Below are 72,089 nucleotides of genomic sequence, written 5' to 3'. Positions count from 1 at the left end.
TAGCTTTCCTACATTGGACAATGCTATTGAGTTTTATGAGAACTACGGTAGACGGGTTGGTTTTGACACACGGAAGAATGGTGTGTAGCAGAGAAGGTGAACAGAAATTTAACGATGAGCACGCCAAACGCCGACGTAAATCGAAGAAATGTAGATGTAATTCTCGGGTTGCATTTAAATTTGACTCCGATCGAGGTTATGTAATTCAGCATTTGAATGAAGAACACAGCCACCCAATGGTTTTGTTCGAACACAACCACCCAATTCGGTGACATTGTGTCATTTGACACTACTTTACTCAACTGACAGGTAAGTCTTGTTAAATTGTAGAAGTTGTTTTTGTATGTCATGACCTTATTAAGATGTTGGTATGACCCATATTGTTACATCTATTATTATGCTACGATTCATACTTTTGTATGACCCATTGTCATTGTCCCAGAATATGCCGCATATTTGTCTAAGTATGACCTATGTGACTGCTGCCAATTTCATTTATCTTGTATGCCTCATATTTGTCTACGTATGACCTATGTGGTTTGTCACCTGTATTTTATATTTCATAGCATTTGTATGCTTTTTTTTAAAATTATATCTTTCACACTATGACTGCCGCCAATTTCATTTGTTTATTATGCTACGATTCATCCGTTTTGTATCTTGTATGACTCATTTTTTGTCTTTGTATAACGCGTTGTATGTTATGCTTCGATTATGCCTAAAAATGACCTATTTGGTCTGGCCACTGTTGCCAATATTTCAGAGCATTTGTATGCTTTTTTTTCAATCATAGGTTGTACACCATATTACCGCCGCCACTTACATTGGTTTATTTGTCTACGCTTCCAACTTTTTCAATCACAGGTGCTCTATGATTTTTGCTACGTTTACTGGGAAGGACAACCATGTTTTGTAGTGAGAGCGCAGACTCATTCTCATGGTTATTTAAACAGTTTGTCAAGTGCATGGGATTAGCTCCAAAATTGATCATAATTGATCAAGACCTTGGAATGAAAGTTGTTGTTGAAAGGGTCCTTGTGAACACTCGTCATCGATGGTGCATGTGGCATATCATGGAGAAGGTAGTTGAAAAGGTTCCAAAGTCACTGCTTGGTAATGCTGATGTTAAAAAGGACTTGAATTCATGCGTTTGGTCTGAGTTGATTGAACCTACTGAGTTCGAAGAAAAGTGGACGACTATTATGGAGACATATGGTCTTGAAGGTGCTGATGGTTTGTTTGTATGTTCGAATCAAGAGAGTTCAGCATACCTTGCTAGTTTCTTGATAAAGACAACATCTGTTTCTGAATGGCAAAATAGTTTTTTTAAGTGATATACTCAGTCCATAGCTAACCTTGTTATGTTTTTAATGAACTTCAACAATACTGTGGACGCTCAACGAAACCAGATCGCAAAGCTTGATTATATGAATGCTAATACTACTACAAAGATGAAAAAAGAGTGGCCTACGGAGAAAAGCATGCATCTACAATACTCACATATTTGTGCTTTCAAGGAAATTCAAGAGCAATTAGTGGAGCTTGCAACCATTGCAGCATTCTGGCGATATCAATTGAATCCAATCATGATGTCTACAAGGTATTGGATCATTTCTCAAACACTTGGAATGTCACATTCTCTGCTTTGGATGTGGGTGCAAGATATTTCCTAGGACTGGACTGGTATGTTACCACATCTTTCTTGTGTTAAAAAACAAGAAAGCTCGCTTGATCCCAGCCAACTTATTGGTGGTCGATGGCTGAAATCTCCACTTGTGAAGGCGGTTCATGGTGTTCATTGCGAAGATGTTGCAACATATGTTTTTGTTGACGAGAAGAAGAAGGCATCGTCAATATTGTTGGGAGAGATTTTGAGCTTGTACCAAGCAGTGTCTATCAACATTGATCATATTCATGAATTGACAACCATAGTTCGTGAAGCAAGGGAGCAGATTTTTGCCGATGGCGTGGTAATGTCTACCGCACAAAAGAAGAAACTAATTGAGGACTTTTATGGTGCAGATGCACCTCAAGAAGTAGTAGTTCACCCACTAGAAGTTGTCAGCACCAGGGTTCTGGTAGTAGAATCCCATCAAGGCTGGAGAAGGCTGTGAAGCTTAAGAACAAGTTATTGAGCCAATGCAAGAAGTGTCTGGAGTGGGGTCACCATGATTCAAGGAATTGTAACAAATTTAAAGAGAAAGAAAAGCGAATATCTAGAAGACATTCTGATGATTGATACTGTGTATTCTTGTTTTGAACTAGCATCAGTTTAATTTCCATTTTGGACGGCATTTTACTTGAATTGTCAGGTTGTTTGATGTGAACATTTATTTCAGTTTGCTTGATATGAACATTTTTATATTTGCTTTTTTAGCGATGACCCGTTTATCATATTTGTATGACATACTTTATCCCTAATTGTAAAAATTTAATTAAGATTTGTATGGCATACATTATCCCATGACCCAAATATTCACTTACTAGATAACCATATTTTAAAATGACCCAAGTATTCACTTAGTATGACCCATGCAATACCCTTAAATGCTTCTCTTTATATGTGGGATTTGATGTACACGAAACTCGATATTAATAAAAAAGCATAGGCACATTTAGGTCATTGTAAGTGTATTTTTCAATCATGTTAATGTCGGGCTATTTTTAGTGTAGTTTTCAGTCATAGTTAGGTATTTTTCGATCATGTACATATTTGGCTATTGTTTAGTATGACAGTACCATGAGTATAATTTGACAGACGAAGAGCTAAGATTGTTCTATATTTTAAAATTTGTCTATAACACCATCAGTTTGATATCTAGTACATATAGCCTCCAGAAAAGTTTGTTGCAATAACAATAACATCCAATGAAAATTTTAAAACATGGTCCAAATATTGAGAATTAAAAGGTTTAAACATTGTTTACTTAAAATAGTGGTAAACTATAAAGAACTGAAGAAAAGATTCAGTAGTTTTAGGTATAACACAACCATTGATTAAAATTCATAGTTTGCTATCTTCTCTACGTTGATATTCGTTTTCTTGCTGTCCTGTTCATAATGTTTGGATGCCTCCACTTTATTCAATAAGGCGCTATGATTATTTTCTGCCACCATCAATACTGAAGCACAACTCTGTTTCTAGTCGATAGTCCACAATTCCAATGACCCTCTCTTTCACCCATGTACACTTCAAGGTGTCTAAGCAAATAAACACCGTTGTCATCAATATTATCTGTCGTTTTCCAACTCATCTTCAACCTCTGAATAGGTAAGTTGATCATTGTTTTGCATTGATTGTGACACCCAATCCTTGATAAATACTTACAGAAGAACGTCCTCTGCAAAACATGCACTTTGTGTAAGTATAAATAATATTTAAGTAGTACTGTTAGGGCTAATGTGTCACCCATACTAATGCCTCTGGAATATAACCGTAGGTGTATCGCAATTAATGCTTTTCTCCATCTTTAGAAGCGTTTATAATCGTCACTGCTTTATAATGGAAACATAAGCACAGTGTAGTACCTCTTTGCAACGCAGAATGCAAAGAAAACCTATATTTTGTAATATGTTAGACATTTTTTGAATAACTAGTGGAGGCTTTTTTTAAACAAATATGAAATTGTATCATGGATGCAACAGCAACATACCATATCTATGTCCCCCCATTTGAAGTTTGGTATTTCGCTGACCTCTTTGTCAAGGTTTGTTGCAAATTCATTTAATTTGTTGGCATCATCAATTTTTCCATTTGACTCCACAACAGTGTAAAGCTGCACAGATGTATAGTAGCAGAGTTAGGTCATAACATTAAATCATAAAAAACATGTCATGACAACTATATATTCGTCTCAGTGTAGATAGGTTAGGTTAACTCACAGCAGGGTAGGTTGTGAAAAACAACCTTTTTGGTGATGTGACCGATTTCAAATCTTCCATATTGTTCAGTACTGGGCAGAATTATGCCAGTAGAAACCTCTTGATGCGGCAATAACGAACTGAATTCAAGAAGGCTGACTTCAACAACTTGGTCATTGTATATAATTTTTGCTCAGACATTCCAACAAATTATTAAATAGATATTAGTTCAAACATTTAATATGTATGTTGATTTCATAATACTCACTCATTTCCATGGAAAGTGATCATCAACCAGTAATACATAATCCGCTCATATGGAGTAAGCTTGCATGACACTGTAACTGTTCTCTCAAGAAACGGTGAACGCAATGCATTAGAATATCTCATCTCTGCCTTGGATCGAACTTTCATCTTCAATTTTAGATGGTTGTCAGGTGGCTACAAGTAGAAAGTTGAGGTCATTTGGATATGATGTACAAATATAATATACGTTCAGTTTAAGCAGTATATACCCTACTTCATAGAACCAAATAGATCAGCACAACAAAACTTACTTGTTCGTTTGCATAGACGACCAAATCTTTCCCCAGTTTTGGTTCTGACTTGTTAACAAAAGGCGTGACGAAATCTTCATCAACCTCATCACATTCCATGAACGCTTCCACTGCAGACTTTACAACGGTTTCCTCATCGAGTTCATTATCCTAAATATTAATTGTGACGGAACGTTAGAAAACACGGTCCACAAAACTGCAGTATTTTTTTACTAATGGAATTAATGATAGACACATACGTACATCCTTGATACTGAGCTTGTTATCCGAATTTGTAATTGATTCTTTCCTGAAGCTTCCAAATAAAATTCATCAGCGGCATCATCACCACCGCATTCCATGTAATCAGCCATGGCTGATTTTACAATCTCTTCCACATCGATAGCTGCTTCCTATTTATAAGAAAGTTCAGATTAAGCTGTCCAATATAACGTCATTTTTATGATCATTTAGGTCATTATAGATCCGTATTAGTGTATTTATCTACACTTAATTTACCTTTGTTGAACTCGTCTGAAGTGATGCACCGAACACTGTTAAATGATGTACCGATTATGGGGTTGTGATCCTTATACGCACTCTGTAATAGTCATCCAGATTAAGAAATATACATAACTTCAACAAACATTACAGTACATATAGTTTTGGTAATTATGTAAAACATATACATTTACCTTTGTAGCACACAACTGTGCTGCTCCTGCTCTAGACCCAACACTAATCATAGAATTTTCGGTGTCCGGCGGGTTGTGATTCCTTCCTATAGACGTGAAGCTACAAATCTCCAACGCAGACTAAAAACAATAGTAATATTAATCAAGGTTTAGGTATTTGATAGATTTAAAATAATCATTTTTGGATATGGTATGATAACATTACAGTTTTGCGATAAAGTATAAAGTAAAATTGCGTATACGTTCTGTCATGCCATTGTAGAACCCATATTTATAGCATTACTAAAAAACGTAAAAAAATTATGACACAAGATATACCTTGTTTACTCCAGCATGTAGTGTATCAAAACAAATGTGTAATTCATTATCTTAGTATTGTTTCCTTGTTTCATGCAGATTCTTCTTGCGATACCACCCTGCGATTTCACTATGTTTGTTGAACAGAATACTTTGGAAAATATTATCACACATCATAGTAAAAGGGCAATTATATGACATATATTAGATAAGCTAGTCATGGTTGCCACATCGTCATTACACGATTACAATATTACAGAACTCTCTGAACACCACAATGTTCAAATATTTAGTGCAGGCAACTTGGTTCTCCATAAAAAATTACATCGTTTTTGGGTTAGGCTTCAACTTACATTTTTTGGTAAAATTGAAGTATGGATGTCAAACGGTAGCCCCTCCTCTGCAAGCTGTGTAATTTGTGCTGTAACTTTGAACATGTTCTGTACAACCTCTACCAGCTCTGGTACATCCAGCTCTTCATCGGCCAAAGCTGTCTTCAGTGATGAAACTGTTTCCTCCTCATCAACCTCCACCTCAGCAATTACAGCCATCATATTGCATGATGTAGTTGCAGCAATCTTCATTGATTCAAAGTTTTTGGATCATCGCCGTTTAATCTTTTATCCCTTTCATCCTTCTGGTTGCTTCTCTTCTTGTTCGAAAACAAGAATGCTTGTTGGACGAGGCAATTTGTCAGGGTCTCCTCTCTCAACTACACTTCCTCTTCCTATAGTAGTATCACGTGAGTCAAGTTCCATCTTCTCTCATTGCCTCAGAAGTTCGCTTGTCCAGCCAAAAACATTAGGGAATACTCGTGACACAAGAAGTTTTTTGTGGAATACGCGATCCACATAAATTGCCTTCAAGGAAAGTGTAATACTCCATCCGTCCCAGTTTAAGAGTAAGATTTAGTTATGGCACAGATTTTAAGAAATTGGTGGAGTGTGTAATAAATGAAGTGAGGTAGTGGTTGTTCGAGTGTGTAATAATTGAAGTGAGGTAGTGAAAAGTGGGACCCTTTTGACTTTTTGTATGTTTAGAATTTTGTTTTGATTTATTTTTATGAAAGTAATGACATTTGAGTGTAAATTTGATTAATAATGAGGTTAAATTGTATGTCCAAATATGGTTGATTCTAAATGTGATTCTTAAACTGGGACGGACTTAAATGACAAAATGTCTATTCTTGGAGGGGCCGAAGTGCGCATCCCAAGCCTTGCTCTTTTGGGAACGTGTGAGATGTGTGGCTCCTTGTCATAACGATAATTCTTTAAGAGAGCTTGGTCAGGCGGAAAAATCTGCGGAGGTGGGTAACGTGGTGGTCCATCGGATGCAACCACTAAGGCCGGAAGTAGTACCCCTAAAAGGCCTAGCAAGGCCCCTCGTGGTACGTACTTGGGCGGCCTATACCATGTGAATGAATCTGCCGCCTGGGCGACCCCCACTAGCTCCAAGGGGGCGGTAGGGTATGGATGAGCCTTGCGATTCCCGCATAATGGGTGGCCCCCCCATACGCGTAGGCGTCCATCCATCGATCGTAAAACTCGGCGACGTAACTCATAAGGTAGATCTTACCATCCCACTCGTATTCTCTGTAGCTCTCAACTGGGAAGTTCTTATTTCTGGCGTAACGATTATGCATCAGAGCATAATACGATCCGACCATCTACATAGATGGAAATCTCAACATCAACTCAAAGATAGAAAGAGATAAGGAAGATATATGGCTCAAAATGATGTTGAGAGTATGATGTAGATGCATACAGATATGTATACAAGATAGAGGTATGATAGTTGTATCACGTCAAGAATAAAACTTTTGCCCTCAAGGTAAACGGTTCGCTCATTTTGTTTGATTTTGTATTTCATCAAATCGTAGTACGTCGACTTCTAGATCCCCATAGGCTACTTGCCTCGTATTAGACATTTCTCACCTCCACGTTTATTATTGTCGAAAAATTAATTATCGCATATGTCATACACTATACATTTGTATCTATCAAAATCAACATGCATCATACTTTGTGTTCCACAACTTCCAAAACCATGTAAATCTCACCATATATGGATAAAATGAAAATTAGATTTTCCAACACTCATGGAGGTTCAACATACATTCACATATTTTCCTCATCAAGAGAGATACAATTTCACATGCTTTACAATATTCATCATATTTGGCAAAATCATGCTTCACAATCAAGTAAGAGCAATCTTATATATATCATCTCACATTTTGAAAAATACATATATATATATATATATATATATATATATATAGAGTTGTGATCAATGTCGAACCAATTTTAAAGACCGAACTAGAGACCAAATCTGGGCCATTAGATCTAGTTTTTTTGATGAGATGTGCTGCTGTGTAAATTTTTCGGTCTTCATTACAAGCCCATTTTACTTCACTGTATAGGTTTATTACTTCATTCCGTACGTAATACCTTTAAACTACAACATATTTTTACTTTCTTCCAGTAGGTTTTGAAATGATTCAACATATGTTTCATTTGAATTCATTGACCTGAGTTTTTACTTTATTTACATTAAAAAAATGCAATTTATTCAAGTGCGTTTATTACTTCATTCAGAAACGTTATTACTTCATTGGATAAAGTTTTTACTTCATTCTAGTAGGACTTCTAATGCTTCTACACATACTTCATTCCAATAATTTATTACACCATTCCATGTGTTTATTACACCATATCAGCGTTGTGACGGTGGTGATAGATATTGTAGAGAGAGAGAACGACACACGACGGCGAAACCACATTTACGTACTGAAATGAAGTAATAATCCTACTGGAATGAAGTAAAAACCTACTGGAATGAAGTAAAAACATACTGGAATGAAGTTAAATCTTCGTTACATGTTAGTATGACTTATTTACCTTCGGATGAATTAAAATAGGCTCGTGATGAAGGCGAAAATAATTGATAAATTTGTGTCTCTCATCCATAAAAAAACTAGATCTAAAAACCCTAATTTGTTATGGTTCGGTGGTTCGGTCTTTAAGAGTGGATTTGTGAATAATGGGACTCTATATATATATATATATATATATAGGGAAGTGATCAATGTCGAACCAATTTTAAAGACCGAACTAGAGACCAAATTAGGGCCCTTCATTTTTTTGATCTTGTGGTTAGGATTAAATTGCAATTAACTTAATATTTTATTCAATAAACACTTGCTGAGGGGTATTTTAGGAAATCAATTCTTAACCTACATAACGTGGTTCTCTTTATCTTAATCTCTTTGAATTTTCACGCAATTTTCTTCAATTCTCTCGCAATTCACGATCTGCTCTGCGTCGATCTTCTTCAACCTGCCATCCACGATCTGCGTGGATCTTCTTCATTCCACGTTCAATTCAATTTCGCAATATTCACGTTCAATTCACGCTGCAGTGTTTCATTCGTTTCGGGCTCATCAAAAGCTGCTGGACCTTAATTCACAAATTCTGCTTCAATTTCTCAATATTCTGACTCTCATGGAGAATATCGATAGATTGGGATCTACTTCAACAAATTCTGCGGTTGAAGACGGATTAGGATCTACATCAACAGGATCTACATCGATCAATGATGGATCGATTATGAATGATCTTAGAAATCCAGGAGGCTCTCTTTTTGATACGGATTCAAATTCGGATTCAGAGCCAGAATCAAATAATACCGCAGTTGAAGGTTGATGACTTTTTCTAATTGAGCAATGTGTTTTCTTCGATTTTTTTTCATGTTTGTAGTGTAAAAAGATCAATAATGAAGTAAAGGTCGAAAAAATGAGCTTAAAACTACGTTGGAACGTTGGAAAGTTGATCCATGTGCTTAAAAATAATGAAGTAAAACAGATTTTTTTTCATGTTTGTAGTGTTTATGCGATCTGTACTCATAGTGAACTAAATTTTATTTATCCTGAAGTAATAACAAGTTAAAATGAACTTCTGTTCTTGGTGAATATTAAATGTTGATATTATTGTAGTGTATATGCGATCTGTACTCATAATGAACTAAATTGTTGTTACTATAAAGTAATAAATAGTAAAACTGAACTTATGTTCTTGTTTGAATGAATATGTTTTGTTTTGTTTAAATTTTCCACTAACAGTAGTTTGTATGTTTTATAACAGTGTCATACTTACCTGATTGTCCATCCCAGCTAAAGCCTTACATTGGACAGATTTTTCTTAGACTTGATGATGCTACTGAGTTCTATAATAAGTATGCACGACATGTTGGGTTTCACACTCGTAAACATGGATCAAAAAAGAAGGGAGATCATGTCACATGGTTGTATGTTGTGTGCAGTAGAGACAGAGGAAAATGAAAATGCAAGGGCATGAGTCAAAACGTAGACGTTCTTCTAGGAAGTGTTTTTGCAAGGCTAAAATTGCTTTTAAGTTTTGTAAAGGAATTGGTTATGTTGTCAATCAATTTGATGAAATACATAATCATGATATGGTGGAGTTACGCCATAAGCGATTCATGAGGCTGAATCGCAACATTGACCTATTGCATCAGAAATTTATACTAGATTGTGCAAGTGCAAACATAGGCCCTACACTGACTTTTAAGTTGCTGGATTATGTTGGTTGCACGGTTGTAGAAGTTAGAAACTATAGGCGCGACTTGAGAGCATATACTAGTGGGGCAGATGCACAAATGGTACTTAATGAGATGAGCCGGAAGAAAGAGAATTGTCCAACATTCACCTATGATTTTGAGGTGAACTCTAAGGATATGCTCACTCGTCTTTTCTGGTGTGACCCCATTGCTAAGAAGAATTTCCATCTCTACGGTGATATAGTATCGTTTGACACAACCTATTCAACTAATAGGTACGAACAATAAGTTGTTTATAATGATATGATTATTGATGTGATCAACCTGCATATGCATGAAACATTTACTGAATTAATGCAATAACTCAACAGAATGTACTAGTAATAGTCAATAATGAATTAATAGTCCCCTGTAATGATGTGAGTGCAGAAGTATTTAGAAGTCTTACTAGGTGAGTAAAACTCTTAATGTCTGAAGTATTATACCTTACAGAATGAACTATTTATAACATCATTTTTGATGAATTGATGTAATACAGGTACTGCATGATATTTGCACCGTTCACAGGAAAAGACAACCATGGGAGACCTGTAGCATTTGGTGCAGGCTTATTATCTAAAGAAAATGCTGATTCCTTCACATGGTTGTTTGAACGTTTTGTCAAATGTATGGGTTCTGCACCAAAATTGATCATTACTGATCAGGATTTGGGAATGAAGGTTGCTGTGGAAAGAGTCCTTGTTGATACAAGACATCGATGGTGCATGTGGCACATCATGTTCAAGGTTGTGGAAAAGTTACCAAAGAATCTACTTGGCAATGAAGACTTGAAAAAGGAGTTAAACAATTGTGTGTGGTCTGAGTTGATAGAGCCTAAAGAATTTGATGAAGAATGGAATAAAGTAATGGAAAAATATGGGCTTAAGGACAATGAGTGGTTTTCCTCGATGTTTGCCTCACGAAAATTTTGGGTATGTATCCTTCTTTGGAAACATATTTTCTATATGCTGAAGTATTTCTGTCATTATTCTGAAGTATATTTGTTAACTAATGAACTGCAGGTGCCTGCATTCTTTAGGGATTTTCCAATGAGTTCACTAATAAAGACCACATCAATATCTGAATCTCAGAACATATTCTTCAAGAGGTACTCCAAGTCTCGTTCGAATCTTGTTGAATTTCTTATGAATTACAACAATGCATTGGATGGCCAAAGAGCAACAACAATAGGCTAAAATACTTGGATTTTAACACAATTCCAACTTTGAAAACAAATTCAGCCCTCGAGAAGCATGCTTCGACAATATATAGTGATAGTGGTTTCAAACTAATTCAAAGTGAGATTGAGGAAGCAGTTGATAATGTCACTATGGTGACAGTGTCAAACATTGGTGAAAATGAGATTTATGTAGTCAATGACAAGTTCTCGAAGAACTGGACTGTGACATACTCCACATCTTTTGATTCATATGGATGTAGTTGTAAGATGTTTGGGAGGATTGGGCTTGTATGCAGTCACAATTTTTGGGTCTTGAGAAACAAAAAAATGAAATTAATCCCTAATGAGTTACATGGAGGACGCTGGTTGAAGTCTAAATTTGTCAAGGCTGTGCATTGTGGGTTTGATGATGATATTGAAACATTTATTGTTGTGGATGAGACGAAGCAGGAGTATAGGGATATGCATGGAGATTTTTATGATATTGCACGGCTTATTGAAGGAGATGGTGATAAAATTCGAGCATTTAGACAAATTATGGCTGAAGGAAGAAAAGAAGTACTTGGTGAGGGAAATGTGTTGTCAATTAGTGAAAAGAGATTAATGATTGAGAATTTTTATGGATCACATGTCCCTAGTCAAATAGATGTTCATCCGCCAGATGTCGTCAAAACCAAAGGTTGTGGTCGACGTCTTTCTCGGCTTGAGAAGGAAATGAGAGAGATGTCCAAGCCTGGTCGGAAATGTGGAAAATGCGGCGAGGTTGGTCGGCATGATTCAAGAAATTGTGATAAGATACAGGACGAGAATAACAAGAAAAAGAGGAGAAACCAATGTTGAAGCTGGTTGTTTTATTACTTCATTCAGATATTTCTGTTCTTCATTTTATTAGTTCTGTACTTCAGTCTTGTAGTTTCTTACTTCATATACATTTTGAATTTGAATTTGTTAAAACTTTTTGCGAGCATAAAGAGAATAGACTGAAGTATTGTTATAATGGCTTATTTTTTCTTTATTATAATGTTTTTCTCAGTCTTACTTTGATATATTTTCCATTTGTCATTCACTTATCAATAATCAATAGATCTCAAAAATGAACTAAGATCTCTGAAATGAACTAAATATGGTGCCCAATGCAGCATTACAGGCTAATATTGAACAACATATAAAGAGGAAAATCCGATGTTGAGGCTAAATATCTGGATTTGGATAATTTACTTCAGTCGGATAATTATGTTCTTCATTACCTTACTTCTGTACTTCAATCATGTTGTTTCTTACTTCATTTGCATTTTGAATTTGTTTAGACTTTTTGCAAGCTTAAATAGAATAAACAAGATATATTGTAGGAATAGATTATTAGTCTAACTTTATATGAAATATTTTCCATTTGTCAATAGATCATTGAAATAAACTAAGATTTCTGAAATGAACTAAATCTGTTACCCAATGCAGTAGTATAGCCTAATAATGAACAACATTAAAACGCGTGGTACTTTATTCAATGCTCATAACAGATGTATGTCGAATACAAAATTTGATCTGCTAAAATGATCATTTCTTCTTTAAATATGCCGCAATCATTTTCTCAACATCAATTTCAATGTGTTTGCTTTCCTCTTCGTAATACGCTGCTGTAACAATTTTGTTGTTGAAGCTTTCATGGCTATTTTCGGCTAACATCAGCGCCGAACAATATTTAGCCCTCAAGCTCTGAAGGACACCCGAACTTGATTTCTTCAAGCCACAATTCCAGCAACCTTCTCGCTCACCCTTGTACGTTTCCATATGCCGCATTAGAAATACTCCACAATCTTCAACGTTATCAACTGTCCTCCATGGCATTTTCAATCTCTGCATTTTGGAGTTGGACACTATCTTACAATATGTGTGGAGACCATTCTTGGTGAGGAAGTGACAAAAGTATGATCTCTGAATGTACAAAACAAATACATGTCATTTATAGTTGTGTGCATTCATATGTATGTGTTATAAAATTCAAACATAAGAGAAGAATACGAACCAATGTTTCTGGAATGTGACCATAATTTATTGTTAGGTCATTGTCATCCCCGTTTGCAGAATTGTCTATTACAGCAATAGCATTTCTCTTGAAGCAAAAACAAACAGCATAATAATGCTGATTTGCACATATGGGGAACAACACCTATTGAATGAAATAAAAAGCAACATGAATGAAGTAATAAAGTATACAAATGAAGTACTATGAACAATCTGAAAATTGAAGTAACAGGCAACATGATTGAAGTAATATAGTGTACGAATGGAGTAACATGCATTATGAATGAAGTAATAAATTTTACGAATGAAGTACTATGAACAATCTGAAAAATGAAGTAACAGGAAACATGATTGAAGTAATATAGTTTACGAATGAAGTAACATGCATTATGAATGAAGTAATAAACTTTACGAATGAAGTACTATGAACAATCTGAAAAATGAAGTAACATGCAACATGATGAAGACATAAATCAGACTTGAAGTAATACTAATGATGCTTGTACCGTGTTTACATCTTCCCATTTGAAATATGGTATTTCCTTCAACTCTCTGTCCAAGTTGTTACAGAAGTTTGCAATAATTGTGTTGATATCCATGGATTGAGGCTTTGTCACAATGGTGTACAACTGCATATTAATATTAATGTAGTTAGGATCCTCATAACATACAATCTTATTATATTTCAATAATTTGTACTTACACATGGGTACGTGGTGAAAAATAGCCATCTTGCTGAGTACGATGATCGAAATTCCTCCATGTTGTTGAGGTAGGAAGCCCATGCATCTATAACGCCAACCACAATCAATTGCCGAGGTATCAAAGAACTCATTTCCATCTTTGTAACTTTCACAACATCGTCGTCATAAACAAGTACTAATCTGCACATTATATAATACATGTTGGTATTTGACATTCTATTATTGGATATGTTAATTGTTTGATATAATCTTAGAAAACAAGAGACAATATTAGAAATCATACTCGTCTCTTTCATGTGTTACAAGAATCCAATAATATGATTCCTTCTCATCTTTACTGAGCTTGTTTGTAATCTTAACCGGTCTGTCAGCGAATGGAGATCGCAATGCATGAGAAACAGTTTTCTCTGTTCTAGTACGTACCTCCATTCGACCCTTCAAAGTTTTGATCTATTGTTTGCGATAAATAAATCACTTTTATATAAACAACAAGAAGTAGATTATATATTATCAGATTCTTAATTTGCACAGGATTACCTTGTTAGCATTGTAAACAATGACCTCAGTCCCTACCGGCTTACCAACTGGACCACTATCCATGAAATCATCATCATCCATGTCTATTTAAGCATCAATGACTGACTGTATTTCAGCAACCACATTAGCATTCTGTTCAACAAAATATAGATATAAGTATCATATAATTAGATAGTTCATTCAGACAGACGATTACTTCATTACAATTAAATATTACTTCATCCAGAATGAATAATTATGCATAGCATGCTGGGTTGACAATTGTAAACATGGATTGAAAAAGAAAAGGAATTATGTCACATGGTTGTATGTTGTGTGTTTTTGGAGGACGAAGAATTTTGTTTGTGGAATTTAGATTTTTACCTTTACTCCATCATCCTTTGGCCCATTATCTGTATGCCATCTCACATTTGTTCCATGTTGAACTACACACGGCGTATTAAAATCCTGGTAGTGGCAATACATCAATTCAAAAAATGATTCATTTCAAGGAAAATTTACTTCATCATAAAGAATGCAAACTTCTAGCTATTGTCATATTACCTCTGCAACTAAATTAACTTCTAAGTTTCCCCTAAGTACAACATCAACACTGAAGTTTGCTGATCGAGTAACGTCTGCCATTGGTATATTATTTTCCTGCCAGTAGTATTATATAAACAGATAGTTCATTCAGACAGACGATTACTTCATTATAATTAATTATTACTTCATGATATAGGAGTTATACTTCTAGCTATTGTCATATTACCTCTGTCACTAGATTAACTTCTAAGTTTCCCCTAAGTCCAGCATCAACATTGATGATTGATGGTTGAATATCCTGCCAGTAGTGTTATATAATCATATGGTTCATTCAGTGAGACATTTACTTCATCACAACTATATATTACTTCATCCAGAATAAATTTATACCTTTGCTCCATCATCTTTTGGCTCATTATCTGTATGCGATCTCATATTTGCTCCATGTTGAAATACACACGATGTATTGAAATCCTGGTAGTGGCAATACATCCATTCAAAAGATGATTCATTTCAAGGACAAATTACTTCATGATATAGGAGGTATACTTCTAGGTATTGTCATATTACCTCTGCCACTAGATTAACTTCTAAGTTTCCCCTAAGTCCAGCATCAACATTAATGATTGATGGTGGAATATCCTGCCAGTAGTGTTATATAATCATATGGTTCATTCAGTGAGACATTTACTTCATCACAACTTAATATTACTTCATCCAGAATGAATAAGAGGCAAGTACAGCTTCTTACCTTGTCCAAATCTTGGACAGGCATGAACTGCACAACATCAAAGATGTAGTTTCCGGGATCTATATCCCTTGTCGGTGTAGTATCAACCTGTATATAATAAACAACAATACAAACAAAACCCAATGAACAAGTAATCTTCATTTTAAAAACCCAATATGGAGAAAGTCAGTTGGTTACAAAAACCATATAATACAACAAAAAAGTTTAGTTCATCCCAAATACAACAAAAACCACTAATGTGTTTTATAAATTACAACCCAATAACAAATCACTCCAACCACAACATCACGATGCAGCCCATCGTCAACTTACGTTTCTTTCATGAAACTCAAATCCTAGATCAAAGGAAGGCCCTTCTGTTTGCCATTTCTTCCTTTGTTCTACTACCCTCATCACCTTCTCTACAGCAGCAATGAACTCTGGATTGTCGAGATCATCTTCTTCCATTGCTTGAGACATTGATTGGACATCATTCCCCTCTTCTTCTGGCTCCATCTCATGTAACCCCATCATCTTCATTGAGCATTTGACTGCAACTTTAGAGCAGCCATCATTCTTTAGATCGTCTGCCCCATCTTCGAGCTCCTTCATCAGCTCCCCTAGGACGTCAGCAGCCTTTCCCATAAGGTTGACAACAGTACTTCTACGTTGGGCTGTCAGAGAGATATCTTTGGTCTTTGCCCTAGAGGAGGACACAGTATTCTCCTTGGCAGGTTCTTTAGACTTGTAGTTTCTTCTGGGGTCAAAGATGGGCTCCTCAATGCCTCTTCCAAATGGCCCAGGCTCATGCTCCAATTTCTCACGTTCATGGATTAACGTGCTTGTCCAGCCTTTTATGGTTCGGAATGTTCTGGTAATAGGCCTCGATCGAAGCACAATCCTATTAACATAGCATGGCTGCAAAATGAAAGCTATCATTAGTGAAGTTCATATTTAAAATATATTTATTCAAGGTTAATAAATTATTGAATTTAAAACTTACCACCAGAAATGAAATTGGGCCAGTGAACGGTTTGTCCTTGTTTTGAGCCCAAGTCTTATGGGCATCGAGTAGGCTGTCAATGACATACCCACACCAGTTATATTCCTTGGCATTATCAATGTCATGGATGACATCTTCAATCTACGTGTGCAAGTACCCAGCTCCCAAAGGATTGATCAAGATTGTATCAACCAAAATCAGGAATATCTTCCTGAACTTCTCCCCTCCACAGATATCACTTAACATCATATCTGTAAGCATCTTTGCACCCATGTTAGACCTCTTTTGACCAACAGATTCAGCAAGCTCGTTTATGAATTTGTTTTTCTTTTGATGTCCATTATCCTCTAACCTCAAACCACCATTTGGCAACCCCAAGGTAGCCCGCACATCATCATGCCCAATGTGTAGTATACCACGTTGGTATACTACACCGCATGTATCTTGATCAAAATGATCAAGAATCTCAAATGCGAGCTTCGCTGGGATATAGTTTAACTTGAAATGCAAAAGGCTGCCAAACCTCATATCCTCTACAGCATCTCTCTGATCAACATTAAGCGATTCAATCGCTTCAACAAATTTCCTTGGTCCTCTCTTAAGACAGAGAACTCTCTGGGCAGAAGGTCTACTGGCATCACCTTTAGCATTTTTACGGGCAAACTTTTTAGCTTTCCCTTGTTCTTTTCTAGCATCATTCCCTTGTACCCCACTAGGTAAAGAACTTTTTGTTTCCCTCATTCTCTTTTTTGCCCGGCTTTCATCATTACCACCAGTTGTTTGATTCAAATTCATCATTTCTGAAAAAAAAGAGGACTATTTTAGTCAATGAATGAAATGGCAAGTTGTATTAAATCAAACCATAATGGCAGTTTTGGAATTTAACCTTTCAATTCATTAATTGGGGTAACGGTTTCCTGTATAGCCCTCAATTTGTTGTTGGCTGCATCAACATCATCATCAATGAAAAATACAATTAATACTAGTTAACTACATTCTGTTATCATCATCAATATTTTATTACAAAAAAAGCTTAGAATTCACGTTTTACCTTCCAGAGCTGCATCCAATATTGATATAGACAAACCTTTGGCTATATAAAACATACAACACATTAAAAATTAGACAACAGTCAAGGTCTAAGCACAGTAACTAGGTTATATGAAAACATGTTATTTCCATTACTTCATCTTATCAATTTACTACTTCATTAAAAAGAATATGTAGTTCATTTGTATGTGCAAACAGCACAACAGTCAAGTTCAATCCTAAAACCCTAAACCCATACAACACAGTAAATATGTAGTTCATAATTAGAGTATGTTACTTCATTATTATGTTTTGTTACTTCATTTTATCAATTTACTACTTCATAAGTTTATTTAGTTCATCAATTAACTTATTTAGGTCATTGCAACTAAAATTTATTTTAAAACGAACCTTTGTTCGCTGTATGTTGCTGCTTATCATGCTTATATTTTGTCCTTCTTTCATCATTACAAAAATCACCACCAGATTTTTGCTTCAGATTTATCATATCTGAAAAAAAGAGGATTGTTTTAGTCAATGAATGAAATGACATGTTGCATTAAATCAAACCATAATGGCAGTTTTGGAATTTAACCTTGCAGTTCATTAATTGGGGTAATGGTTTTCTGCATAGCCTCCAATTTCTTGTCGGTTGCATCAACATCATCATCATCATCAACAAAAAATACAATTAATACTACTACATTCTGTTATCATCATCAATATTTTAGAACAAAAATAACAGAATATTTGGGGCATTTAGCTGCATCCAATATCAATAGAGATGAACCTTTGGCTATATAAAACATACAACACATTAAAAATTAGACAACGATCAAGGTCTAAGCACAGTAACTAGGTTATATGCAAACAGGTTATTTCCATTACTTCATCTTAACAATTTATTACTTCATTAAAAAGAATATGCAGTTCATTTAAATGTGCAAACAACGCAGCAATTAAGTTTAATCCTAAAACACTAAACCCATACAACACAGTAAATAGGTAGTTCATAATTAGAGTCTGTTACTTCATTATCATGTTTTATTACTTCATTTTATCAATTTACTACTTCATAGGTTTTCACAGTAGGGCATGAAACTTCATTACTATATATTTACATACTAGTTAACTTCACATTTTAGCTGTGTGCACAGTTATATGCATTTATATGAGCTATAGTTATAGATACTACATTTCAGAATTACTTGCATTCTTCCTAGTTGGAGAGGAAGTTTTACCTATATATAACAACCACATAATTAATATACAACATATCATCCACAATTATAGATAGGTCACTTGGAATACTATGTTACTTCATTATTAAGTGTTATTACTTCATTTTTAGAGTCTGTTACTTCAGTATAATGTTTTATTACTTCACTTCAGTCATAAACCCTACTGTTTAAACAGACCATTTATATTACTTCATCATCAAAATTTATTACTTTATCTTATCAGTTTACTACTTCATTGAAAAGAATTTGTAGTTCATTTGTATGTGCAAACAACACAGAAGTCAAGTTCAATCCTAATACCCATAACCCACACAACACAGTAAATAGGTAATTCATAATTAGAGTCTGTTACTTCATTATCATGTTTTATTACTTCATTTTACAAATTTATATTACTTCAATATCATAACTTATTACTTCATCTTAACAATTTACTACTTCATTAAAAAGAATATGTAGTTCATTTAAATGTGTACACAACGCAGCAGTTAAGTTTAATCCTAAAACACTAAACCCATACAACACAGTAAATAGGTAGTTCATAATTAGAGTCTGTTACTTCATTATCATGTTTAATCCAAAAACCCTAAACCCATACAATACAGTAAATAGATAGTTCATATTTAGAGTGTGTTAATTCATTATAACGTTTTATTACTTCATCTTACAAATTGACTACTTCATCAAACATAATATGTAGTTCATTTGAATATGCAAACAACACAACAATAGTATATCACATAATCAAATAGTATATTCAGTTAACATGTAGTTAACTTAATCATATGAATACAATATTTCATGCATCTATGCTTTAAATTCATTTTTTACCTTCTGTGTGAGGGATTTCAGAAGAAATACTTGCATTCTTCTTTTGGGAAGTTTTACCTATACATAAGAAACACAGAATTAATATACAACATATAATCCACAATTATAGATAGTTCAATTGGAATGCTATGTTACTTCTTTAAATACACGATTAACTTCATTAAATATCAATTCAATACTTCAAAACATATATTAAATCTATACTTCATAAAAATCAATACAGTACACTATATGCTCAATTTACTTCATTATATGTACAATATTTCAAAAAAAAGAGATTAGACTTCACTTTTTACCTTCTGGCACATAATTACTTCTAAGCCTTTACATACATCGAGTTAGTGTATATTACTTCATTTAGCACATAGATAACTTCATTATATCAATTCAATACTTCACAACAACTAAGTTAAAGATAATAGGAAAACAGGTCAGTTGTGTTACCTCCATCATATAAGATTATTATATAATAAAATAGAATATGCAGTTCATTTGAATATGCAAACAATAATACAATTAAGTTCAATCCTAAAACGCTAAACCCATTCAACACAGAAAAACATAATATTATTATTTAGAGTTTGATACTTCATTATCTTAATTTATTACTTCATTTTAGTAATAAATCCTACTGTATAAACATGTCATTTATATTACTTCATTATCATAATATATTACTTCATCTTACCAATTTACTACTTCATCTTACCAATTTACTACTTCATCTAATAGAATATGTAGTTCATTTAAATGTGCAAACAACACAACATTTAAGTTTATCCAAAACCCCTATATCCATACAACATGGTAAATAGATTGTTCATATATAGTGTCTATTACTTCATTATTATGTTTTATTACCTCATTTTACCAATTTACTGCTTCATAGGATTATACATTAGGGCTTTAACTTCATTTTATCAAATTACTACTTCATAACAAATAGTTTTTATACCTTCTTCCTCATCAATTTTTCTTCCAATAACTGTTGTCTTCTTTCGATAATATTTGAGTTCTGCATTCTCTAAAATCAGAAACAAATTTAAGAATTAGATGAAGTAAATTAAGAATAAGAACTCTGGAAAGGTTCAAGGTCTATTACCTCCACCGGATGTTCTGCCAGAACGTAACTGGCGTCCACTGTTGGTCGACGACTTCCTTGTGTCAACCATTTCGAATGTTTGATTAATCGACGATTAATCGACTTCCTGGAAATGTTGACGATTTTAGTCCCGGTCGATGATTATCTCGTCGATTTGCAGAAGATAAACTGTGGAATCCGTCGATTTGAAGAAGAAGAAGAAGATAGAGAGAGAAATGACAATGAAGAGAAACGACGTGAATTGAATGAAGCGAAAGAGAAACGGCGAAGAAAGAGGGATAAATGAGAATGAAGAAAACGCGTGAATTGAATGAAGGCATAAGAGAAACACAGTGAATTGAATAAAGGCGAAAGAGAAATGCAGTGTGTGAAATTTTGAAGGCGAAAGAGGTGCGCGAAATTTTGAAGGCGAAAGAGGTGTGCGAAATTTTTACCCTAAATGGATTTTGACCAAAATACCCCTTGATTGAAGTAAATTGTCTACCTAATGAAGGAGTGAAATTAATAAAGCATGATATAATCTCAGCCATTAAAAATTAGATCTAAGGGCTTAAATTTGGTCTCTAGTTCGGTCTTTAAGATTGGATTTGTGAATAATGGGACTCTATATATATATATATATATATATATAGGGATGTATTCATTTCCTTTTCCTATATTTCCTCCTTTTTCCTTCTTAATATCAGCCATTAGATTAGAGAAATGGACGGTCAAGATCAACATTGGGTAATTAATCCCGTGTTGCATTATTTATCCTATTTTGTGCATTATGAGGGTACAATAGTAATCAAATAATGGCTGGAAACCGCTACGAATAATGCACCACATGGTCACGAGTAATGCATATAATTGACTATATAATGCACAATATGTTAACTGCAATGCATACGAATAAGATGTACCAGTTATGATGTTTGGACACACGTTTCTTGTTTCCCCTAAGGGTTTAATAAGCTTAGGGGCTAGGGTATAGTACGTAGACACGTATGTAATCTTCACATGGTAACGAGTAATGGATATAATTGACTATATAATGCACAATTTGTGAACTACAATGCATACGAACAAGATGTGTTGTGTTATGATGTTTGACACACGTTTCTTGTTTCCCCTAAGGGTTTAATAAGCTTAGGGGCTAGGGTATAGTACGTACGCATTAATAACAAATTATAAAACGATACGAATAATTCACCAAATTGTCACGAGTAATGGATGTTATTAACTATATAATGCACAATATGTGAACTGCAATGCATACGAATAAGATGTACCATGTTATGATGTTTGACACACGTTTCTTGTTTCCCCTAAGGGTTTAATAAGCTTAGGGGCTAGGGTATAGTACGTAGACATTACTAAATGCACGTATGTAATCTTCAATCCATTGATTAACCCATATACACAATACCTCTAATAATGCATAATATACTGAGATAATGACAATTAACAGCTACATAATGCACTACCTAAACCAAATAATGCACATACGTATATTCCAATAACAACAATTTGTTAGTAATGTCTACGTACTATACCCTAGCCCCTAAGCTTATCAAACCCTTAGGGGAAACAAGAAACGTGTGTCAAACATCATAACACAACACATCTTGTTCGTATGCATTGCAGTTCACAAATTGTGCATTATATAGTCAATTATATCCATTACTCGTGAAAATTTGGTGAATTATTCGTATCGTTTTATAATTTGTTATTAATGCGTACGTACTATACCCTAGCCCTTAAGCTTATTAAACCCTTAGGGGAAACAAGAAACGTGTGTCAAACATCATAACACAGCACATCTTGTTCGTATGCATTGCAGTTCACAAATTGTGCATTATATAGTCAATTATATCCATTACTCGTTACCATGTGAAGATTACATACGTGTCTACGTACTATACCCTAGCCCCTAAGCTTATTAAACCCTTAGGGGAAACAAGAAACGTGTGTCCAAACATCATAATATGGTACATCTTATTCGTATGCATTGCAGTTCACATATTGTGCATTATATAGTCAATTATATGCATTACTCGTGACCATGTGGTGCATTATTCGCAGATATCAAAATGTGGCAGTTACTTTTCCGTCAAATGTCAATAATAACCCTGTAATGCATACAACCACCTTCTATAATGCAACACGGAACCAGTTTTATAGAATCAATCTGATCCGTTGATGCCTTAGATCTAACGCGTAATATTAAGAAGGAAAAAGGATCTAAGATGTGAAAAGGAGAATAACGCTCCCCTATATATATATATATATATATATATATATATATATATATATATATCGGGATGTATTCATTTCCTTTTTGTATCTTTTGTTCTTTGTTCTTTTTAATCTCAGCCCCACGATTTTGTTATCCGACGGTTAGATTGGTGCCACGTGTCATTTAATAATGCAGATTTTCAGTTGAATAATGCACACCGACTAATAATGCACCATTATAGAGTAATAATGCAAATTTTCAGTTGAATAATGCACACCGACTAATAATGCACCATTATAGTGTAATAATGCAGATCATCTGGACCGTTGATGAATGAGATCTAACGACCCATATTAAGAAGAATAAAGGATCTAATGGATGAATAGGAGAATAACACTCCCCTATATATATATATATATAGAGAGAGAGAGAGGTGTGATCAAATACAAACCCTTATCTATAATACAAACTACAAACTTTAATCCTGCACACTCCTTGTAATTAATCTACAGTTTGTAGGGGGTTGATTTTCGATGTCAACGGAGTGTACAAATTCTATCAACGGGGGTGTATATGGAAATCATTTTTTCCATCAGTTACATACATCCCTCATTTCACTCCAATTTTCCATAATACTAACAAGAATTATCTGTAACAGTTTTTAGGCGTGATAGTCAATGACGAGTCCCTAATTTATCTCCAATTTCCCAAACTAACATTATTTTCATTTTTGGAAAGAGATTACATTCAGCCACATTATCGTATTACTCATTCCATAATATATCATATTTCTTAATAAATCAACATTGCGATATCAACCTCATTATCCGGTTGAATTTGATCTCCTAAATCTTCTCCGCTGTGCTTCTCCGGCGTGTATTTTACCCGGCGTAAGATCAAGGTCCACGTTTGTGTTGAAATGGAGATGGCTTACGAACCTCAAGGTATTTTTCATGCTAATTTGAATAATAGGTGTATCATAATGTTGAAACCGGTGACGATTATGGTGGATGTTTTTACGTTCGTTGATGAATGAGGTTGAGCAGTAGGTTTTATTTCGAAATGGTTGATGTCTTTGTGATGAATTAGTTGTCGATTATTTTGGTGAAGGATTTGTTGAATATCTAGTGTAGAAGCTGTTGTGCTCAAACTGATGCAGTATCTGAAACCAATGTCAGCATATGTCTACAAACTGATGCAATATCAAATTTAGATTCCCGCCTTCATTCTCATATCCTCAATCTGCCAGCTCTTTATTTATCTGTTACAGTTTGTGATGATATTCTACGGTGATGATTCTTTGTGGTGTGTACAGCGGCAGTCATCCCAGATTGTAGACCGGAGCTGAAACCTTATGCGGGTAAGGTGTTTGAAACATTAGACGAAGGAATTTCCTTTTATGAAGCATATGCCAACGAATGTCGTTTTGATACTCGGAGATTTGGACACAAATTCTCAAATGGTGTCAAAACCTGGCAGACTGTTGTATGCAGCAGGCAAGGTGAAAAGTAGGATGTCGATGAAGAGGTGAGTTATACCAAAAGTAGACGCCGTTCTATCAGGTGTCATTGCAATGCCAAACTTACGTTGAAGTACTCAACCGATCCTGGCAGTCTTTGTTATGTTGTCAGCAACTTTGTAGACCAACACAATCACGAGATGGTCGATAAAAAGCATGTCCGATACATGAAATCCAACCGCAACCTTGGGGATATCCATTATAAATTCATGCAAGACTGTTCAAAGGCCAACATTGGACCTACAATGACTTACAATTTATTGAAGGAGTTCTTGGGTGGCTACGATGCGGTGGGTTGCACCGTTACTGACATACGGATTGGCAAGCGCAACATATTGCAAGAAATGAAAGGCGCTGACGTCCAAATGATTTTAAATCAAATGGATGAGAAGAAGAACACATGTGATGGTTTCCATTATAAATTCCAACAAGGTAGTGATGGAAAGTTAATTAGCCTTTTTTGGTGTGACGCTGTGGCGCGAAAGGACTACAAGATGTTCGGTGACATTGTATCCTTCAATACTACCTACTCTACAAACAGGTAATCACACGTGTCTGACATTTTCTTTAATCTTTTTATTAGGCTCACAATTAAGGTGTTGTGTTGAGTTCTTGTTTACAGTTTGACAATGTTCGTTGCTTGATATGCTTGTTGAATAGGTATTGCATGGTGTTTGGGCCATTCACTGGAAAAGACAACCTTGGATGCCCTGTTACGTTTGGTGTCGGATTCATGTCAAATGAGGGAGCTGACGCATTTTCTTGGTTGCTCAGTGAGTTTGTCTATTGTATGGGTTTCGCGCCTAAGTTGGTAATTACCGACCAGGATTGGGGGATAAACTTGCTATAGAATGGGTTCTAACTAGTACCTGGCATCGTTGGTGCGTGTGGCACATAATGATGAAGCTTCCTGAAGAGGTTCCCAAAAGAATACTTGCTAACGAAGAGTTGAAGAAGGATTTGGACTCTTGTATATAGTCTGAATTGTTGGAGCTAGAGAAATTTGAAGAAACTTGGCTGACCATTGTGGACCAATATGGTTTACAAAATGAGTCTTGGTTCACTACCATGTTCACACAATGAGAGTATTGGATTCCAGCATATTTTAGGGATTTCCCAATGGGGTCGTTGTTGAAGACAACATCATTCTCTGAGTCCGAGAACAGCTTTTTCAAAAGGTACACAAAACCGTATTTTAATCTCGCGGACTTTGTGATGCACTACAATAGCGCGTTGGATGCTCAACGTAACATAACTGAAAGGTTTGATTTCTCTGATGCTTCAAAAGTCCCCATCCTGTCAACAGAGCATTTATTTGAGAAACACGCAGCGGCTATGTATACAGATCGCATCTTTCAGCAAGTTCAAGATGAGATCATTGAGGCTGATCGTCGTTGTAGAATGTCTCACTTTGAGATGGGGGACAATACTGAGATTTACACAATAATGGACAACCATCGAAACAAAGGTGTCGTCCGTCATGAAATTGGCACCGAATCGTACCACTGCGATTGCAAGTTGTTTCTGTGGCGTGGAATATCATGTTCCCACATTTTTTGGTTGTTCAAAAACCATGACGTGAAAGAAATACAAGGAACATATATTGGTACAAGGTGGTTGAAGACGCCTTTGTTGAAATCAGTACACAATGATCAGAGTGAGGAGGCATCGACATCTGCAGGTTCGTATTCAACGTCATTCAGTTTTTTTTCAAATGCTTCGTTCATATGTAATGTCATCATATTGCTATACTACTGATGTTGGGTTTACACAGATTCCCAAGTCGATGATAAACGTGTTGTAGCAACCAAACTACATTCGTTATACTTTCGTTTATTTCAACGAGCACAGAGCAATGTCAACGACATTTTTGCATTATTCTACGGAATGGAAGAATTAAGTCATAAACTATTCGGTGATACAGTACCTTCCGTGTCTTCCATGAGTAAAGCATAGAGGATTGAGAACCTGTATGGGTTAGCTCGACCAAATGTTGTTAGCGTGTACCCTCCTAATATAGTGAGTACAAAGGGATCCGGCAGCACGTCTGGAAGAAGAATTCAATCATCAGTAGAGAAGGCTATTATACTACAGAACAAACCTAAGAGGCGATGTGCAAAGTGTCAAGAAATGGGTCATCACGATGCAAGGAATTGTGGCAGGGAGAAAGGAAAGTCCAATATGTAGCTTTAGTGGATTTGCTGTTCATATGTTACTTGTCAACGTATGTAGTTTGGTTTCAGTTTGAAGTATTCAGTCTCTAGTTTTAAGTATCACATTGTCACTCTTCTTTGTTTTAATTGTGCGCAATGCACGCATTTTTCATACTGACACCATTCATTCCAAATGTCAACACCCCTATTTAAATTGACTTCATATTTGCTGTAATACGATGAGGCTGACTTGAACCCATATCTCTTTTAATATTCCATGTCTTCAATTTATGGTGAAACCTGTTGAAAAAGTAATGGAGAAACTGGACAAAAAATAATGCAATACCAATACAAACCAGAGAGGACATCAATAACATGTTTCATTAAATGAAAGATATTCTTAATGTTGATGCTTCACTAAATAAAAAAGACCTCCACAAGCCAAAATAACAATTACCAGTATCCCACAACTAACATTAGCATCTCTAGGAGAATACCAATATACAAACAACTACCATTATCATTTAAACGGATACTAGTGAATTCCAAATCTACTCAAGTTATCTTGCTTTTCTTCCTTGCCGGCTTATTGGGTTGCTCGTTGCGGGGTGCCATGTTCAACATTCCATTAACATGCCTCGCATAATCTGTCCAGAAGTTGGGAGTCACATTGATGTAATGACTAATGTAAGACGAGAATCTTTCTCTGCAATCGTTGAACGGTGCAAGGAGCATGTCCTTGCAATATCTCCCCCTCAGAATCTGCAGAAGCCTCACACTAACTCCTTGAAGACCCATTGTCATTAAATTGGTCGGGTTTCCCAGGTAAGTCTCCATGTGTCGCATCAGGAATACACCCGAGTCATTAGTGGCTTGAGTCGTCTTCCATGGCAATTCCAGCAAGCGCATACTACGCTCCTTGATTATGATCTCAGACAGTTTTTCGAATCCCTTTGACTTGAGATAAAAACCAAGACAATCCCTCTGCAAAATAGTTCAGGGGTTAAGTAAGATCCTTTATGTCAGCCTTGGCCAATTAAAAAATTACGCAAATCAAATGTCAATGTAATCCAAATGCAAATAGCCAATGACAAAACAAACGTACAAATGTAAGCAGATGTAAGCAAATGTCACCGCGGATTGCAGTCCACAAGTTTACACAGGCGATATGCAGATTTCAGCAGATTAATATACCGATATATATCAATCAAAAATGTCAACATGTCAAGGCCGTGTCAAGGAGTGCCAAACACATCCTACCAGTTCCATACCAACAAATACCACCACATGTTGCATTTCACATGTTCGCACAACCGATATGCAGATTTCATCAGATGTATATCCCGATAAATGTCAACAAAAAATGTCAAGGTATGCATCCAAGTTTCGGTACTTCAACAGTGTTATGTAATTAAATGTCATACCACAGGCCCACATTCCACTAACGGCAATATAAACGCTAATTTATCATAAAAAACAATGAACACATCCGAGTTTCAATCCAGTTCACACAGTAAACTTACTAGTAGATCCAAGTCCCTCCCATATTTGGCCCGATCTGGAATACCGTTCTCAGGCACAACCTGGTCTAGGACATCCGCAACCCCAGTCTTCAATGAAAAGCACACCAAATAGTAATACATCTTTGAATATATAGGGAAAAAATCTGCACACACCAATACAATTGAGTTTTTTATTTTTTAGGGAGTTAGCTTTTCGTTAAACAAGAGAACAAGTACCAAATCATAAAGTGTGATGTCAAAAGTTCCAGCGCTGTTGAATTGACCATCTATTTCATCGCAGAATGTTAATTCAGCTTTAGATTTTTCCCAACAAGCTCTCCGTTCAACCACATTGTATGTCTGCAATCGTTACATGTTGTCATTAGACAAAAACAAAAGTACATTATATTAACATTACACTCACTGTCGCAGCCGTTGTGACAAACAATCTGCTGGGCTTCTGTGTTGGTTTATGCACCTCCATGCCATTCAGATAAGAAGCCCAAATATCGATAACTTCAGCGTGAACAGCCTCGTGTGGCTTCAACAAGCTAAATTTCTTTTTAGTAACTTTCACAACATCGTCAGCGTAAATAACATGATCCCTAGATTCAACCATAAGTTATTCACGTCGGTCACTTTGATTAAAACGACAAAAGTTAATAAGATTTTTTTCTTACGTCCACATGTAGGGTGTCGCAAGAAAGAATTGGTAACAATCCCTCTATTCTCGAGTCCATGTTAGGCTGATACGCGTTGATGCTGCACCCTCTCTTCTGCCTGTAGGCAGTCTGAGACTCCTTGCTGGAGCAGGTTGTATTTCAGCATACGTGCTCTGTTCACGAGGCATCTCTGCATCTCAACGTACAGGTAATATACATGCATCAGCACCCACCGTATCTGTTTGTGTTTCGAAAGCAGCATCACCTAGCTCCAGGACTGCTTCCACGGCAAAGCAAACGGCTACGTCTACGGCGTCGTGCTACTTCATTAAAAACAGGGAAATATACAACTCACTAATTGTTGGCAAATGTAAATACCCCTACTTAGAGCCAACAAGTTTAATTTCAATCGTTTTACTTACCTTTGACACAACATCACGCGCAATAGCACTAGCTACATCGATTGCATTCTCCTCATTCACAACTGTTCCTACTTGTGCACTAGCCACAGGCTCTATGACAGCCAACTCTTTTCCAATGTCACTAACAACAATCAATTCCAGACCGCAACCTCCCAAATCAGCAGTGTCCTCTCTCTCCACGTCCAGGTCGGATGGCTCCCTTAGCTCGTACTCCGACGCATCACCCTTCACGGAAAGTAAGATAGGAATATTCAGGAAGCAATCAAATTAAAAGACTAAAAATAAAAAAAACGGTGGCCATCAAACCTCTTCATCATGTGTTGTATTGTTTGTCTCAAGTTGAGGTTCTGCTTCAGGTTGACAAGCGTCATCATCCTACAATGACACACCATCACACTTTCATTAAGTATATCAACAGATATGTTATCTGGGAAATGTTTTTATAACAGAAAACAATGCATGATATATACTTAACCTGGCTGGAATCGAACCCAAGGCTGAAGCTTGGGTAATCGTCTTTGTTTTCTAGAATTTCCATTTCATCAGCCGCGTCCAACAGAGATTTCAAGGACTCTGACCAGTCTTCCGTTGCACTATAATTGGCAGTCTGCGACTGCGTCATTGACTCCACAGGGTCAAAGTCCTTTTTGTCCAACCTAAACGCCCTCCAGAGAGTGTCACACGTTATTCTAAAGCTGTCCTTCTTCTTGATTTCTGGAGGAGCTTTATTTAATTCCTTGGCCAGCATCTTGAAACTGTCGCCTATGTGTTTGGTTGCCCCCCAAACACCCCTCATATACACTACTTCATCCGAAGAATATTTCTCTTCAACAACATCTTCAGTTGACGGCGGTTCACCATCTTCAGTGGCCGACGGTTCAACAACATCTTCAGTAGCCGGCGGTTGCACTCATGTTGTCATTTCCGCACCACCCATTTCATTCTCATCCAACTGTGAAGTCACTCGTCAAGACCAAAACCAACTTCTTTCATATCCTCGTCCTCTCTCTCTTTCTACAGTTCGGACGTCCATCCCTTTATTCTAGAAATGGCACGTGCCACACATCTCCTACGATGCACTACTCGAGATCGACGTAGAAGGTCTGCAGTAAATAACAAAATCAATTCAGCAAAAATGTCATCACCAACCCCAAAATCAGATAAAAAACAATGCTTTGAGCTCAACCCCATATGTCAACAACAAATATATATTCACACACAAAACCATGTCAACATAATAGCAACAATTCAACGGCATACATGGAATAGGAGAACGACATACCACTAGGAAAACTTTTGGCCCGCTGAAAACCTTGGATCTGTTCTTCTTACACAGCTCGCGCGTCCTCAACAGATTTTCTAGAAAGTACCTACACCAATTGTGCTTCTTTACCTTCTGCAAATCACCGAGAATGTCAACAATCCGTGGTCTGACATAGCCACAAGGGGAGGTCTCAATGAGAGCAGTTTCCAGCAATAACAGGAATATTTTCTTAAAAAGTGCCCCCCCCAGTTTCTTATAGCATCTTCGTTTCTAGGACCTTTGTCTGCATAACATTCACATCAGCCTCCTCATCAAGTGGAACGGTTTCCAGGTATTTGATGCCTGTGTTTCTGTCGCATCGATCAATTGTAATCCCACCATTTGGGAAACAAAAAATAAGCTCGACGTCCTTCGTGTCAACAACTACCTCAACACCATTAGGAAGCATAAGACTGCACCGTAGGTGGTCAAAATGCTCTAATAGCCAATACGCTAATGTTCCCGGAACAGAGGCCACGTTATAGTCGAGTAGTCCACCGAAGTCGAGCTGCCTAACAACAGTTTTCTGCCTTTCGTTTACAGACTTCAGGATGCGCTGGAAAAAACAAGTGGTTCTCTTGGTTCTCAATTGAGGTCTCTTGACTTGTACAGGGACACCAACAGCAGCTGTTGAAGGCTTTCCAGCCAGTCTTGTCCTCTTCCCACTCGACTCCCCATCGTCTACTGATTTCCCTTTTCGTAGACGTTTCGCTGATCAAATAACAACCGTCTATACGTGACGTAAATGAAAATAAAAAAATTGAAAACCAATAACAACATAGCAAGAACACACATCAACACCCCTACATGTGTATTATCACCATGGACATTACATAAACAACCACTATAAAATCAAGGTCTACAGACCATTTCAACACGCACAACACGCATATGCAATATGCCACTCAAATATTAGAACATATCCAGCAGAACAAGCAATTATAAACTCAATAGGACCAGTCAAACAAAGCTAGACTACCATGTCAAATTCAATGTCACCAAGCTAGACTACCATGTATGATTTAATGTCAACATGATCAGAGACCAACAAACTGTTTACATCAATTTCACTTCTAAGTTCAACGGGAACTTATCCAACTACTAAACCTGATGCATTCGTCACTGGAAACAACTGGAACCGATATACAAATTAGGTATTCATCCCGAACCATGTCAGCAAGATTTTTTTCAAAGAAAACAAACCAAAAATCCACCATCATACACAACAAAACATTTACAGCGCACAACCAAATGCTATACACTTTAGAATGTCAATAAAACAATTTCTACCAAAATTCAGAGTTCAATGAAACGAATTTTAATCGGTTCACTACTTGCACCATATTTAACCACGCAAATTAAAAAAAGAAACGCGAAAAATAGTGGCGGTAAAAAATTAAACAAAAAACCCATGGCTACAGAATGTCACTAGTCTTGAAAACTAGGGTTTTCAGCCGGGAACCTCACCTCCGGATGACTCTCCTGCCGCTTGGCCCGCTCGCCTCGCAGAACTCATGTCACCGCGGAAGAGTGGTCGCGTCAACACCGACGAAGAATTGCTGGAGGATTGGCGCTTCAAAGAACGGCGATGGAGTGGAGTGGAAAGTCGAAAGGATGGAATGGAGGAAAGGAGAGAGATGATACGTGATTAAGGGGTGGGGCGTTGAAAAGGCGTAATTGACGCGATTGCAAATCTCAACGAAACGGTATTATTTGGGCTGCTTAATTTCATCACTAAATTGCCCTTAGTGGACACTTGTATAGGTAATGTTGACATTAGGAATGTAATCTATACTAACCGTAGATTAATTCTATTAAATATGTAGGATTAAAGTTTGCATAGTTTATATCTTAGGGGGTTTGTAGATTATCATGGCCCTATATATATATATATATATAGGGTTTTGATCTATATAAAACTAGATTTAAATACAGAAACACAGAACAATATCATACGTAGGGCACTTTTAGGTCATAGTTAGTTATTTTTTAGGTCATGCTAACAAAGCATGACCTAAAATGATCTTAGCATGACATTAAACCGAAATATTATAATATGACCTAAAATTGCTTAATTATGACCTTCCGTATTTTTGGTTAATTATTGACCATTAGATCATCTAATCCTAGGGCCAAGATTTGAGCTGCATTTCTGGATATAAATGCATTTTTATTTCGATCATCTCCCTATATATATATATATAGGGAGATTCAAACTTAGATTTACTTCATAAAAAAGGCGCAGGGGGTAAATATGTCATTTCTCTCATTTAATTTCTGATTTTCGCTCCATTCTTTCATTCTCTCTCAGTTCGATTCTCTCTTCTTCTCAGCGATTTTGTTTCCATATTCATCTTCTCATCGATTTTGTTTCCAGATTTTCTTCCGATTTGGTTCATTATTCCATAATCTCCAGATTTTGTTTCCATATTTCTCGCATAATTGTGAATTGTGACCGGTGAGATGTTTTCAATTTTGCGTTCTTATTTTCATTGATTACCTGTTCAATTGTTGTCAGAATTTGCTTCGATGGAGTCTGTAGCAAATAACGAAGGTAACAATCATTATCTATTATTTAGCTTATTGATTGTGTTCATATTTTAATTTATTGATTGTTTTGCTTCATGTATTGAATTTGATTTCGGATTAATATTAGCTGTCGATTGGTTTATGTTTCTGATGTATTGAACTTCTTATTTAATTATATTATGTAGTGTTAAGATGGTACTTTTGGCTTATAAATGTTAGGTTTACTGTATAAAATGATAGTTTTGCCGGATAGAATGATACTCTGAGTTGATAAAATGATACTTTTGGCTTATAAATGTTAGGTTTACTGCATAAAATGATAGTTTTGCCGCATAGAATGATACTCTGAGTTGATAAAATGATAGTTTTGTCGGATAGAATGATACTCTGAGTTGATAAAATGATAGTTTTGCTGGATAGAATGATACTCTAAGTTGATAAAATGATAGTTTTACCAGATAGAATGATACTCTGAGTTCATAAAATAATAGTTTTGCCGGATAGAATGATACTCTGAGTTGATAAAATGATAGTTTTACTGATTTGTAGGTATGTACATTCCTGCATACAATGATAGTTTTGCCGGATAGAATGATACTTTGAGTTGATAAAATGATAGTTTTGCCGGATAGAATGATACTCTGAGTTGATAAAATGATAGTTTTGCCGGATAGAATGATACTCTGAGTTGATAAAATGATAGTTTTATTGATTTGTAGGTATGTACATTCTTGTTTGTGATGATGCTTTGAAGCCAATGATTGGTATGAAATTCAATACATTAGTAGAAGCATCTGATTTCTATGAACATTATGCTCGTTCAGTTGGTTTTGGCATTCGTAAACCGGGCAACAAATCAGTTCATGGTATTATTAAGTGGCAGTATTTGGCTTGCAGCAGACAAGGCTCTAAGAATTTTATACCTGGTGATGCATCCCAATCAACTGAAGTGTCTGTTAAGAAGCGTAGGTGTCGGTCATTTAGGTGTGAATGTCTTGCTAAGCTCAACTTGAGATATTTTTCAGATGGCAAGAGCAAAGGGTATGAGGTTTATCAGTTTTATGAGTATCATAATCACTTAATGGTTGCGGATGAGCATAGGCATTTTATGACGGCCAATCGCAGTCTGGATCCTATCCATCGGAGGTTTATGGAGGATTGTGGCAGGAGTAATATTGGTCCCACTCTCACATTCAAACTTTTGAAGGAGATAATGGGTGGACCTGAAAATGTTGGATGTGATATTATTGATATTAGAAAAGGTTATCGTGATATTATGTCCAATATTGATGGTTCATATGCTCAAATGATTTTTGATTATATGCGTTCTAAAAAAGAATCATCTGATGCCTTCTATTATGAAATTGAGATAAGATCTCATGGAAAGTTAACTAAACTCTTCTGGGCTGATGCTATTTCAAGACGAAATTATCATATGTTTGGAGATGTAATTTCTTTTGACTCAACATACAACACTAACAAGTATATTACTTTTGTTGCTGCAAGACATAAAATCATACTTTTTGCTGATTAAATTATATTTCAGTGGATAAAATGATACTTTTCTGTATGTATGAAAATATAATTCATTTTTATGTTATGTTTTGAAGGTATTGCATGATTTTTGTTCCATTCACTGGAAAAGATAACCATTCCAGAGCAGTTACATTTGGAGCTGGATTGTTATCAAGTGAAGGTAGAGACTCATATTCTTGGTTGTTTGGCTATTTTGTTCGATGTATGGGGGTAGCACCCAAATTGATTATCACTGATCAAGATTAGGGGATGAAACTTGCTGTTCAACAAGTACTTTTACAAACAAGGCACCGATGGTGCATGTGGCATATTATGGTTAAGGTGTCAGATAAGTTGCCCAAATCCTTGCTTGGTAATGAAGATTTCAAAAAAAGAGTTGAATGCATGTGTTTGGTCTGATTTGTTAGAGCCTGATGAGTTTGATATAATATGGAATGATATAATGGAACGGTATGGTTTAGAAGACGTGCACTGGTTTGGATCGATGTTTGAAGATCTGGGTTCCTGCTTATTTTTGAGATTTTCCCATGGGGTCGCTTCTTAGGACTACATCGATGTCTGAATTAGCGAATAGCTTTTTTAAAAACTACACAAAGCCTCGTGTAAATCTTGTTCAGTTCATCAATTTCTTTAACTGTGCTGTGGGAGATCAAAGGAATGCCAATTCACGATTGAACTACTTAGATTACTCAACTATTCCTAATTTGTCAACCCAATTGCCTATTGAGAAGCATGCATCTACAATCTACACTGATTCTATTTTCAAGCATTTACAACAGGAAATAAGTATGGTATGTGAGATTGTTTCTATAACTGTTGAGCATAACAACAAGATGCATAAGGTCAAGGACCAATATGGTAGAACATGGGATGTTAAGTATGATTGAAAGCAAGACACATTCGACTGTAGTTGTAAGAAGTTTTCCAGAATTGGTATGTTACGCTGTCATATATTTGGTTTGTTGAAGAATAAGTTTGCTAATCTCATTCCTGAGAAATATTTTGGTCGAAGGTGGTTGAAGAGCTCTTTACTAAAGGCAGCCTATGGTCTACCATCTGAGGAGATACAACCATTTGAACGTGTGCTCCATTTTTTACCTTATTTGTAAAAACTCTATTTTTTCAGTCAGAGAAATGATAGTATTTATTGTAATAATGTTATCTTTTACCTTGCAGATTTGGATGAAAAGCAGGAAGTTAAGAAAAAATTGTTCTCCAACTTTTATCGATTAGTCCAAAAGTCTAAGGGAAGTATGAATCATTTGTCTTTGTTATGTGCTAGTCTTGATGATTTGGAAGAGCATATATTTGGAAATTGTGCAATACCTTCAGTCATTGAAAAGAAAAAGATGGTTGAGGAATTTTATGGAATGGCAGTACCTGATGTAATTGATGTACATCCTCCAGACGTTGTTAGAACTAAAGGATCAGCTAGTAACATGGTATCAAAGAGGGAGAGTGCAATAAGGAAAGCAAATAAGCCTCTACGACGGTGTGGTAAATGTCATGAGATGGGTCGTCATGATTCAAGAAATTGTGGTAGATTCAATGAGAAGGCAGATTGAAGCCAATTGATATAAAATGATACTTTTAGTAGATAAAATGATATGTATTTTTGGTGTATAGAATGACATTTTTGTTTAATAAAATGATACATTGGGCTTATAAAATGACACTTTGGCTGATAACATGATACTCTTTTTGTTAACAAAATGTTACTTTCAGCGCATAACATGATACTCTTTTTGTTAACAAAATGTTACTTTCAGCGCATAAAATGATACTTTTGTTTATAAAATGATACATTGGTCATAAAATGACACTTTAACCTGATAAAATGATAATCTAAGGGGATAAAATGACAGTAACCTTATAAAATGATATATAAGCTGAAGAAATGACATATAAACTGATAAAATGATACTTTAACGTGACAAAATGACATAAAACTGATAAAATGATAGTTTTGCCGTATAGAATGATACTCTGAGTTGATAAAATGATACTTTTGGCTTATAAATGTTAGGTTTACTGCATAAAATGAGAGTTTTGCTGGATAGAATGATACTCTGAGTTGATAAAATGATACTTTTACTTATTTGCAGGTATGTACATTCCTGTTTGTGATGATGCTTTGAAGCCAATGATTGGTATGATATGGCATATAAGCTGGTAAAATGATACTTTTGTCGGATAGAATGATACTCTGAGTTGATAAAATGATACTTTTGGCTTATAAATGTTAGGTTTACTGGATAAAATGATAGTTTTGCCGAATAGAATGATACTCTGAGTTGATAAAATGATACTTTTACTTATTTGTAGGTATGTACATTCCTGTTTGTGATGATGATTTGAAGCCAATGATTGGTAGTTAAGATGATACTTTTGCCTTATAAATGTTTGGTTTACTGCATAAAATGGTAGTTTTGCCGGATATAATGATACTATGAGTTGATAAAATGATACTTTTGGCTTATAAATGTTAGGTTTACTGCATAAAATGATAGTTTTTCCGGATAGAATGATACTCTGAGTTGATAAAATGATACTTTTACTGATTTGTAGGTATGTACATTCCTGTTTGTGATGATGCTTTGAAGTCAATGATTGGTAGTTAAGATGATACTTTTGGCTTATAAATGTTAGGTTTACTGCATAAAATGGTAGTTTTGCCGGATATAATGATATTCTGAGTTGATAAAATGATACTTTTACTGATTTGTAGGTATGTACATTCTTGTTTGTGATGATGCTTTGAAGCCAACGATTGGTATGAAATGGCATATAAGCTAATAAAATGATACTTTAACGTGACAAAATGACATATAAACTGATAAAATGATAGTTTAACCTGAAAAGGTGATATATAAGCTGATAAAATGATACTCGCAGCAGATAAAATTATACTTCTGACCTATAAAATGACAAAATGATACTTGCAGCAGATAAAATGATACTTCTGTATGATAAAATGATAATCTTGGGTGATTATATTCGAAACCACTATTACAAAACACAGTATCAAGTCACACAAGTTACTATTACAACTACTAGCTCTCTTAGGGGGTTCAAATTTTCTAATCATCTTTTCAACATCGATTTCCCCTTTTTTGCTATCATTCTGAAACTTCTTTTGTATCATTGTAAATGTCTCCAAAGCCATCTTGTTAGTATCTCCAATAAGCAATGCTTCAGTATATTTGGCACGGAGTTTTGTGAAAGACTCTGTCCCCTTCTTCGTTAAACCCGATTTCCAATTACGAACATGACCACCCATGTAAGTCTCCATATGGCGCATCACATAAACTCCACAGTCAACTTTATTTGTATCGTTCTGCCATGGCATTTTCATGTGTCTGATTTTTGACTGTTTGACAATTCTCCCCATTGATGGATTAACTCCATTTCCAAGATAAATTCGGAAGAAATGTTTCTATTCAAATAACACAAAACATACATAAGGTTGATTAAAAATTATATTTATTACTGGTAAAAATGATATTATGTTCCGTACTAAATGATATTCAATGCATTTTAACTAATAAATATTGAATGCATTTAACTAAACATACTAGAATACTTGGTGCATCTCCATATTTCTTCTTAATCAACTCTTCACTAATCAGAGCATTGTCAATCACATCCATCATTTGCGTTTTGAGATTGAAGCACATGATATAAAAATGTTCGTACGCCCAGATCGGAAAGAATATCTAATTTTCAAAACATTATATACAAATGTCATTTTCAAAAATATAGGTATGTTGTTCTGTAATGTATATCTCATTATGACTTACCATGTCATAATTTTCCCATTTGAAATTTTCAATCTTTGACACAAATTCATTTAACGCTGAGTAGAATCTTTGTTGAGCCTCGACTTCAGTCCATTCAGATTTCCTTGTAGTAATATTGTATACTTGTCATGTTTGCATTTTTGTAAATAAATTTAACTTTTAATATAACACTATTATTTATTTACTCGTTTACTGTACCGTAGGTGTGGTGTTGATGAAAAGACGACTTGGTGATGCCTTTGATTTGAATTTTTCATGGAAGTTGAGGTACACAACCCATGCATCTATGATGTTGATACTGACGTATGTACATGGAGCAAGGCTGTGGAAATCAATCTTGAACATGCTCATCATGTTGTTCTCATAAACCATTTCATAACTGATTTAAAAATCATATTTAATGTTAGTTAAAAGAATTTAATAAGAATATAATTATGTAATTCAAAACTTACTATTCGCTTTCTTCATGTGTCATCAACCAGTACATTATTTCTTTCTCTTCTTTATTCAGTTTTCCTTTTATATTTACTGCTCTGACATTGTAGGGAGAGCACAGTGCTTCAACAATTTTCTTTGTGGTTCTGGCAACTTTCTCCTTTTCAACTGGAGGTTCTTGGAAACCATCTTCTTCCCTTTGGCCTTTTTCAAAATTTCTTCTCTCTTTTAAAACTTCATCATCTCCTATTTCACCATGTATATCCTCCATGACAGTGGATATTATGGTACATACTCTGTCATGCTTTCATTTAAAAATATAAATTGTTATTGATATAAGGGATATTATTTTACCCAATGGAACTCATATTATCATCCAAAAGTATTATTTTATCAGCAAAAAATCTAAAACTATCATTATGAAATAAAAATTTCATTTTATCACTGAACCTATCATTTTACCCACTGAAACTATTATTTTATTCCCTGAAACTATCATTTTATCATTTTATACAAAAGTATCATTTTATCATTTGAAACTATCATTTTATGATGCAAAAGTATCATTTTATCACTGAACCTATCATTTTACCCACTGAAACTATCATTTTATTCATCGAAACTATCATTTTATCATTTTATGCAAAAGTATCATTTTATCATTTTATGCAAAAGTATCATTTTATCCTCTTACACTATCATTTTATGATGCAAAAGTATCATTTTTCAAATAAAACTGAACAACCAAAAAACATCATCAAACCTATATCATCTTAACCATATAAACAATCATTTTATGTACTTAAACTATCATTTTTAAAAGTTACCTCATATTCATCATTGAGAAAGAATTCAACTTCTTTCTCTAGAATTTTTTCGTTCTCTTCTCGAGCTGCTTTATTAGCCATTTCCTTTTCGCTTTCATTCTGTTTTTCTTGCTCGTTTTCCACCTCATCATCTTTTTCCTTCTCCATACCCTTTTCCCGATTAAAATTTTGATTCTCATCAGGAGTGTGGTCATATTCCGGTATCAGAGTGAAGGTAGGGAACTCATTCCTATTTTTCAGTATAAATGTCCTCTCAGTTGCTTTAGTTAGCTCAATCATGATATCGATCCATCCAGGATCATCAATTTCATCATTGTTCATAGCCAGGGGCGGACGTAGAAATAAATCACGATGAGGGCTGTGATTTCTAAAATTTGTTGTAAAGTATATTTTTGGGTGTTTTAGATTATTTATAGGGGCTTTTACATGATAATTAGCATTAAATTTAGATAAATTTTAAAAATTTATAAAAGAAAAAAGGTTAAAAATTAATTTTATTAAGGGCTTTAGCCCCACCCCCATTGTACATGGGTCCGCCCCTGCTCATAGCATGTGTCATTGTTTTCTGACTTTCTATAACATTCTGCACACCTTCCTCTCTCAATCCCAATACATTTTTTGTTGTATCACAGATTATCTTAAAGCTATTAAGGTTCCTGAGTTTATCTGGCGCTGCTTCAAGGATATCAAGCATCTTCGACATTGAGGCTTTACAATCCCTGGCAGTTTCCTTCCATTCATCTATAAAAGTCTTTTCTTAACTTCCACTGATTGTCCCCTCTTCATCATGATCATTCTTATTCAAAGCTTTTACATCTTCAGGTTCATCATCTTCATCTTCAGATTCATCATTTTCATCATTCTCTTCATGTGGTTGCTTTTTATATCGGTCATACTTATGACCGAGACCAAAATCTGAATCATTCATTTCTGTTCTTTGTCTTTCTTTCAACAGTTCGGCAGTCCATCCTTTAACTGTTGGATAACATCTTGGCACCATTTTTTTTTCAAAGACAATTTTGTCCACGTAACAAGCCTATATTAACAAAAACTAAATATTAATTTTTCTGTAAATAGATTCATAGACAATGGAAAACAAATATATTCTTACCACTACAAAGATAACTGGTCCGGTAAATATCTTTGTTGTGTTTCTTTTCCATCTCTTTTGTGTTTCAAGCAATTTAGATATGACATAGCTACACCAATTGTATTGTTTGATCTTCTCAACATCAGCTATGTAATCTAAAATTTGTGGGCTTACATTTCCATCAGCAGGAGTGTTAATCAAGGCATACTCCACGAGAACCATAAAATTCCATTTGAACCACTCACCACCTTCTTCGTCTTTCATCATCTGCTCTACAACATAAGCTGGCACCATTTTTTTCTCTCCACCTTTACAAAATCTAGCAATTTGAGTTTTGATGTTGATATTTTTCTGAAATTTGATCCTATTCATAGGTAAAGATTCGATCGAGAACCCAAGAGTTATGTGAACATCTTCATCATCTAAAAACAATGATTCCCCGCTGTTCAATTTAATTGATGAACTTTTATGGTTAAAGTTGTAAATCAGATAATATGCCAATGATCTTGGGAAACTTCTTATATTGAAGTTTAGGAGTGCACCAAACTCAATCTCTCGAACAGCTCTTCTTTGATTCTTGTTTAGAGATTCAAGCATGTCAACGAAGAAGTCAGTATTACTTCTTCCTGCCAAAGTCGGTGTCTGAATGGCTGTATCATCTTGAACAACTATTTTCTTGCCCTTCTTTGAAGCTGCCTTACTATTACTTGCATCATCAATCTTTATTTTCTTGTTATTTCTTATACGTTCTATTTCATCTGCTAATAGTCTATCATCATCAGCAGCATCACCAATGTTCTTTCCTAATACACAAAAGATTTCAGTGTGTTAAATGGTTTATGTCATTATATAAAGTCAAAGTATCATTTTATCCCCTGAAACTATCATTTTATCAAGTGCAACTATCATTTTACCTTCTGAAACTATCATTTTATCCCCTGAAACTATCATTTACCCACTGAAACTATCATTTTATCCCCTCAAACTATTATTTTATCCACAGAAACCATCATTTTATCGAGTGCAACTATGATTTTACCTTCTGAAACTATCATTTTATACCGTGAAACTATCATTTTATCCCCTGAAACCATCATTTTATCAAGTGGAACTATCATTTTACCTTCTGAAACTACCATTTTCAATTTAAAGATTTATCATTAATACACAAAAGATTTATCATTTTACCTTTTGAAACCATCATTAATAGTCTATCATCATCATCAGCAACATCACGAATGTTCTTTCCTAATACACAATAGATTTCAGTGTGTTAAACGATTTATGTCATTATATAAAGTCAAAGTATCATTTTATCCCCTGAAACTATCATTTTATCCCTGAAACTATCATTTTATCTCTTGAAACCATCATTTTATCTCTTGAAACTATCATTTTATCCCCTGAAAATATCATTTTATCCTCTGAAACCATCATTTTATCAAGTGCAACTATTATTTTACCTTTTGAAACTATCATTTACTAAATTTCAATGAGTTCAAAACAGCAGAGAAAGCATAACTTGTCACTTAAGTAGAACAAAACACTACTCACAAATTCAGCACTCAAATAAACTGCTTCGAATCTGCATTACTGTTGCACACAATTTTCTAAACCAAAGCATTTTAATAGTAGCAGATCATGGCCTCTCAATGGTAAAAGGTCAGGAGGTTAGGATATGGAATAAGGTATGAATTGATGATACAAAACCAAGTATGAAGTAAATTCAAAGTAAATTCATCATGTTGTCATATGTAACTCTAAATCGACACTAAAAACTATAAAATCTAAAAAAAACGAGAATCGCAAGCAAAATGGTAAAATCGAGCAAAAACAAAAGTGAAATAAGTAAAAAACTTCATCCAACCTTTCTTCGATGATGCTTGAGCGTTTTCCGTCGTCATATTCCAGAATTTAGATGGTTTTTCCTTCGAAACTGAAGACACAAGGGTTTGAATGCGATTCGGAGGGTTTAAGTGTGAGAGAAATTGAATTCAGCGTCTAGTTCATGTTTTCTTTCGACGCGCCAATTTTATAACGAAATGACAATTTTGCCCTTATATAACCGAGATATGATAGTTTTATTTGATAAAATGATAGTTTTATTAGATTAAATCTAGACCACATATTTTAAAAATGAGTGATGGAGATTTAGTTATAGGGTTATCACACAAATTGGGTTATCATTATAATGCAACCCTATATATATATATAGAGGTGTGATCAAATACAAACTCCCTAATATACAAACTATGCAAACTCTAATCCTACACATTTATAAGAATTGATCAACGGTTCATGATAAAATACTTATGTCAATGTCACCGATTAACACAAATCAAGTCACTGGGGGTGTTTATGGAATGTGAATCATTCGGCGGTTACAAAAAAACCCACATTTCTCTCCAAATATTCCATAACTTTGTCATCATAATTATGTAGATCCTAACCGACGTGAATGGTCAACAATGTTTCCCTAATTAATCTCCATTCATCCAAAACTACCATTATCTCCAATTTTGACCAAGATTTAATGCATACGAAGCTTTTTTCTCATTCAGCCATAAAATTTATCCAACTGTAATTGATCTAACAAAGCTTCTTCCGCGATATTATACGAAGTATATTTGTCCGGCGTTAGCTCAAAGTCCACGTGTTTTTTGAAATGGAGATGTTTGACGAAGCTCAAGGTAATTTTCATGATAATTTGAACTAGAGGCGTATCATGGCGTTGAAACCAATTACGATTATGTTTGATGTTTTTGTGTTGTTTGATGAATTAGGTTGAGTAGTAGGAGGCTCGATGTTTTTATGTTCGTTGATCGACGAGGTTGAGTAGTAGGTTATATTTCGAATAGGTGTATTATAATGTTGATACCAATGCGATTATGCTCGACATTTTTACGTTCGTTGATGGATGAGATATAGTAGTAGGGCATATTTCGAAATGGTTGATTTCCATTTGATGAGTTTGTTGTCGGTGTTTTGTTGAAAAAATTGTTGAATATCTAGTGTAGAACTTCTTGTGCTTGACCGGAGAAGACAAAACAGGTAGAGTAGAAGACATGAGCGTTAGGTTATATTTCGAAATGGTTGATGAATCTGTTTTGAAATGTAGAATTTGTTCAATACTCGCTCCCTATTTGAATCTGTGATGAATCTGTTACGTTTTTTTTGGTGAAAAATTAGTTTAATTTTGTCTACTTGTTTATGCTTATTATGATGCTCTATACATAAACTACCAGCAATGTGTTTATCTGATATAGTTTGCGATGACAATCTGCCAATTCGGTCACTGACATTCTGTGATGACATTTGGACACTTATTTCTTTTGTTTATAGATGCACTTATCCCAGATTGAAGACCCGACATGAAGCCTTACATTGGCCAGGTGTTTGAAACTTTGGACGAAGTTATTCTAAAGCTGTCCTTCTTCCCGATTTCTGGCGGAGCTTTATTTAATTCCTTGGCAAGCATCTTCAGACCATCGCCTATGTGCTTGGTTGCCCCCCAAACACCCCTCATATACACCACTTCATCCGACGTATATATCTCTTCGACAACATCTTTAGTGGACCACGGTTCACCATGGTCAGTTGGTGGCGGTTCAACAAAGTCTTCAGTATCTTGCGCATCAGCAACATCTTCATCAGCTGGCCTTTGCACTTCTGTTGTCATTTCTGCACCACCCATTTCATTCTCATCCAGCTGTGAAGTCACTCGTCCAAGCCCAAAATCAGCTTCTTTCATTTCAACTTCCTCTCTCTCTTTCAATAGTTCGGTCGTCCACCCCTTTATTCTAGGAATGGCACGTGCCACACATCTCCTGCAATGCACTACTCGATCGACGTAGAAGGACTACAGAAAATAACAAAATCATTTCATCAAAATTGTTATCACTAACCCCTAAAATCAGAAAAAAAAAAAAAAAAAAAAAAAAAAAAAAAAAAAAAAAACCAAAACGTTGTGCTCAACCCCAAATGTCAACAACAAATAATTATTCACACACAAAACCATGTCAACATAATTTCAACAATTCAACGTCATGGATTGAATAGACGAACGTCATACCACTAGGAAAACTACTGGCCCGCTGAAAACCTTCGATTTGTTATTCTTCCATAGCCCGTGCGTCCGCAACAGATTGTCTAGCAAATACTTACACCAATTGTGCTTCTTTACCTTCTGTAAATCTCCGAGAATGTCAACAATCCGGGGTCTCACATAGCCACAAGGGGAGGTCTCAATGAGAGCCGTTTCCAGCAGTAACAGGAATATTTTCTTAAAAAGAGCGCCCCCCAGTTTCTTGTAGCAGCTTCGTTTCTAGGACCTTGGTCTGCATAGCATTCACATCAGCCTCCTCATCAAGTGGAACGGTTTCCAGGTATTTCATGCATGTGTTTCTGTCGCATCGATCAATTGTAATCCCACCATTTGGGAAACCAAAAATTAGCTCAGCGTCCTTCGTGCCAACAACTACCTCAACACCGTTAGGAAGCATAAGACTGCACCGTCGGTGGTCAAAATGCTCTAATAGCCAATACGCTAATGTTCCCGGAACAGATGCCACATCATAGTCGAGTAGTCCACCGAAGCCGAGCTGCCTAACAGCAGTCTTCTGCCTTTCGTTCAACGACTTCAGGATGCGCTGGAAAAAACGAGTGGTCCTCTTGATCCTCAGTTGAGGTCTCTTTACTGGTACAGGGACGCCGACAACAGCTGTTGAAGGCTTTGCTGCCAGCCTTGTCCTCTTCCCATTCGACTCCCCATCGTCTACAGATTTCCCTTTTCGTAGACGTTTCGCTGATCAAATAACAACTATCAGTCGTAAATGAACATAAAGAAAAATGAAAACCTATAAAAACATAGCAAGAACGCACATCAACACCCAGACATGCGTATTATGACCATGGGCATTAAATAAAAACCACTATAAAAGCAAGGTCATCTGACCATTCCACCAAACACATACAATATGTCACTCAAACATTAAAACCTGTCCACCAGAACAAGCCTTGATAAACCTAAAAAGGATCCGCCAAACAATTACAAACTAGCAGGATAAACACAATGGCGGAGAACAATGTCAACAGCAAATACCCAAATCGACAAAACAGTCGACAATGTCAACAGCCGGAAACCTAACCTCTACCATCATCCACAAAACAAAAGATTTAAACAGCAAAAACAAATGCTCTTATACTATACAAAATGTCAATAACACAATGTCTACCAAAAATTCCGACAACAATGACACCACTTTCTGAGAGGTTCACTACATGCATCATGTTGAACCTCGCAATTCAGAAAAAAATAAAGCGAAATCTAGTGCCTGACACAATCTAAGCAAAAAACCCAAAGGTTCATAATGTCACCGGCTGAAAACCCTAATTTTCAGCCAGAAACCTTACCTCCGGAAGACTCTCCTGCCGCTTGACCCGCTCGCCTCGTAGAACACATGTCACCGGAGCTGTTGCCGTGTCAACACAGACGAAGAATTCCCGTGGGCTAGGATACTTGTAGTTCGGCAATTGAGAATGGTAGATCGTCGATCCCTTCGAGTGGAGGAAAGGGGGAGAGATGAAAAGTCAATTAGGGGTGAATGTTGAATTGGCGTAACCAACGGGATTATAATCACAACTACACGCCTAATTATGTGGCCAGCTTAGTTAGATCTCTAAATTACCCTTAGTGAACAATTATATAGGTATGTTGACATTAGATTAACAATCTATAATAACCGTAGATTATATCGTATAAATGTGTAGGATTAGAGTTTGCATAGTTTGTATCTTAGGGGGTTTGTATTTTATCATGACCATATATATATATATATATATAGGGGTGCATTATAATGATAACCCGATTTGTGTGATAACCATATAACTAAATCTAGACCACACATTTTTAAAATCACGAGGTCTAGATTCAAACTTAGATTTACTTCATAAAAAAAGCGCGGGGGTAAATATGTCATTTCGCTCATGATAAAATTTACGTATCCAAATTTCGATCATTTAATTTCTGAATTTCGCTCATTTTATCATTTTATCAGTCAGTCAAAATTATCATTTTATCAACTCAAAGTATCATTCTATCCGGCAAACTATCATTCTATGCAATAAACCTAACATATATCATTTTATCAGTCAGTCAAAAGTATCATTTTATCAACTCAGAGTATCATTCTATCCGGCAAAACTATCATTCTATGAAATAAACATATCATTTTATCACAAACAGTGTTGTTAATTTGGCGTTCGGGTCGCCCGGGTCGCCTGGGTCGAGACCATCACCGCCCCAACATGGGTGGGTTGATCGAGATGCATGGGTCGCGCTGGGTCGGTTGGGTCGGCGGGGTCGAGCGTTTCGGGTGGTCGAGCGTTTCGGCTACAGTGTTTTTGCGTATAAATTTTACAGAGATTGAAGGAAGTGATGAAGGAAGATGATGGAGAAGAGAGAGGAGAGAGGAGTATAATTATGAGCCTTGGGAATAGACATCGTTTGTCACTATTCATTTGTTTAGTGGGATTAGGAAAATATAAAAAATTGACATAGTTTATCACACTTTTTAGGCAGCAATAAAAATATTATTTTACCAAATTTTTGATTAGTTAAATTGAATCCAATATATTTACATGGATATATTGTCAATCCAAACATGGAATATAATTTAATGGTGGAAAATGAGTATATTATTTTAGGAATAAATTAATATTTGTTCTTCTACTATATTAACGTTTCGAGATTCAAATTGTACTATTTAAAGTTTTATTATTTTATTTATATAATAATCTATTGTATTAATCAAATTATTTATTAATCTTATATAGGTTTGTCTACTAATACATATTCATTTATTTTTTACTAATTTTTAAAATAGATTTCACATTCCACTCCTATTTTATTATAAGTTAATACTACATACAAAATGACGCACATTTCATAAATATTTTCTTTGACATTTTCAGACAATGGTTTCAATTATTTATTTTGTGTTATACTTATGACTTATGAATTGTTTTGATATTTTGATAATTTCTATTTTTCACTTTATCTCTATTCACATGAATTACGTCTACATTTATATTATTTGATATATTATAAACATTAGAGTAATATATTTATTTGATTTAATATTAAAAGGCAAAAAAATTAGCCTAGATTAGTGGGTCTCTCGACCCAGTCGACTCGTCGACCCGCGACCCGAATTTTCACCTTATCGACCCGGTGCGACCCTCGACCCTAACAACACTGATCACAAAGCAGTAAACGTATCATTTTATCAAATCAGAGTATCATTTTTATAAGGTTACCGTCATTTTATCCTTTTAGATTATCATTTTATCAGGTAAAAGTATCATTTTATTAAACAAAAATGTCATTTTATACACCAAAAATACCTATCATTCTATCGGCTGAAAGTATCATTCTACCCGGCAAAACTATCATTCTATCGGCTGAAAGTATCATTCTATCCGACAAAACTATCATTTTATGCAGTAAACCTAACATTTATAAGCTAAAAATATCATTTTATCAACTCAGAGTATCATTCTATCCGAAAAAACTATCATTCTATGCAATAAACCTAACATATATCATTTTATCATTTTATCATTTTATTAGTCAGTCAAATCAGAGTATCATTCTATCCGGCAAAACTATCATTCTATGCAATAAACCTATCATTTTATCATAAACGTATCATTTTATTAACTTAGAGTATCATTTTTATAAGGTTACTGTCATTTTATCCACTTAGATTATCATTTTATCAAGTAAAAGTGTTATTTTATTAAACAAAAATGTCATTTTATACACCAAAAATACCTATCATTCTATCGGCTGAAAGTATCATTTTACCCGGCAAAACTATCATTCTATCGGCTGAAAGTATCATTCTATCCGGCAAAACTATCATTTTATGCAGTAAACCTAACATTTATAAGCTAAAAGTATCATTTTATCAACTCAGAGTTTCATTCTATCCGGAAAAACTATCATTCTATGCAATAAACCTAACATATATCATTTTATTATTTTATCAGTCAGTCAAAAGTATCATTTTATCAACTCAGAGTATCATTCTATCCGGCAAAACTATCATTCTATGCAATAAACCTATCATTTTATCATTTTATTAGTCAGTCAAAAGTATCATTTTATCAACTCAGAATATCATTCTATCCGGCAAAACTATCATTCTATGCAATAAACCTATCATTTTATCAATCAGTCAAAAGTATCATTTTATCAACTCAGAGTATCATTCTATCCGGCAAAACTATCATTCTATGCAATAAACATATCATTTTATCATTTTATAATTTTACGTGATATTTGGCGAAATTCAGAAATTAAATGAGGGAAATGACTGTTTTTACTCCCGCGCTTTTTTTTTATGAAGTAAATCTAAGTTTGAATCTAAAAACTATCATTCTATGCAATAAACCTATCATTTTATCATTTTATCATTTTACGTGATATTTGGCAAAATTCAGAAATTAAATGAGGAAAATGACAGTTTTACCCCCGCGCTTTTTTTTATGAAGTAAATCTAAGTTTGAATCTCAACCGCATGATTAGAAATATGTGTGGTCCAAATTTGGTTATAGGGTTATTACGATATTTAGGGGTTATCATATGATCACGGCTCTATATATATTTCAAAACGGTAATATTGACTTCAGTCTCCAAAAGCAAAATTTCTCATTGCAACTTCCAATATTCAATAATCCAATCAAAAGTCACCAAAATACTTTTACCTCTTTCTTCGCGGTTGGGCGTGACGAGTTGTGGTGTTGAGCGTTTGATGTTTAACACTTTAGTCAATTATTACAAGAATAGATTTTGACTCAAAAAGACTCTTGGGTTCAGAGCGGAAAGAACTGAGGCTCTAATACCAAATTGTCACGACCACCCTTTAGGGTTAATAAATACGGGCGATCGTGATTAAAAGAACTTAATAAACAGACGTAGAAAACTATGGTTTCAATAAAGAGTTTGACCAATAATTAATATTTTTTTTTAAAGGCAAGGGTTTGACATTATCCAAAAGATATCAAGTTTTCAAATATCCAAATAATTAGGTTCAAAGCTAAATAAATGATGAGTAAAAACAATTTCTCAGCGGAAGCGTTCAAGAGAAAAAGTGATGTCATGTGTAGAGATACAACGACACTCGTAGTTCAAAAATAACCAAATAATACTTCAATTTTAATTGCTCAACACCACCAATTGCTCGTCGACGCTCAACCGGCACATAAGGAAAACATATGCAGGGTTGTGTACTATAAAAATACTCAGTGGACTTATGCCGAAAATATGTTATCAAAAATAATATTTATCATGTCATCCATAAGTAACCATCGGGGTTTAGCTTTAGAAAGAAACGAGGCACTCAAAATCATTCTCATTGTAAAAAGTCAACTGATTAGTCATTTTCCCATAGACGTTAACCATATCTGCACATACATGACATGGAATGTGGCCACAAACCAAGTCACTAGACCGGCCAACCCATACGCTAGCACACGGTCTACCATAGGTGTACACTAATCCAAGTAGGGTTTGCGGCCGTACGAGGACCCGAATTCGATTTAAATAATAATGGCAAAACCACATCAGATAGGCACGTTAAAATTAAATCACGACATGATAAACATAGTTTCATTCCCATCGAAATAACATGATATGCAAAATTAGACTTTGCAAAATATATAAATTTATCAATGCATACATCCTAAGTGTATGCTCAATTTATCCTTCGTTCACATATAATAAAACATATTTATCAATTAAACACCAAAGTTCCCAACATAGAAAACTCTCGGTCATCACAGAAATTAGGCGATATGTAAAATTCCAATACAATAAATCCAATTAGTTAATAAACTATACCAACCCAATTAAACAAAATTAAAGAATGAAAAAGAAACTGTGTAACTTAATATACTCCCAAACAGTACAAGTCTACTCCCTATCACACAAAAAAAGACAACATAAATAAAAGAATTTAAAAAATATGCTCCCAATCACCTCCATGTACATACCCCTATAACAACTCATGTATTATGTATACATATTAATATCAATTCCCCACTTTAAAACTATTATACACTAAAACTAATTGGCCCCATAAAATAATATAATTAGTAGTGCTCAAACAATTAAAATTAGAAAAAAGAAAAAGAGTCAGCAACGTATATACTCCCGCTTAACACACGTATATACCCTCTGCCAACTATCCACGCCTATCATTTCCCTCTCGTTCCAAAATCGGCACCGCAGGCAGCCTTCGCCGCTGCTGCTGTCACAGCCTCTCCGTCGCCGAGCAGCTTCTTACGACCGGTAAATCCGATCTCCTTTACCCCATTCTAAACCTTTTATTAAAAATTCTATTTGTTTGATTTCACTTATTAATGGGCAGATAGGGATTTTATGAATTGGGGATTTGAAGAAAACAAGGCAACTAAAGCATTAAAAGTCCAAGCTTTATCAAGAATGCTTCCTTTAACAGTTTATGAAATTCAATTCCGTGAACTACAGTGAGTGTATGAATCATGAAGTATGAAATGGAATGCAGAGGGTTCAGAGATTTATGGGTATACCTTCCGGAAGAAGCAAAAACTTGCAGAATATGATGTATTGAAAAAGATCACGACTCACTTAATTTCTCCTTCACACTGTGATTTTGAGAATTTGTGTTATGGAATCAAAAGTATGGAGATTTTTCATTATTCAAGGGATTGAGGAGAATTTACCTTTGTGAAAGAGAAGAAATCTGCATAGGAATTGTGGAACGGCGAATTCTAACAGATGAAGTTGTGGGGAGGGATATACATATATCGTAGAGATTTGATTTGTTCGTTGGAGAGGTTTTTGGGAGTGGAGATACGGTTTTTTGAACGTGGGGAAAGGCGCGGATAATGGGTAATTAATTTCACAAAAATTAATTAGGAATGACTAATTTTATTTCTTTGGAATTTTATTTGCAGATCACGAATGAGGAGAGGAAAATCTCTACAGAATATTTATTTAAAATTTGAACTAAGGAAAGTCTTGGTGACCAAGTCAAGGAGTAAAAGATTTAATTAAATTAGTTTGATTCACGGTCCTTTGTATTTTATTTAAATTGTACAGCCCACGATTTATTTTTCACCAGACTGGATTTTTGTATTATTTATTCAATTTATCGGATCCAACACGAAATTAAGTCCAATAAATATTACTCACGGAAAGGAATTATTTAAATTCGCATTGGGATTTACTTCAAAAATTTCTAGCTCTCATAACAAATTATGAATTATTCAAAAACATTTAATTTCACCCCACATCAATTATTCAAAGCAGCCACGTCATATATTCAACAAAATTGACCCAGTCAAAATTCCAACTCAAAATTAGGTCACGAAAAGTATCCAACAACAATTTCACTCGACAATTAATCCACGAACTTCGCAACATTAAAAGCATCAAATGCAAGTACTTTAGGGTTCGAAAATTAAAGTTCAAAAAGTGGGGCGTTACAAGGGTAGAATAAAAAAATCCACATAAAAAAAATGTCTACTTCATTTATACATCAAAATATAAATAAAGTGTACTATGTATATTTTGAATCCCACAATAATTTCAGTTATGGCATGTATTAATTTTGTATGGTCAGGAAAAGTAGAATGGGCAAGTTCAGTAAAGGGGCGCACGAAATTAAGATGTAATATTGCTAATTAAGCTACGAGAAACATTACAGCTAAGTTAAGAGTTTATAGAATCTGACTTCAACTATTTAAAGATGAATGATCAACAAAAATTATAGTGGAAACATTTTATATTTCAATGGTGATTGCAACATTAAAACTAAAATCCGAGCTAGCAATCTTCATGCTTAGGAAGATAAGCTTTGGAAAGCTCCACTGTTAAAATTTCATAAAACATAAGTTTCATGAAATGCACTTTAGCAACAATCCAATTTCATTCATGTATACAACACATTGAGCAATAATATATTCATACTTCATCAAGTCTTAAAGATCGTGAACATTAGTACCTTATGGCAAGAGTTGTCTTTCCGATGATTGTCGTCTCACATGATAAACGTAATATTTCCAATGCCGCCCATCCCGATAAGTGAACAAGGATTACAAATTGATAGGATAATCGAACCGCCAATCCACTAAAATGTATCCTTGAGAAAATAATTTGATCTACTTCTACTTCCTCTGATGCCGTTATAGTTGAGAAGGAATGATTTGGAAATGGGATTCCACAAATCCTGTGAATTCCTTAGGTTGAGAAAGATAGCTGGCGGCGGAAGAGAGGGATGTGTGCGAATTAGGGCTGGGCTCACTGGATTATTTTTTATAATATAGGCAAACAAGAAATAATAATTTTTTATTTTGCAATTTGTGCCTTGTTTTATGTTGTGTACTTCACAGGTTGATTAGTGACTTAGTGTCGTGCTATTGTGTAATCCACTATATAGATATCAAAATAATAACCCCTAAGCCCAGCCCAATGGGTATATTATTCAAGTTGCATTCATCATATGGAAGTCCACAACTCTTTTCTTAGCGGTGTTGCTCACCAGATTCTGTGCAGCTGAGCCTATACTAATGTTTGAGGCAAATGACTCAAATTGGTCGAACTAATTATATATATATATATATATAGGGTTTTGATCTATGCAAAACTAGATTTAAATACAGAAACGCAGAACAATATCATAATTAGGTCACTTTTAGGTCATAATTAGGTAATTTTTAGGTCATGCTAACAAAGCATGACCTAAAACGATCTTAGCATGACATTAAACCCAAATATTATAATATGACCTAAAATTGCTTAATTATGACCTTCCGTATTTTTGGTTAATTATTGACCATTAGATCATCTAATCCTAGGGCCAAGATTTGGTCTGCATTTCTGGATTTAAACACATACTTATTTTGATCATCTCCCTATATATATATATATATATATATATATATATGGTTTTGATCCATGCAAAAGCATTCTTAATACAAAAATGCAGAACTAAGCATACAAAAGTATTTTTAGGTCATTGTAAGCTTATTTTTACGTCATTATAGTAAGGATGACATGAAATGATCTTAACATGACCTCAAATCCAAAGTTTATAATATGACCTAAAACTGTTTTACAATGACCCTCCGTGTTTTTGTTTAATTATTGACCATTGGATTGTCAAATCTCATGGTCTGGATTTTGTATTGAGATTAAGTTTTGTATTGATCATTTTCATATATATATATATATATATATATGGGAGTGTTATTCTCCTATTCATCCCTTAGATCATTTATTCTTCTTAATATGGGCCGTTAGATCTCGTTCATCAACGGTCTAGATTATCTGCATTATTACACTATAATGGTACATTATTAGTCGGTGTGCATTATTCAACTGAAAATCTGCATTATTACACAATAATGGTGCATTATTAGTCGGTGTGCATTATTCAACTGAAAATCTGCATTATTACACAATAATGGTGCATTATTAGTCGGTGTGCATTATTCAACTGAAAATCTGCATTATTAAATTACCCGTGGCACCAATCTAACCGTCGGATGACAAAATCGTGGGGCTGAGATTAAAAAGAACAAAGAACAAAAGATACAAAAAGGAAATGAATACATCCATATATATATATATATATATATATATATATATATATATATTAATCATTAATTCTTTTTACTAGCTATCATTCATTCTTGCCAAAAACAAGGTTGATACCCAACCCAAGAGCTTCTCACATCCCGGCCTAACAGTATTGTGAAAGGTGTTCAATCAAAGTACGCAGTGATCAACTAAGGGGGAGGAGCATAACCCACTGTCCTGCCATAAGCCCACCTTCCAAAGCCTCACACTTATGCATGAGAGAGGTGTTGCAATTACACGACATTGGTGGGAATAGATCCTTGGTCATTCTGACCCTGCGGGCACTAGCTATCAAATTATTCATTTGGTATTCAGGTGGTTACATAGATAAGATGGGATAAGAGACGCGTTGCAAGCTATCTCTTTCCTCAAATACTCTGTGGACGAGTGATGGAGGGGAGGGGTTTATCCATCCACGTCCTCCCTTGTCGACCAATGGGAAGTGGTTGCGAAACTCACATGCGTGCTTGGGAATGAGTTTCGTTTTATCCTATTTCAAAATTTAACAACTATATATAGTACTTCCTTTGTTCCTTGTTAATAGAGGCATATCTTTTTGACACGAAGTTTAAGAATAGTGTGTTAAATGGATGATGGAAAAAGTAAGATAGAATAAAGTAAGAGTGATGAAGAGAGAATAAAGTAAAAGTGAGAATCTTAGAAATGACTTAATTAACTTGGAACTTTCCAAAATAGAAAAATGACTCTATTAACATGGAACGGAGGGAGTATTATAAAAATCAAATTTTACGTATAAAAGTTAATTTTAAAACAACATAAAAGTCGCAATAATTCATACTTAAAGTTAGATTTGTGAAATAATTAAAAATTAGTATAATTTGTGGTGTATAATCTTTCAGAATGGAGAAGTAAATTTTTCATTGTTTGAGAGAGTATTTTATAGATATTGTTGTAACACTAATATTGCTTGTGAGAATTAGTTTTGCATGTAACGATTTTTTTTTTTTGCTTTCTATATAAATTTGTTGGATTACAACACAAAATTAATGTTTAGTCTAGACCTAAATGTGCTTTGTAAATCCTAAAGGTTCTTGGTTCAAAACCCAATTTCATAATTTTTTATTTTTAGTATTTTTATTTTTATTGCATTCTTTTTTATATTTTTTTCTTTTCATTTTCCGTTACTCTCTACGTCCCTGAAAATTTGTCACATTTCATTTTTTGTCCTCGTTTTGGAAAAATGATAATAAATACTAAATTTGGAGAGGGAGTAAAGTAAGAGAGAAAATAATGTAGAGAAAACACTCGTTATTCTCTCTCTTACTTTACTTTCTCTCTATTTTAACTATTTATTATCATTTTCTAAAACGAGTACAGAAAATGAAATGTGACAAATTTTCAGGGACGGAGGGAGTAGTATGTTTATGTTTTTATTATCATATGAATTTAATTTAGATAATATATATTTTTTATTACCATGTGAATTTAATTTGAATATTAATTTAAAATTTTAATTGGTATTGCAAGTATATGGAGTATGTTATTTTAATGAATTTGGTATTTTAAATAAATTAAGAAAGTAATATAATTAGATTTCAAATAAATAAATAATATGAAATGAATAGAAAATAAAGAGCGAGACTCCTAATAGTTATATGAAGGAATGAAGGGTTGTGAAATGTTGTTTATTGAGTATGAAGTAAGACTCAAAAAAGCAGTGTTGTAGATCACTTAAATAGTAGAGTGAATGTCCATTTTGATCTTAAACATGTGACCAGAATATGAATTTGGCCCAGAACATTCACTTTGTAAAAAACGGGACCATAACAAATGAATATGTCGCCGAAGTAATCCTTTTTTGGAAGGTTCCGTCAAAAAACTAATGGTCAATGCTAATTGCACAGTGGCATGACCGTAAGTTTTTTGACGAAAACGTAAATAAAGGGCCACTCCGACAAGAATTACATTTGTTATGGACCCGTTTTTCAAAAAGTTAATATTTTGGACAAAATTCGTATTTGGTCATATGTTTAGGACTAAAATTGACCTTTAATCCATCATCTAAAACACTTTTTTATCTTATTCATTTTTGGGATGTCTAGCTTCATCGGCTTTTTACAATCCAACATGCCTCCAAAACCAAATGCATCAAGCCAAGGCCTCACATTGTGATGGATTTTCACTGCCCAAACCTTGCTTTCAATTCGGCTACGGCCTCACATTGTGATGGATTTTCACACCACAAACCTTGCTTTCAATTCGGCTACAACCGAAAACATGTGGTTCTCCCCATGCCAAAAGGTTGCTCGTAATGTGCTTACTCTGAAGATATAATACTGACAGATCTTTGGATCTGTAAACCAATTGAGCTGGAAGATGTCATCTAATTCAAACATTTTTAAGACTATTCACAATCAGAACTCAAGAAGAAGATAGATTTGTTGGTTGAAAATATGACTGTAATACAAAGATACACTAACCGGGCGTAATACAATCCATGAAGAACGGCGAAACTAAACGAAATAAACTGAATTGAAATAACAAATTAGAAACTATAAACCGTAGATATAATTTGTAAGCCGAGTAGAGGAGTCCTCTTTCCGCAAGACGAGATACGCCTCGGTAGTGCTCTCGGATTGGCGTGTGGTCTCCAAAGATAAAACGACTTCATCTTGTTCGTTGCACACCACAGACGGAACAAGCTCCGGCGAACTAGATGATGGCGAGGGCAGAGCTTCGACAGAAGACAATGGAGAGAGTGGGAGAGAGCTATGCAAATGGCATGTTTGGTTTGCAATGTGTGGTGTGTTCAAAATCATATACAATGCATGGAGTGACTGCCTATTTATAGGCCAAGTCCACCCATTGGGCATTGATGGAGTCAACAGTCATTATGTGTGCCATGATGGCTTGACTGTAACCACCGGGGGTTACTGAGTAGTTTACTAGCCATTGGGAGCTGAAGAGACACGACGCATCTGGACACACAACACGACGAGATACACCATGGACCGTCGAGGTCCAGTGGGGACTTTTTGTCTCCCGTTATGCGTCGGGGTCCAGCGGGGACATGACGACGCCCGGTGCACGGGCACGGGTCACGGTGCGTGGTGCACGGTGCGCGGCACGCGGGCGGGCGGCGCACGCGTGTGTGCGCGTGTGGGCTCTGTCACCCATCTTATTCCCCGATAATTATTACACATAATAATTCATCTTATTAAATACTTTATCAAAGAAGTTCATCATCCCCGATGTGGGATAATTATTACTTAGTTAATTAATCCCTTAGTTTTTCTCATAGCTCAATTATAGCTTTATTGTGACCAACTTTAATATATTATTTCTCACTCACCAAGAATCGGATTTGAGAAATGAATATACTACGGTCATCTACTCGGAACGTAGAATGACACTATTGTATTTAATTTCACAAAATTAAATGTCTTGTAACATTTATTATTAGTCAAAGTCATTTGACCAAGCACTATTCCAACAATCCCCCACATGAGTGGAAATTGCCAAATGCTTATGTATGCAGACACAAGCTCAACCCTCAAGAGGTATGTAAGCATAAGGATAGGTAGTTTTTGGCTTTGAACCATCCATAGTCAACACCATCGGATACACGGGCGGACTAGTAGCGCGATGCTTTGAACTATTCCTCCACGGCGTGCACCGAGACAATGATGTTAACACTTAAACACCTCAACCTCATCCGTTCTCATGTTTTGTGTCCATTTCAGGCCTTGGACACCACTTTGGATTCATAAGTGTATTGTTTGAAGCGGCCCCACTTCACACTTACATAGGTGATTTCTCGTTAAGTATCTTGTTATACTTGGTCTCCTTGAGAACTCCATCTTAACGAGATCCTTTAGGGATCATTAAAAGTCATAGACTTAACCTCACCACTAGGCAAGTTTTTTCAACACTCTATTGCTCTCTAGAGAATAGATATAGATGAGTGTTTCACACGAACTCTCATAGCTTAGTTTTCCCATTGAACCAAGTTCTTGGGATCTCCAGTCATCATGGTTGAGTTACCACTATGACAATTCTTTTAGTTTGTGGATTTCAAACTAATTCCCTCTAGCAATTTTTTTTTCATTTTATCATGATTTAACCATTTGGTTAGCAGATCCGCTAGATAATCCAATGACTACACGTAGTCAATTGTAATCACACATGTTGTGATCAAATGTCTCACGGTATTATGTCGTCGATGAATGTGTCGAGACTTACCATTCTACAAGCCACTATTTGCCCTCCCAATAGCGGATTGGCTATCACAGTGAATTAACACTGGAGGCACGGACTTTGACCAACATGGAATATCTTCAAGGAAGATTTTTTAAGCCATTCGGCTTCTTCCGCAGCTTTATCTGAAGCTATGAATTCCGATTCCATGGTTTTTTTTAAGGAGGATGAACGATGGTTCCCCATCTACCCCTCGAAGTGACTCAGACCCCGGATCTATAGGTCGGAGGTGAAGTGTCTTACCACCGAGCCGCGCTTCGTTGTCTGGTTGGGTACAAACAAGTAAACTGCCACCCCCAAACATGGGTACAAGCAAGTAAACTGTCACCCCCAAGGGAAATTAATCCCCAAGTTGCGCCTCCCAGGGGTCGAACTCGTGACCGAGCTGTGCTTCGTTGTCTGGTTGGTTACAAACAAGTAAACTGCCACCCCCAAGGGAAATTAATCCCCAAGTTGCGCCTCCCAGGGGTCGAACTCGTGACCTCCATGATGGACGAGGTATCTAAGCGCCCTTTACCGCTAGGCCAAGGGGCTTGGATAATTCCGATTCCATGGTTGATCGGGCTATACATGTCTGCTTCGTGGATTTCCACGAGACATCACCACCCCCATTAGTAAAGACATATCCACTTGTTGAAAGTGAGTCTTTGTTATCGGATATCCAGTTTGCATCGCAGTACCCTTCAAGTACCGGGGGGTATCTCGAAAAGTGTAGCCCATGATTTTGAGTATACTTGAGATACCTCAAAACTCTTACAAGAGCTTTCCAATGCTCTTTGCTTGGATTGTTCGTATAACGGCTCAACTTGTTCACGACGCAAGCAATGTCAAGTCTAGTGCAATTAGTCAAATGCATATTGCACCCATTGCCACGTGCATAATCTTCTTATGCAGCGGGCTCGCCCTTGTTCTTGCTCAAGTGAGCATTGAGCTCTATAGGTGTCTTAGCCGACATGCCATCATAGGCGTTGAATCTCTTTAGTACTTTCTCAACATAATGAGATTGTGTCAAGATGATTCCTTTGAATTAGAATTTTTCATTCCAAAAATCACATCGGCTTGACCCACATCCTTCATGTCAAAGTTTCTCTTTAACATGGTTTTCGTATAGTTACTACTCATGATTAACATATCATCAACGTAGAGACACACTATAACGTATCCATTATCAGTGTTATTAATGTAGACACATTTGTCACATTCATTGATTTTAAATTCATTTGATAACATCACATTATCAAATTTCAAGTGTCATTGCAACGACGCTTGTTTCAATCCATAGAGGGACTTAACCAGTTTGCAAACCTTTCTCTCTTGTCCAGGTACTTCAAAACTTTTAGGTTATTCCATATAGATTTCATCTTAAATCACCATTTTTACTTATCAACTGTTCCAACGGCCTTAAACTTGCTTTTAAGGACTCATTTGCATCCTAAAGGTTTAGCACATTCAGGTAGATCAACCAACACCCAAGTGTGGTTTAGCAAAATTGAATCAATTTCGCTTTGAACAGTTTCTCTTTAATGCAGCCCATCTGGGCCAGCAAGTGCTACTTTTATCGATGTTAGATCTTCATCCAACATAAAAGCAATATAGTCTGGACCAAATGTCTTTGGTGTACTGACCCTACTACCACGTCTTAGTATTGTATCGTTTGGATCTGGCCTTGTTCGCTTGTGCGATTCTGGTTCTTCATCCGTTGATTCAGAACTAGTGGCTTCATCTTCAATTCTCGCCTCAGAATTGGATGCAACATTTTTCTTGTCTTTGCGAGGAAATATACTTTTCAAGAAATACTACATTTCTCGAGTCGATTGTTGTTCCTATGGTCGTAGTCGGTATTTCAGACTTGTAGACAACAAATCGATATGCACTACTATTAGGTGCATACCCGATAAAGATGCAATCAACTGTGTTAGGATCGATTGTAACTTCTTTCGGCAGAGGAACCATCACCTTTGTCAAACACCCCCACACCTTGAGGTATTTGTAGGATGACTTCCTTCTCTTCCACAACTCATAAGGAGTAACATTCTTACTTTTGAGTGTGATTTTGTTTAGGATGTAGTTGGCTGTCAAAACAGTTTCCCCCCATATGTTCTGGGGCATCCCTGAACTAATCAGTAACGCATTTATCATCTCTTTAAGAGGTCAGTTTCTTGCGTTATGTAGCACCAATAGATTGTGGTGAATATGGTGCAACCGTTTGAAGAATTATACCACTTGTGTTGCATAATTCCTCAAACGAGGCTACGTATTTGCTTCTTCTATCACTTTGAATCATTTTGATTTACAATCCAAGTTGATTCCCGAGTTCGTTCTTATAAAAAAAAATTTAAACTTTAATTGCTTCATCTTTACTTCTTAAAAATTAAAGATAGCAACATCTTGTACAATCATCTATGAATGTGATAAAGTATTTTATACCACTTCTAGTTTGTACGAATTTTAAATCACATACATCAATATGAATTTTCATGGGGTTTCATGTTTCGTTCAATAGAATGAAACGATAATCTAGTCATTTTCGCCTCAAGACAAATCTCACATTTGTTTTGGGTATTGACTTCTTTTGTCTTTAGTAAATTCAAGTTTACTAAAATTTTATAGCATTAGGATTCACATGCTACAAATAGGAGGAAGTATTGGCATTTTCATTATTAGCTAATGGCTTTTCAATACGGCGAATAGCCGATACACTTTGTTTAAAAGGACATTCAGTTACATAACATTTTCCGATGGATTTTACAAACTATATACACATAGAACTTATCAGACTCAAATACAATTTTAAAAACTCATATTTACAAATTGATCCAGAAACTATGTTCTTCCTTATGTCCGGGACAGGTAGGGCTTTCCTAGAGTGATTGTCACGTCGGACGTCATCTTGAGGACCACATCTCCAACGTCGACACATTTGGACGAGGCTTGGTTCCCCATGTTGAGCTTTCTCCCCTCAACGGTCTTGTAAGTGTAGAACTTACTTCTATCGGCACACATGTGGGTAGTGACGCCCGTGTCGATATACCAACCACCTTTGTTCTCGACGTGGTTGGCTTTTTCAGTTACCACGGCGGCTATGTTGCCTTTGGCTTGTTTGATAAATTTGACTCCACCAAGCTTCTTGGTTGGTGGCTTCATCTTTCTCCCGACATCTGGACGGGCGCCAAATGTCTCCCGACATCTCTCATGGAATGGGCGGGGCCAAATGTCTCCCGACATTTTTTTCAAGACACGGACGGGTGTCAAACGTCTCCCGATATTTTCTAAGGGACCGACGTGTGCCTTATGTCTCCCGATATTTGCTAAGGCACAAACGGGAGTCAAATGTCTCTCTATGTCTCCCGACGAACGGGAGACCGACGGGTGCAAAATTTGCTCCCGACATCTCCTAAGAGACAGACGTTTCCATTAATTAATCAATGTCTGCTATGGACTTAATTAATTAATATATTATAAACTCCAAGAGTGGACTTAGCAAGAAACGCTTATTTATTATTCATAGAGTAATCAAACTCCAACTAGCTAGGTTCCAAATATTAAAACCTTGTTTCGAGCTCCTCTTGTGGATGTTATCAAACGAGACTCACCTCGCGCACGATTCAATATAATAGCAATCCTAGCACCGCTAGATATTAATCGCCACTACCCAAGATACCAGGATCGTTTGGTTACGAAAAACCCGCACCTATTGGTAAGTCAAAGTAGTAGATAATCAATATCGTATGCTCAATGCTAACGTACATTGATTAAGAAATTAATTATCAAGACCTCGTATTTCAGTAGATAGCATAAAGACTCGTCTTGCCGTTTTAGATCCAATTCAGTGCTATACCACACCAACATCATCTTATTCCAATAAGGCATAGAAATAATCGGACTGACATTGCAACCTTTTACGATAGGTAGTCTAAGCCTATCTAGGTTGTGAAATTCTTATATTTCTTTGTTCAGAACTGACCGTGTTACCTTAAAATGGACGACGCCCACAACCGGTCTACTAAAACAAAGACTTACTTTGTTACGTTCGCTTATACATTTAAATATGCAATAAACATCCACTAAATGTAAAACATAACAACATTATGACAAAAATAATCTGTTGCATTCATTGGAAAAGAATATGTAGAGTTTTATAGTATTCAATCACTCGAAAGGTGATTTCTAGTATACAAAACCCTAACAGTATTGGCATTTTCATTATTAGCTAATGGCTTTTCAATACGGCGAATAGCCGATACACTTTGTTTAAAAGGACATTCAGTTACATAACATTTTCCGATGGATTTTACAAACTATATACACATAAAACTTATCAGACTCAAATACAATTTTAAAAACCCATATTTACAAATTGATCCAGAAACTATGTTCTTCCGTATGTCCGGGACAGGTAGGGCTTTCCTAGAGTGATTGTCACGTCGGACGTCATCTTGAGGACCACATCTCCAACGTCGACACATTTGGACGAGGCTTGGTTCCCCATGTTGAGCTTTCTCCCCTCAACGGTCTTGTAAGTGTAGAACTTACTTCTATGGGCACACATGTGGGTAGTGACGCCCGTGTCGATATACCAACCACCTTTGTTCTCGACGTGGTTGGCTTTTTCAGTTACCACGGTGGCTATGTTGCCTTTGGCTTGTTTGATAAATTTAACTCCACCAAGCTTCTTGGTTGGTGGCTTCATCTTTCTCCCGACATCTGGACGGGTGCCAAATGTATCCCGGCATCTCTCATGGAATGGGCAGGGCCAAATGTCTCCCGACATTTTTTTTGAAGACACGGACGGGTGTCAAACGTCTCCCGATATTTTCTAAGGGACCGACGTGTGCCTTATGTCTCCCGACATTTGCTAAGGCACGAACGGGAGCCAAATGTCTCTCTATGTCTCCCGATGAACGGGAGACCGACGGGTGCAAAATTTGCTCCCGACATCTCCTAATAGACAGACGTGTACAAAATTTCTCCCAACATCTCACATGGGATGTAAGGGTGCAAAACGTCTACTGTTATTTCCTAATGCACGGATGGGAGCCCATGTCTCCTGACGAACAGGAGACCGACGGGTGCAAAATTTGCTCCCGATATTTCCCCCGGCACAGATGTGTGCCATACGTCTCCCGATATATTCTAAGGCACTAACGGGAGCGAAATGTCTCCCCATGTCTCCCGACGTTTTGAAGGCACGGACGAGTGAGAAATATCTCCCAACATTTCCCATGCCATAGACGGGAGTCGAATGTCCGTCATGTCTCCTGACGAACGGGAGACGTCCCTTGGGACTAATGAGTGCCAAATGTCTTCGAACATTTTCTAAGGCATGGAAAGGAGCAAAACGTCTCCCATGTCTCCCGACGAACGGGAGACGTCCCTTGAGACCAATGGGACACGCCCAACGACCCTATCCATGGGAACGACGGGAGACGTCCCGTAGGACTTCTTTGTCATTGGCCATTCATGAGGTCTCTCCCCCACATTGGAGTCAGTCGTGTTGATCCCAACGGCATCAACTCTCGTGTTGAACCCGACGATCCCAACACTCAATCCATTAGAGGATTCTATGGAGCCACTAAACGTTGAACCACTAGTTCTCGTGTTGGCCCCAACACACGTGTTGATCCCGAAGGCCTCAACACTTGATCCGTTAGAGGATCTCAAGGAACCACTAATAGTGGAACCGTCAGTTTGCGTGTTGGCCTCGAAGGCCCCAACACTTGTGTTGATCCCAAAGGACTCAACACACGATCCATTGGAGGATCTCGCGTAACCAAAAAAAGTGGAACCGTCATTCTTCGTGTTGGTCCCGAAGGCCCCAACACCCGTGTTGACCTCGAAAGGTCCAACACTCGATCATATCAAGGATCCCATGGAACCACTTAATGTGGAACCATCGGTGCCACCAAAGGTGGATGCACCAGTCAACCCAAATGGGTTAGTAATTGCTCATGGCGTTATAGGTAGTCATAGGTAATGATGTGGACTCGACGGGAGTCGTGGTCATGGTGGGGACCAGACGGGTGACCAACGGGGGAATAGTGGGCACGTCAGTGTTGGTGTCGGGGAAAGCGACGACGGGGAACGCAGCGACAGGATCCATCTCCACTCTAAGGTATTAAATATTACTGTAATACAAAGATACACTAACCGGGCATAATACAACCCATGAAGAACGGAGAAACTAAACGAAATAAACTTAATTGAAATAACAAATTAGAAACTACAAACCGTAGATATAATTTGTAAGCCGAGTCGAGGAGTCCTCTTTCCGCAAGACGAGATACGCCCCGGTAGTGATCTCGGATTGGCGTGTCGTCCCCAAAGATAAAACGGATTCGTCTTGTTCGTTGCAGCACCACAGACGGAACAAGCTCCGACGAACTAGATGATGGCGAGGGCTGAGCTTCGACAGACGGAACAATGCTCTGTCACCCATCTTATTCCCCTATAATTATTACACATAATAATTAATCTTATTAAATACTTCATCAAAGAAGTTTATCATCCCCGATGTGGGATAATTAACACTTTATTGTGACCAACTTTAATATATTATTTTTCACTCACCGGGAATTGGATTTGAGAAAATGAATATACTACGGTCATCTACTCGGAACGTAGATCGACGCTATTATATTTAATTTCACAAAATTAAATGTCTTGTAACATTTATTATTAGTCAAAGTTATTTAACCAAACACGATTCCAACAAGATTGAGATTATATAATCTATTGTTGTTTAACACGTTTAACATAAAAACTAAATTAACAAGTTAACAGAAAGAATGCACCCAAATTATAGGTATAAGTTAGAACTAGAAAGAAGAAAGAATGCACCCTGCTTCCTTTTCTTCCGCAAAATGACAGATGCTGTTTTTGTCTATCGTTAAGTTCAAAATAGAGACGCATGTCCGCCATGCGTTGTATGCAAAGACGCATGAGGGTCATGGCGTCGTCAAAATAAAAATAAAAAAATATTAAAACGCATGAGTTTCATGCGTCGTTGCCTAAAACGCGATCGTCATGTGTTTCATTAATCGAAGATGCATGAGTCGCTCACAAACTGAAAATTTAAATAAATCGCAGTACACTTTTGGAACTTAAATAACCCCCTAGAACAAAAATAGAAGAGTAAAAAGTCAATTTTTGTCCTAAACATATGACCAAAATATGAATTTGGTCCAAAACATTACTTTTTTTAAAAACAGGTCCATGACAAATAAAAATGTCGATGAAGTAGTCATTTTTTTATAGTTCCGTAAAAGAAAACTAACGGTCAACGCTAATTACGCAGTGGAATGACCATTAGTTTTTGACGGAACCGTCAAAAAAGGACCACTCCGACAAGGATTTCATTTGTTATAGACCTGTTTTTCAAAAAGTAGATGTTTTGGACCAAATTCGTATTTTGGCCATATATTTAGAACTAAAATTGACCTTTACTCAAAAAGAATCACCCCATTAATTTTGTTTGGTTAGGAGAAGTAGAATGGGCAAGTTTAGTAAAGTGTGGCACGAAATTAACATGTAAACACTACAAAAAAGTCAGGGTTTTTCCGAGCACCAGAAATTAACATGTGCTCGGAAACGTGAAAAGGTGCTCAGAAATAACCATATACTTGGCACATATCGAGCACAAGATGTGCTCTGCAGATGGCTCATCAGAAACATTTCAGAGGAAGTTCCGAGTACGACCATGAAAAGTGTTTGAGCACTGTGTGTGTGCTCGCAAAAGACTCGTCTGAAAGTTTTCCGTGCAGCATGGGAAATTTGTATGTGTGCTCAGAATTCTCCTCATTGTATGTGTGCTAGGAAATTTGTAATTAGTACTAGTAATTCTGCTCATTGGAAATGTGCTAGTACTAATTTGTGCTCGGAAATTTGTGAAAATTCTTTTTGCAGGGATTTTTTTAATTTTTATTAGTACTTACGAAATTAATATAATAATTATAATGTAATGAACCAAACATAGCAAAATCCAAAAATTTCATAAAACAAAATAACATCATTTTACACTTCAAAGGAAGTTAGCTACTTAGGCAGTTCAAAATACTAAATTGGTTCACTTCAAAGAGAGTTAGTTAAGGAGTCCAAAATACTAGATTGTTTCACTTCAAATGGAGTTCTTAACACTAGCCTCTTCTCAATTGGTTGAAATGTTCCCGAGGATCTTCAGCTGGTCTTGCAACGATGCTGTTTTCTGGTCAGACTCCTCACGCACTTTTGCAAGTTCGTCCTGTATCACAAGCTGCATTCTCTCTTGCACCTCATTTGTAACCTCAATTCTAACTTGTTCACGTATCTCCTGGACTCATCGCTCGACCTCGTCGGGGCTAACACCAGCTGAGCCCGCAGGTACAGAGGTGGACGAGCTGGTAGCAAACGGGAAATATATGCTCGTTGCTTGTCCAGCACCAGGGATCTGTTTCCTCGTCTTCACCTTCCCAAATAGATCAGCAAAGATTACATCGTAATCAATATTTTCAACCCCTTGTTGCTCGTAATGCATCAACCTTTGCATAAACTTGCTCTTTCAACAAAACAAACACATATATAGTAATTTAGTATACGTCGGGTTTCAACAAACAGCCAAATTTTAGTCTATGAGCAGCACACCAGAAATTAAATGAAATAAGATCAGGTTTCTCCATGAAAAGAAGCTATGCAGACACATACTGGAGATATGTTTAGAGAGAGAGCTCAAATCGGCATTTTTCATTGATTCAAATGTCACAAGACAAAATGCTTATATTCTCAATTCGAACAATCTAGGACCTTGCACTAATCTACTTTTTATGCTAAGTTAAACATGTTTCACTTTCTTAATCAAAATAGACTCTGCAAGTCCTTTCTCTTCTTTATTCCATTGAGCAACACGTCTCTCCAAGTACAATGGTGGTCCTCCACCTTAGCTGGCGTGATCGGCTCATTCACAGCTGTAACTTGTGCGAGCTCTCGGATTGGTTCTTTTGGCTCAACGGCCTTTGTCATTTCTTTTGTTTTATCTATTGTCTTGGCTTGTTTATCATGTGCTTCTCGCTTTGTCGACATACACTGATAACCATGGCTAGCAACCTCAGCATTGTACGCAACAACTTGATCAACTCGGCATGCCGCGACTTGATCAACATCTCAACTTGGCATGCAACGGTTTGATCAACTTTGTCAGCAGTCGCTTGATAAATTCGACATGTAGTGGCTTGATCAACTTGATCAGCAGCGGCTTGATCCAGCCTCGACATGCAATGTGAGCGTCGGCACACAGCGGCTTGATCAACTTTGTTAGCAGCGGCTTGATCATCTCTTCCAACACACCCCCTCAACCCGAGCGAGGCTAACGACACTATACCCAACCTTTCTCTTAGCTTCATGAAGGGTGACGACTCAATGGCTTAGTGAAAGTGTCCGCTACTTGATCTGCCGTAGGAACATGCCTCAACTCAATTTCCTTACTCAGAACTTTGTCTCTAACAAAATGGATGTTCAGCTCAATATGTTTGGTCCTTGCATGAAGCACTGGGTTCGATGCTAAAGCTATAGCACTCATGTTATCTACCCAAATCACTGGACTTCCCTTCTTCTTTGTCTTCAACTCACCAAGCATTGAAGATAGCCAGCTCACCTCTGCAGCAGCTTGAGCTAGACTTCTGTATTCAGCTTATGTGCTAGATCTAGCCACCACGGTTTGCTTCTTCACTGTTAGCGGAGTAAAGGCAGATCGATTGATGGGGCACGAGTTGTACCCACTGAGATGTAATCTCCACACGCACACGCACACACAATATGCTTGTAGAGGAAGTAGCGGACTTTTATTGATAGAAATCGAAGTAACGAAAGACAATCCTCACTACGGAGGCCTACGACAATCCGTCGTCCAAAACAAATGATCACTAACTGAGATCCTATTCTCCTCTAGCGTCTCTATATTTATAGACCCTGGATCCAACAGAAAATAATTGCATTACAAGAAAATAGGAACAAACTAAAACAAACTATCCGCTTCACACTCTTTCCTCGCTGCCTCCTTATTTTCCTCCACCTGTCGCGCCTGCCTCCCCAATCTTCTCCACCACCCCCCTAGTTCCACGGCGGTAGACCCTCCATGCTCCAGGCGTATCAACTGCCCCGCCCGTCGAAACAGCCTTGTCCGCAAGGCTGAAGAAAGGAAATTGGCCTTGCACGTCAGCCACGTCCATCCATGTGGCCTCATTGTCGTCTATCCCCAGCCATTTAACAAGGACCTGGTCGACTGCCTCACCCTCGTGTTGGGCCGTGCGGGTGTCTAACACTTTTTCGGGTAAGCAGGGGGGGTCAGTTTCGTCGAGGCCGTTGGGAAGATCGGCCTCTGTTGTGGCCTCCCCTATGGCTCGCTTGAGAAGTGATACGTGGAACACGGGGTGAATGCGGGCCGACGCGGGAAGTTCTATGCGATAGGCTGTTGCCCCGATGCGGGCCTCTATCCGGAACGGTCCGAAGAAGCGTGGTGCCATCTTTCTGTTGCGGGCGGAGAACAGAGTGGATTGTCGGTGTGGTCGAAATCGGACATAGACCATATCTCCCGCCGCTTCTTGTTGGCCGAAGCGGTCATCCGATCTTGTGCTCGTTGGAGGTGATGACGCAGTAATTCCAACATTTCATCGCGTGAGCGAAGTGTGTCGATGACTGCTTGAGCCCGAATTTCCCCGGGAAGGAAAGCGTGCAAGGTAGGAGAGGGTCGCCCGTAGACCACTTCGAAGGGTGTCATACCCGAGGCGGAGTGAACGCTGGTGTTATAGCAATACTCCGCCCAAGCCAACCACTTATTCCATTGTTTCGGCCGATCCGATGAGAAACAACGCAGATATGTTTGCAAGCAGCGGTTCAACACCTCGGTCTGACCGTCCGTTTCCGGGTGATACGCCGAGCTCATCTTTAGTTTAGTCCCCGTGGCTCGGAAAAGCTCCTTCCAGAACGAGCTCAAAAATATCGCGGTCGGATACGATGGAGCGAGGTATACCGTGGAGGCGAACTATCTCGTTGGTAAATAGCTCCGTGACTTGCCGGGCTGTGAAAGGGTGGCGAAGCCCGATGAAGTGTCCATATTTGGAAAGGCGGTCGACGACGACGAAGATGCAATCGAACCCTCCTGCCCGGGGTAGCCCGGAGATGAAGTCCATGCTTATATCCTCCCAAACTCTACCTGGGATCGGGAGTGGTTGCAGCAGGCCGGCCGGGGATTTCGTCTCTGACTTGTGCTTTTGGCATGTCGCGCATGCCGCGACAAACTGGGAGACTCGCCGCATCATTCACGGCCAGTAGACATTGGAGGCCAGCCGGCGGTAGGTGCGGTATGCCTCTGAGTGTCCCCCCGTTGGTTTGGCGTGGAACTCGGCGAGGAGCTTGGGTATCCACTGGGAGTGGGGAGCGACGATGATCCTCCCTTTGTAGAAGAGGGTGCCGTGCACCATGTCGTAGTGTCTGGCCGTCGGTTGGCCTGTCTCCAAGGCTGTCCTGATCTTTAGGAGTGTTGGGTCCGAGGCCAAGTCGCTCTGGATGGTTGACCATTCCGGCCAGGCTGGAAGGGATAGGGCCGAGAGTTCCACGGACTCCTCGTCTCGCCGGGAGAGGGCATCGGCTACCCTATTTAGTTTCCCCTCCTTGTAGATGATCGTGAAGTCGTAGCCTAGCAACTTTGCTGCCCAATTTTGCTGCGCCGGGGTCGCTAGTGGGTGAGCCAGAAGCTGCCGCAAGCTACGTTGGTCGGTGTGGACCACAAACCGTCGGCCCAGCAGGTATGGCCGCCAGTGATGGATGGCGAGTACAAGTGCCATAAGCTCCTTCTCATATGCGGACTTGGCTAACCAACGCGCAGCCAGATTCTTGCTAAAGTATGCAATCGGCTGACGATCTTGCATTAGAACTGCCCCTAGGCCGCGGCACGAGGCATCACATTCGATCACGAAGTCCTTGGAAAAGTCAGGCATTTTGAGGAGGGGGGCTGATGTCAAGGCCGCCTTGAGTGCCTCAAATGCCGAGGCTGCCTCCGGTGGCCACGCCCATGACCGTTTCGGGGAAGGCGCCGACGGGTTTTTTAGGAGGTCCGTGAGTGGCGCCGCAATTTTTCCTTAGTCGCAGATGAAACGGCGGTAATAACCGGTTAGGCCAAGGAATCCGCGTAGGCCTTTCAACGAGGACGGGGTGGGCCAGTGGAGGACTGCTGATATCTTTGCCGGGTCCATTTTAACCCCCTCGAAGGAGACGATGTGTCCTAGGTACTCGACGCTGTCCCTACCCAGGAGGCACTTCTTTGAGTTCACCACGAGGGAGTGAGCCTGCAGGGCTTCGAAGACCTGGTGTAAGTGGCGTAGATGGTCGGCCCACGAGGTGCTGTAGACGAGGATATCGTCAAAAAATACCAAGACGAATTTGTGCAACACCGGTCTGAAAATATCGTTCATAAGCCCTTGGAAAGTCGCCGGGGCGTTGGTGAGGCCGTAGGGCATGACCAAGAATTCGTAATGGCCGGAGTGGGTTCGGAAAGCGGTCTTCAGCATATCCTCGGCGGCCACCCGAATTTGATGGTACTCTGCCTTCAAGTCAATCTTGCTAAACCACCGTGCCCCGTGTAGCTCATCCAGCAGCTCCTGTATCACCGGAATGGGGTACTTGTCTGGAACCGTTCTCTTGTTCAGCTCCCGGTAGTCCACGCAGAATCTCCACGAGCCATCCTTCTTGAGCACGAGGAGTACCGGGCTGGAAAACGGGCTCGTGCTTGGCTGAATCACTCCTGATCCCAACATCTCTGCCACGAGCTTTTCCATCTCGTCTTTCTGAAGATTGTTGTAACGGTATGGGCGGACGGACACCGGTTCCGTACCCGGTATGAGGGGAATTCGGTGGTCGATCTGGCGGCGTGGCGGCAGGCCGGATGCGGTCTTCGTGATGGAGGGGTATTCTCCGACCAGGTACAGCAACTGGTCCCTGGCCTCGGCCGAGAGTGCCGGGTCAATGCCGAAAGGGGACGTCGCCGGTGGTGTTTCTATGGAATGGAGGATCCATCCGCAATCGCCTTCCTCGAGGCGACAGAGGTCCCGGTGGAGCAGGCCCGCCGCATGAGGGACGGGTTCCCCTTGAGGGCCACTGGTCGGCCGTTGATGGAGAAATCCATCGATGAATGTTGCCAATTGACCATGACGTAACCCAGGGAGGCGAGCCACGAGACTCCCAAGATTATATCGATGTTGCGAAGGGGGAACACATAACATGATATCGTGAAGTCCTCGTTCGCCAATGTAATCGTGA

The 72,089-nt window shown here is 37.0% G+C and overlaps 5 protein-coding genes and 2 long non-coding RNA genes across 9 annotated transcripts; 2 read left to right on the top strand and 5 right to left on the bottom strand.

The window, feature by feature from the left end:
• The first annotated feature begins 8,892 nt into the window (after positions 1-8,892).
• On the top strand, positions 8,893-12,023 carry LOC121764191 (protein FAR1-RELATED SEQUENCE 5-like). The gene is made up of 6 exons (XM_042160248.1): positions 8,893-9,088; positions 9,532-9,651; positions 9,813-10,239; positions 10,503-10,935; positions 11,026-11,125; positions 11,245-12,023. Exons 1-6 carry the CDS (start codon positions 8,893-8,895, stop codon positions 12,021-12,023), a joined length of 2,055 nt encoding a protein of 684 aa, XP_042016182.1.
• Positions 12,024-13,090: 1,067 nt separating this feature from the next.
• On the bottom strand, positions 13,091-13,788 carry LOC121765006. The gene is made up of 3 exons (XR_006042689.1): positions 13,712-13,788; positions 13,207-13,350; positions 13,091-13,115 (listed from the first exon to the last, which is right to left on the bottom strand). It is a non-coding gene; the product is annotated as an uncharacterized LOC121765006 (long non-coding RNA).
• A 749-nt stretch (positions 13,789-14,537) lies between these two features.
• Positions 14,538-15,232, bottom strand: LOC121764998. The gene is made up of 3 exons (XR_006042683.1): positions 14,990-15,232; positions 14,810-14,893; positions 14,538-14,551 (listed from the first exon to the last, which is right to left on the bottom strand). It is a non-coding gene; the product is annotated as an uncharacterized LOC121764998 (long non-coding RNA).
• Positions 15,233-24,044: 8,812 nt separating this feature from the next.
• On the top strand, positions 24,045-26,600 carry LOC121764190 (protein FAR1-RELATED SEQUENCE 5-like). The gene is made up of 7 exons (XM_042160247.1): positions 24,045-24,069; positions 24,441-24,610; positions 24,719-25,185; positions 25,305-25,455; positions 25,551-25,614; positions 25,744-26,325; positions 26,419-26,600. Exons 1-7 carry the CDS (start codon positions 24,045-24,047, stop codon positions 26,598-26,600), a joined length of 1,641 nt encoding a protein of 546 aa, XP_042016181.1.
• Positions 26,601-27,159: 559 nt separating this feature from the next.
• LOC121765428 lies at positions 27,160-32,387 on the bottom strand. 2 transcript variants are annotated; one of them, XM_042161583.1, is made up of 10 exons: positions 32,154-32,387; positions 30,666-31,416; positions 29,859-30,486; positions 29,690-29,758; positions 29,384-29,608; positions 28,980-29,281; positions 28,724-28,904; positions 28,537-28,659; positions 28,321-28,463; positions 27,160-27,781 (listed from the first exon to the last, which is right to left on the bottom strand). In XM_042161583.1, exons 3-6 carry the CDS (start codon positions 30,177-30,179, stop codon positions 29,159-29,161), a joined length of 738 nt encoding a protein of 245 aa, XP_042017517.1. In that variant the 5' UTR covers positions 30,180-30,486; positions 30,666-31,416; positions 32,154-32,387; the 3' UTR covers positions 27,160-27,781; positions 28,321-28,463; positions 28,537-28,659; positions 28,724-28,904; positions 28,980-29,158. The 2 variants fall into 2 exon arrangements, with proteins under 2 accessions (XP_042017517.1, XP_042017516.1); XM_042161582.1 differs by having other exon boundaries at positions 30,666-31,397.
• An 8,183-nt stretch (positions 32,388-40,570) lies between these two features.
• On the bottom strand, positions 40,571-42,826 carry LOC121764189. Its single transcript, XM_042160246.1, has 3 exons — positions 42,771-42,826; positions 40,925-41,706; positions 40,571-40,849 (listed from the first exon to the last, which is right to left on the bottom strand). Exons 1-3 carry the CDS (start codon positions 42,805-42,807, stop codon positions 40,571-40,573), a joined length of 1,098 nt encoding a protein of 365 aa, XP_042016180.1. The 5' UTR covers positions 42,808-42,826.
• A 1,316-nt stretch (positions 42,827-44,142) lies between these two features.
• Positions 44,143-53,237, bottom strand: LOC121763766. Of its 2 annotated transcripts, XR_006042491.1 has the most exons (4): positions 52,954-53,237; positions 46,316-46,459; positions 44,976-45,707; positions 44,143-44,762 (listed from the first exon to the last, which is right to left on the bottom strand). XR_006042491.1 is itself a non-coding variant. In XM_042159844.1 (3 exons), exons 2-3 carry the CDS (start codon positions 46,362-46,364, stop codon positions 45,187-45,189), a joined length of 570 nt encoding a protein of 189 aa, XP_042015778.1. In that variant the 5' UTR covers positions 46,365-46,459; positions 52,954-53,237; the 3' UTR covers positions 44,886-45,186. The 2 variants fall into 2 exon arrangements, 1 of the variants encoding a protein (XP_042015778.1); XM_042159844.1 differs by lacking the exon at positions 44,143-44,762 and having other exon boundaries at positions 44,886-45,707.
• Between the last annotated feature and the right edge of the window lie 18,852 nt (positions 53,238-72,089).

Source organism: Salvia splendens, chromosome 14 (assembly GCF_004379255.2).
Source record: "Salvia splendens isolate huo1 chromosome 14, SspV2, whole genome shotgun sequence".
In the NCBI taxonomy this organism is placed as follows: domain Eukaryota; kingdom Viridiplantae; phylum Streptophyta; class Magnoliopsida; order Lamiales; family Lamiaceae; genus Salvia; species Salvia splendens.
The sequence above is the reverse complement of the archived record's forward strand: the minus strand, read 5'-3'. Positions and strand labels throughout refer to the sequence as shown.

Excerpts from the sequence above, each read along its gene's own strand:
- LOC121764191 (XM_042160248.1), top strand. The coding sequence starts at position 8,893 with ATGGAGAATATCGATAGATTGGGATCTACTTCAACAAATTCTGCGGTT. Across the intron at positions 9,089-9,531 it reads AAATAATACCGCAGTTGAAG|TGTCATACTTACCTGATTGT; the intron begins GTTGATGACTTT and ends GTTTTATAACAG. Across the intron at positions 11,126-11,244 it reads CAAGAGGTACTCCAAGTCTC|CCCTCGAGAAGCATGCTTCG; the intron begins GTTCGAATCTTG and ends AAACAAATTCAG.
- LOC121764190 (XM_042160247.1), top strand. The coding sequence starts at position 24,045 with ATGGAGATGGCTTACGAACCTCAAG. Across the intron at positions 25,186-25,304 it reads ACTACCTACTCTACAAACAG|GTATTGCATGGTGTTTGGGC; the intron begins GTAATCACACGT and ends CTTGTTGAATAG. Across the intron at positions 25,456-25,550 it reads TGGGTTTCGCGCCTAAGTTG|CTTCCTGAAGAGGTTCCCAA; the intron begins GTAATTACCGAC and ends ATAATGATGAAG.
- LOC121765428 (XM_042161583.1), bottom strand. The coding sequence starts at position 30,179 with ATGAGGGGTGTTTGGGGGGCAACCAAACACATAGGCGACAGTTTCAAG. Across the intron at positions 29,759-29,858 it reads TTGGGTTCGATTCCAGCCAG|GATGATGACGCTTGTCAACC; the intron begins GTTAAGTATATA and ends GTGTCATTGTAG. Across the intron at positions 29,609-29,689 it reads ATACAACACATGATGAAGAG|GGTGATGCGTCGGAGTACGA; the intron begins GTTTGATGGCCA and ends CTTTCCGTGAAG.
- LOC121764189 (XM_042160246.1), bottom strand. The coding sequence starts at position 42,807 with ATGACGACGGAAAACGCTCAAGCATCATCGAAGAAAG. Across the intron at positions 41,707-42,770 it reads TCAAGCATCATCGAAGAAAG|GAAAGAACATTGGTGATGCT; the intron begins GTTGGATGAAGT and ends TTTGTGTATTAG. Across the intron at positions 40,850-40,924 it reads GACCAGTTATCTTTGTAGTG|GCTTGTTACGTGGACAAAAT; the intron begins GTAAGAATATAT and ends TTGTTAATATAG.
- LOC121763766 (XM_042159844.1), bottom strand. The coding sequence starts at position 46,364 with ATGTGTTCTACGAGGCGAGCGGGTCAAGCGGCAGGAGAGTCTTCCGGA. Across the intron at positions 45,708-46,315 it reads GGCAGGAGAGTCTTCCGGAG|CGAAACGTCTACGAAAAGGG; the intron begins GTAAGGTTTCTG and ends TTATTTGATCAG.